We start from the raw sequence: 65,058 nt of genomic DNA on the forward strand, positions 1-65,058 counted from the left end.
TGGGGACTCACGCTGGGTTCCAGCTCGTGAAGACTGGGCATGCCGCGTCCTTCTCCGAACCTCAGTTTCCTCGGCTGCAGAATGGGGTTCTCAAAACGTGCCTCACGGGGACCAAGGGGAACAGGGAACCCAAACCACCAAACCCAGGGTCAGCACAAAGGCCAGGCATCTGCCTGCCCCTGCTGGGTCCTGGGCACTGGGCTTGGGAGGCCACACATCAGAACCACTGTCCTCACTCTCAGGCAAAGGCTCAGACCCTGGGCTCATTGCTCAGCTCTGCCTTCTGCCCACGTGGGCTTGAGCAGGTTGTCCTGTCCTGTAAGCATCACTTTTCTTATCTGAAAAACAGGACAGTAACACTCCCTACAAGGCTGCTGAGGAGATGGAGCGAGATGAAACAGGAAAAACACCTGGTATACAGCAGGTGCCAAATAAATAGCCACTGCTATTATCAACAGCCTGCTCTTATGAGTCTGTGCTTCTGAAGGCCACACAGTGCACTGCACAGGGTCACATCTAGGCAGATCTGGGGCTCCATGGGTTGGCATGGGGTCAGAACTCATAGAACTTGAGCTGGAAGGCCCCTGGAGTCATCTGGTCCAGTCATTCTGTCCCTGGTGGGCCATCCCCAGGTGCCTGGACACAGGCTCCCCCCCAGAACCCCTGATCCAGATTTTCTAGGGGACTCAAGCTTCCTAGGTAATCTTGTTGGCCTTTTTTTTTTTTTAAAGGGCCACTTTCCAGAGTAGAAAATTCCAACAAATGTAAAAGACATGCAATGAGAAGAGGAAGACCAGTGGGGTTCCAGGTTACTGTACGGCCTGTGCGAGGCCTCCTCAGCACCCCAGACGCCCCACACGGAGGCTGTGCCATGAGCGCCCTCCCCTCTGCGTGGATGGTGCTTCGGTGTGGTTCTGTGACCTGAACAGCCATCAGAAAGGGGAGGCCGCTGGGAGCCCACCAGGGCCCAGGCCCTGGCTGTGGGTTTGGTGGCAGGAATCCAGCTCACTCTGGTTTAAGTTTTTAAAGAAAGGAGAGCAGGAGAAAGCTGAAAACTTAGAGTCCTGTAAGTCAGGCGGTTCTGGCTTCCCCACTCCTGGGACATTTATTTTCCCATTTCCTTAGCACTGGCTTTGTTCTTTGATGGGCCTTGCCCATATATAAGGAGGTTTTATGCATGCAGGCACCCTGGCAGTCTGTGGAGACCCAACTCCCCCTCGTGGGTCAAGAGCTTTCATTCAGAGTGTGACTTGGCAAAATGTTCTCAACACCGCAGACAGGGAAATGTGTTTTCTGCATAGGAGTCTAGCATGTGCTGTCTTTTCCTCACACGCATGTGATGTGTGTGTGAACATGGACATGTAAGCACGTATGCACTTGCTCAAGAGTGCCACACACTCTCAGGCATCGGATCCAGAGGACCTCAGGAAGACGGGGAATGTGGTCTCTTCCTACTTTGGTAGACTCAGCCCGTGTAGACCAGACTTGGGTTCAGCAGAGGGGACCCTTGAAGGAGGGTAGTGCAGTCCTGCCTTCCTTTCTTGGGCCCGCAGAGGAACAAGGTGGCCCTGGCAACCGGCTCGTGGAAAGCAGGGACTCTGAGCCACCCTGAGGACAGGCACTTGACCGCCCCTGGGTCACCCTTTCAGGTCCAGCCCCAAGGGGACAGGAGCTCTAGTTGCTAAGCTCGGCTGTGAGGGGCGGCAACCTGCCAGTGAGAAGCTGGCCTGTCCTGGGTGAGACCCAGGCTGCAACAGCACTCAGCTCCTCTTGGGAGGCAAGAGGGTGAGAAAAGGAAGGAGACGCAAGTGTGGGAAGGATGTCCATGTGGGATAGCCAGACTCAAAAAGGAAGTCAAGGGAAGATCACAAAAACGTGCACCAACAGTCTTCGAGTGACAGACTTACCAAGGCCAGAATCACGACTCCTGGCCACACTGCATGCCGCTGGACCCTTGCAGCCGTCTAGTCTGATGTTTGAGCATCTCTGGGGGTGGGGTATCGCCACCTTCCAAGACAGTGGCTGGCTTTCATGGGAAGCCTTAGAGAGAGAGACTGAGCATCCTAGGGTCCAGACAGCACCTTGGGGACCCAGGAGGGAGGACAGTCCCAGAGCACAGCAGAGGGCAGACTACAAGTTAAAACAAAACAAAATGAACTGTGATCAGGTTATGAGAGAAAGGCAGCAAGGAGTTGAGGTCGGGTCATCTCAGGGGAACCATCAGAAAGGGCCTTTGGAGAAGGGAACCAGAGACAGCTAGGGAGGAAAGTTCCGGGCAGAGAGAACAGTCCATGCAAAGGTCCGAGGTAGGAAAGAGGCGGGCATCTTTCTGGAACACAGAAGAGCTGGTGAGGGCCGGGGGTGAGGAAGGAAGGGGAGGAGTCTGGAGGCAGGGGCAGGTGACACAGGCACCCGCAGGCCGCAGCAAGGGCTGGGGGCTCAAGCCACCCTGCTGAGTTGAGACCGAGCAGATGGCAACAGGTGTGCAAGGGAGCCCAGGCTAGTGGTGCTCGTCTCCTACCCTGGCTATGCAGTCCCCGGTGAGGCGTTTGGCCCTCCGGACTCACTGTAGCCCACAAAGGGAGTATCGTCAGGCAGATTTGTTAACTCTCAGGAAGAACTTTCTACCAGCTAGATGTAAGAAGCAGGCTGGGGGGTAGTGAGCTCCCTGTCATGGCAAACATTGACGTGGAGGCTGCCTCTGCCCATGAGGAATATTGCACTCAGACACCAGAGGGAGATGGGGCAGAATGACCTCTCCGGTCACTGAGTCTGATGATCTGGGCCACAGTTCTAGTTCACGTCTGTCCCTGTCTTGCTGGGTGACCTCAGTCTGGTGGCCTCCCTTCTCTGGGTCTCTGTTTCCAAATGATAAGAGAGTTAGACTGAATTGTCACTATGGGTCCTCCACCAAGACGTTCTCCCGTGTGTCCATCCCCAGTCTGGTCCCCAATCCCCAGCCGCGAGGACCCCTCTTGGTGGCAGCAGGCTGCTGGAGGCCCTGACCCCGGTCTTGGCAGAGAATCCTCTCATGTCCCTCCATTTCAACTCAAGCATCCAGGGTGACCTTATGGTTGACAGCCACTGCTCATCCTGGAGGGAATTATTTTCTTTGGAATCCCCTTGGATGGTCCCGGAACCGGGGCTTGCTTCCACGGGCAGCTCCCCCGCTGTTGCCACAATATAAGGGCCACCACCTCTCTCAGAATCCCAGGAGACCGTGCAGGGGAGCAAGGATCTCACGAGCATCCTCCTCCAAACCTGTGAGTGGTGGGCTTCTCTGAGGCAGCTACGTGGTGGTCTTCAGAAGGCTTTGGGGGCAACAGGCGAGGGACGGGCTTGCTGGGGGCGGCTAACGATTTGAACTGAGCAGATTTCAAGATCTGTGGATTATACACAGAGAACTGTCAAACTGATGAACAGTGCAGGGTCATGTGGTGGCATCCACTGATTTTGCTGATACTTTTATCCAAAACATATTTATTTACTTACCTTACTATTACTGGGCACAGGCCTTTTACTGGAGTCTGGAGGTTCAATGGAGAAATAAGTTGCAGTCTTTCCCTTGAGGAGTTCACAGTCTGGCAGGAAAGGCAGACAGGTCGTCAGAGACTTGGTACCCAGACTCTGACCAGAGTATGAAGGCAGCAAGGTGGTGGGCGGGGCCCCCAACCTAGCTTCTGGGGGGGGGCACCTAGGGTGGGCTTCACAGAGGGCATGATGTCTTACAGAGGCCAGAGCCAGGAGGAGTCGACTTAGGTGAAAAGTGAAGGAGACAGCTTGGGCAAAAGTCCTTTGTGTAAAGACCACGGCTGGCTTGGAGTCGAGTCTGAGTTTTCAAGTCTCAGCTCCTCTGCCTGCTGGCTGTGTGTCTCTGGGCAAGATGCCATAGCTTTCTGATTTTGGCTGCCCGTCTGTAAAACAGGAGATGACCACATCTATCCTAAAGGATGTGGCGTGTGAGAGTGGCAGGCAGTCACTGAAGACTCCATTTCTCTCTGTGCGCATTCTCACTCCAGCTTCTCCCATGACCATCCAGGTGTCAAGACAGAAGATGTCTCAGCTTTGGAAACTTGTTCTCCTATGCGGTCTCCTCACTGGGACCTCAGCATCTCTTCTCGAGGCTCTTGGCAATGGGCTGAGCAATGATGTGGAAAAGCTGAAACCTGTTATTAGCCAAGGGCTCAAAGCAGTTGACGACATTCTTGAAGGTGAGTCCACAAGGGTGATGATCAGCGTCACCTAAGAGTTAGCGTCCTGAGCAAGACTCCTGCATTACCAGAGGCTGCCACCAGGGGTGGCCCTTATGGGTGGTTTGCTGAGAAGGTGGCTATTCAATCCTTGGCTCATCAGTTTATTTGTCCAGAAACAAGCAATGTTACAATAAATGTTCTTTATATATCCTGTCCTGATGAACGTTTACCAGCATCTGCACAAGATAATGCCTAAAGTAGGGCCTCAAAAGCTCAAAAACTCTGCTGTTGGTCAACAATTTCCTGTGTCAACACTTTGTCCAACAGTCTCTAAAAGGCTTTCCCCACTCTCTTCCCAGCACTGGGCATGGACAGCTTTGAATGTTTGCCATTCTCACAGATGAAAGGTTGTGATTATTTCACTTTGCATTTCTCTAATTATGAAAGCGACCTCTCATTTTTATATAGCTACTATCAATTTACATATTTTAACTGAAGTATCTTGTCCACATCCCTAGCATATTCTTCTGTTGGGTTAACAGTCTCTTGCTGACAGTGTTAATTCACTGAAAATTAAGGAGATCAGTCCTATCTAGCCAAGTATCTGTACAGCTGCCTACCTTTCTGTTTAGTCATGCCTCCTCTATGCTGACTTGTTAAAAGAACTTGGCTTTCTTTTCATTTTCTGGAAACATCAATAGCACGTTGAGAACAATTTTGTAAGTGGAGGTAACTTCTGCAATGGCCGCCTTTCAAACCTTGTCAGAGTTTAGGCAACTTTCAAAGTTATGCAGAAAGGACCCACTCTAACTGAAAGCTGAGGCCCTGAGAAAGAAGTATTAGGATCAAGGTTACCCAGTGAGTTATATGATCTCCAATTTTATATAAATTGTCACTCTCCAAGTCATTATAACTAGGTAAATACTGTCTATTTCATAGTCAAGTTGCCGTACTATGATTACATCTTCTTCTTATACCGTAGTCTCTTGTTTTTCCTAGAGTTTATAATTGCTTTGTTGTTATTTCTTCCCCACATATGTTTCATCCTTTTCATATGCATCATCCTATACCTGCCAAGTCATGTACTCTATCTCGTCTCCTTGTTCTCTGGAAGCCTACCGTAAGGACACTGTCCTGATCCTGTATAAATTATTCCTCTCTGGGCCTGTGGCAAAGCTGTCATTCTGGGACTCTCGCTTGTCACTTTCATGTGTTGGAGCCATGCTGTTCACCTTTATTCCTTATTTTTCATTTCTCAGCTTATTCTCTCATTTTGTTTGATGTAGTTTTCCAAACTCGTGTGAGAAGCTCATTTAGACCCCCAAGTCACTCCTAGAAGCTGATGTACAGTCAATATTGGTTGCTTGGCCAATTAACTGGTTTCTTTGTTGATAAATAATCAGCATATATTAGCATGAAGGAAATAAGGGTTCCCTGGCTGTGTGATTAAACACATGTCTTAACCTTCTTGAAGCTTCACTTCCTTATCTACAAATGCAGGTAATAACAATACCTACCTCAATGTGTTGTTGTCAAGATTAAATGAAGTAACATAGGCAAATAGCCTCATCTGGTACCCAGAGCATAAGAGCTGCTTCATAAATGGTACATGACACAAACTGGCAATTGTTTTTGACAGTTCCCCTTCAGAAACTGAAGCTCGAATTGAAGTTGCTTCAGGAATCCAACGCTTGGCAACTGGTGAAGCAGAAGATCCTTGAAGCCGGGAAGTTGGTGGGAAATGTCCTTTCTCCACTCCTTCCAAGCTTTAAGGATGCTTGGGGGTGAGTTGGTGCTTTAGGGTAGAGATCTTTGCTCCAGGAAAAAGGTGTGTATTCATACCTTTGGGGAGGTAAGTTTAAGACCAAGACAGATGGACAAGCCTTGTTCCTCCCCCACAGAACCAAGGGATCTGAGGCCTGCCCGCCGGAGCTTGAGCTCATTAGAGGCGAGGCTACACAGCCAGTCTGGGCATCTTGTGGGTTTGGGCTTCCACGCTATTTAATTTCAGGGTCAGGGTGAAGGTTATAGCCATTCTCACTTCTACCTTTTTGCTGGTGCCTGAGGCCCCTCTTCCCCAAATCTCACACATCCCCCCGGGGGAGGGAAGCTGGAATCCATACCACAAAATCCCGAGTAGTTGGCTCCACATGTGGAGTTTTGGAGTCAGCCAGTTCTGGGCTCACATGGTGACTCTGGCCTGTATTCCCCCCGGAATCCTGGGGAAAAGCACATGTCTAAGCCTTGCTGTGCTGCCTCACGATGGAGAGCCAGTGCTCTGAGTAGGTTCCGTGAGGACTGAAGAAGGCGCGGCTGGCAAGAGGCTGCCCCGGGTCAGTGCTCTCAGACGGCCATCATGCGGAGTGACAAGGGCGCACTCTGACTTATGCAGGATAAAAGTGAATGGCTTCCAGATCCTGGATATCAAGATTGAACCAACTGAGGACGGCAGTATCTTTAACTTCAGGTTCCCCATCACCGCCAGCATCTCTGTGAACCTGTGAGTATACATCAGAATCTGGTTTGGGGAGGCAGGGCAGCACGGCCGATGCACGCCCAGCCTGGGCCTCTGCACCTTGCCCTGCTGCTGTGGGACCTCAGGCCTCAGTTTCCCAATCTAGAAATGAAAGGGCCTTTCCAGGCTGAAAATCCCACCTTTAAAATGTTCTGAGGCTTGTTGGCCATAACTTCTAAAAGAATATGCCATTGAATATGAATTTGAAATGATAGCACTTACCTAATTATAAAAATTGAAAAATTTAGAAGCTATAGACACTTCTTATTCTTTGACAAATTTTCCTCCAGCATTATTTTGTCCCTCAAGAGGCTCTCTAAATTGCAGTGGTCACTACTGATAAACGCTTATAATGGCGCACAGTACATAATAAAGAGCACATATGCAAAATATACGTTTAAAGTACTTGAGGGTTTTTTTGGGTTTAAAAAAATTTTTTATTATAAAGATGTGGGGTACAGTTCAGGGTTAGGTATACAAACATTGATTATGCAGGTACCCTTGTTGATGAGGCATGCCCCTCCCTCCCCTAGCAGTTTCCCAGCCTGGGTGACAGAGTGAGACACTGACTCTAAAAGAGAGAGAGAGAGAGAGACAGGAAAATGAACATGTGTAAAAGAACTTCTATAAATTACACGCACTAATGACACCATCTGCATTATCTGTGAGATCTTGGGATAGATGCTTAACCTCTCTGTACCAAGGTTTCCTCATTCTGAAAACAGATGATAATAGCACTCTTCTCTCATAGCATCCTTGTGATAATTGCATGGACTAATCCAGGTAAAACTCTTTTTAAAAGTGCCTACGTGTAATTTGTGCTCAATGAATGTTAATCATTATTTTTCTTATTAGTGTAATATCATATAAGAATTTCATGTGAACTAAACCCACACAGCCAGAAGAAGCCTCCAATATAAACATTTCAATCTCATAAAGAACATGAACTATGCTGACATCACCCGGACCGTGCTAACAACACCTGCAGACATTCTGAGTAACGTCCACACAGGCAGAGGGGCCCAAGCGGGCAGTACGCAGGGACTTCTAGACTGTTCACTGTGCATCTTGCTTCCTACAGGCCCTTGGTCCACCGGGATGTTGACCTGAAGGTCTCCGTGGACCTCATGATTAGTGCCAGAATTCAGACTGATCCCCAGACCAACCAGCCCACCGTGATCCTGGGAGAATGCACCAGCGACCTAGCCAGTGTGTCACTCTCCTTGTCGGGCGGGTAAGGTCCATCTCAACAAAGCGGAGCCGCGAACCCCTAACCTCAGCCCTGTACCTCTACCTAAGAGATGGCATAGTGTGACGAAAGAGTTCAGGTCTGAAGTCAGGTTGATCTTGTTCAGATATCAGCTGTGCCGCTTACTTGTACAACCAGCGGGATTGCTCTAAGCCTCAGTTTTCACATCTGTAAACTGGGATGGCAATAACACCAACTTGCAGGCTTCTGAGATGACCAGACGAGAAAACACAACTGTGTGGCACACAGCCTGGGACAGACGCAGCTCTCAATGATGATGACATCTGTGAGACTCTGCCTGTTCTCTCCATGACTGAGACGCGGTCTTGCCTCTTGGGCCCTTCGTCTTACCCGTTCTGCGGCCTGCCCTCTGAAGCTCTACTGTTCGGTGCATACACATTTAGGATTGCTATGTCTTCCCGGAGAATCGACCCTTTTAGTGTTAGGTCTTGTTCCCCAAGAGTAATGAGAATACAATTGCATTTACCTTCTTGCCCCAGCCAGAGGGAAAGGAAGGAGTAACCGCCACCCCGGGCTCTCATTTGACATGACCCTGAATTGTCCTCCACCCACTGGAAAATTTTCTGAAGTGAGATCTTGACTACTTAATCCTCTCCGTTTAAGCCGCTGATCCCTGTTTAATCCACAAAATCTACATCTTAAACTGTGTGCTTGAAAGAGCAGGTCTGGCCCAGGCTGGAGGGTGGAGGGAGAAAGCATGACCGTGGCCAGTGGCTGGCATAGGGGAAGGAGTCTGGAGGCCAAGGGCCGGGGCTGGCTGGCCATGGCCCGGAGCGAGGTGGGGTCCTTGACGTCAGTTCCAATGTCCACGGGCAGAAGAGGCTGCCCATTCCCCAACCGAGGATCTGACCACAGGCGGCCAGAGACCTCCTAAAGCCAAGGGACGGCACCATGGCCTGAGATGAGCAGGAAAGGCTGGATGGACAATCGGAGGCCCAGCTCTGTGGGACAGCCCAAGACGCCCTTGCCAGGCTGTGTCTACTCCAGCGAGATGGCACTGCTCTGTGGCCCAGATCCCTCCGGACTTTTCTTTGCACATTGGATCCACATCCAAGTCCCCCCTCCAGGGCCCCGCAGGCTCTGCTTTCCCTGACCTTATCCTCGCATCACTTCACACCACCTCACTCACTTAGCCTAGACACGCTGGCCTCTGCGTGTGCCTAAGACGAGCCTTTCCTGCCTCAGAAAAACCCTTCCCACCTCAGGACCTTTGCACAGGCTGCTCTGGCTCCCTAGACCACCTTTTTCTCCACTCCAGCTTGATGTACTTTCTCATCCTTCAGGACCTTGACAGGCTCCTTCTGTCCTCTCTCTTCAGAATCTTCTCTTGCCTTTTGGAGTCTGCCATGAGTTGTCATGATATGTTTAATCATATGTTTACTTCATTCATTCTTTCAGCTAAAGTGTGCTAAGCATGTGTTATGTGCCAGGCAGGTATCATTCTGAGCTCAGGAGAACTGACTGGTGGTGACAAGCCTCCTGTTCTCGTGGAGCTCATCCCTAGGGACCTGCCACTCGGTCTGTCCACAGAGCCCTCAGAGGAAATGACAGTCCTGTGAAGAGCACCGGGCTTCACAGAGCCCTCTGATAGCAAAGTCCTCCTTTGACAAGCAGCCAGGGAGAGCTGCCCTGAGGCAGTTCCAACCATGCTGGGAGCTGAAGGCGGGAAGACGTGTTTCATGCTTAGGTGCTCCGGTGTCCCCAGGGCCCACTGGGCTCCTGGTGCAGAGCTGGAGCCAAGTGTGACTTGAAGGAAGCCGTGAATGAGGTCTTGGTGGTGAAGACATCTCATGGGGCACTGGGGCAAGCAGCCGGTCAGACGTGGGATTCTGGGGCACCCATCTGGATGAAGGGTCTGCCTGTAGGTGGACAGGCACCTCAGTGTCTGCCTGGCTCTAACGCCCCCACTTCCTGGCAGTTCTGCCTCCCCTCTCCCCTCCCTCTACCGCTTGCCCACTTGACTGGGCTGTACCCGCTTTCTGTCTTTTCCAGAAACTTCGAACTGATCAACAAGGTGTTGAAGCCTGTGGTCAAAACACTGAAACCTGCCGTGTCCCTCAAGTTGCAGAGCCAGGTGAGTCTCCTGCTCCTGGGGGCCGGAGCCAGGCCTGGCAGGAGGCGGGGAGGGCCTCTGTGGGCCTGGCGGTCTCCCCTGGGCAGCTTTCCTTCTGAGGTGGACACGTCTCTGGGGAGGCCGGCCCAGGCCCCCTCCGACCCTGGGGGGGGGCAGCGAAATGGAGAGCAGAACTGTGAGCTGAGGACCCAGGCCCTCCAGCGAGCCTCGCCACTGCCACGCACCACCTGTGTGCCCTGGTGACTCCCCTTCTCATCAGCACAACCTGACGAAATGCACTTATTCATGTGCATGTATTTTTTCAAAGGCAACTTTACATCCCTATCACGAATAGAAAACTTATCACTCAGTTAATTGAAGAAAATAAGCACAGATGTGTAAAACAGGTGGTTTTTTCATCCATGTGTCACCCAAAAGCGATATGCACCACGTGCAGGATCTTAGGCCCAGTGTTCCAGAGACCCTAGACCAGTCCTTCTGGAGGAGCCCAGAAATGTGGGTTTATAAAGCAGTCCTCTGGGTGGCCCTGTGACTTGTGGAACGGAGGCATCCAAGAGGGACCAGCCCCCAGGGCCAGCCTCAGTGCGCTTGCTAGAAATGCAGGATCCCGAGCCACACCCCACCCACTAGGTAGGCGCTGGAGGGAGCTGTATGCCATGAAAGCACGAGGGTCCATAGCCCCAGGGCTTCCTTCAGCCCTTCCAAATGCCAGTTTCAAGGGTCCCAGGAGTACGGGGATGTCAGCGCTCTAGATTCTAGGTTCTAGAATTTGAATGTTCTAAGGCGCTAGGATTCTAGCTTCTGGGGTTCCCAGGATCCAGACTGCCAGGACCCCTGTTCTAAAGTCCTCAGGTCCCTCTGTGGGTGCTGGGCGGCTTGCTCCAACTGAGAAAGACCGGTCCCTCTTCCTCCTCCTGACCCTCCTCCTCCCCTCTCGGCTCTCAGGTGTGCCCACTGATCCGCATAGTCATCCAAACCTTGGATCCTGTCTTCATACAGAACATCGTCAGTAAGTCACAGCAGCCTGGGACGTGGGGCTTTCCAAGGGCAGGCGTGCTGCCCCCAGGCAGTTCTGGTCAGGGACCCCCAGAGAGACAGAAGGACCCACCGTCCTGAGAAAGCTGAGGGTTGTGGCTACTCCTCTGGGCGGCACGTGGGGCCTCTCTTTGGCCTGTAGGTCTCCAGGCAGGGCTGGGGGTACTGGCGCAGTAGAAACGGAGTCAGCAAAGGTGTCGGGACCCTGGAGGCCACCTTTTGCGGAAACAGTCACAAATCTAGTCCCTTAGGCAATCACTCCATGCTCTGCCTAGGCTACCTCACGGGATCCCCACAACCTGCAGGGCGAGTACTGTCACCATACCCATTTTACAGATGAACAAACCGAGACCCAGGGAGGTGGCGTGACATGCCTGAGGTCCCACAGTGTCAGATGGGTCGCTAGAGAATAGCAGCTAAGGGGGTCTGGTCTCTGCTCAGTGGCAAGACTGAGGCTGCTCTTGATTTTGTTCCTTCAGCTAAACCCCTGGAAGACTTCGGCCTGGAACTCCACATCTGAAGAAGGTGCACGAGGGGCCTGTGGTGACTTCTCTTCCTTTTGTAGCAGCAGAATGAGCCCTCATCCCACTCAGAGACTGAGCCCTGGCCCTGACCCCAGGCTTGGCCCTGATTCTGGCCACACTCTGAATCTGAGCCGTGGTCAAACACCTACACTGAGCTTTCTGTCCCTCCTACTCACAGATTGAGCTCTGATGTCCCTTATGGCCTGAGCCCCAACCTTGGTCACAGACTGAGCCCTTGTCTTGCTCTCAGACTGGTCCATGACCCTGATCATATACTGAGCTCCGATCCTGGCTCCAGTCAGGGCCTGATCAGTCTTTCCACATCTGCCATGTTCTGAAGGAGAGTGAGGGGAGTGAAGAGGGGTCAGTGCCAGGCACCAGCGAAAGAGCCCAAATCACAGTCACCAGCCCCCTCTCCCGGCCCTCAGGCCGTGCAGGGTGTGTGGGAAAGGACTGGACAGAAGGCCTAGGGCAGCTTGGATCCCAGCAGGTGTCCAGTGAGTGGCTGCTGCCCGAGGGCAGCCGCTGCTGCTAACACCCTGACACCTGGGTCTCATTCCAGCTCGCCCCCAGTGGCTTGGCTTCGGCCCCTTGCAGCATCCCCTCTGGGAAGGTGATGTCATCCTCCAACCCGAGTGGAAGCTGAGCCAGGCCAGAAGTCCCTTCTCCTTGCAGCCAGACAGCGGCCTCTGCACTTGTTATCCCACCCAGCAATAAAAACCTGTTTCTGCACTTCCGGGTCGTCGGTCACATCCGTCCATTGGGACTTGTTGGCAGGGCGGGGGGCTGCACCAGGGGCCAGAGAGACCCAAATCAGGAGCCAGAAGGAACATTGGGATATCTGCCCCCTCTCCTGGTTCTACAGATGAGGATACTGAGGCACAGAGAGGGCAAGAAGCTAGCTCACATCACACAACCAGTCTAGGCAATAACAGAACCCCCGATTCATTCATTCACACATTCAGTGAGTGTTTTGTGAGCACCTACTCTGTGCCAGACAGGTGGTGAGAAGTGGCTAGTCAATCCCGGGGCCAGCCCCACCTGGTGCTTTCCTCCACCCCTCCCCAGGAGTTCTAAGGACTCACAGAGAACCAGGAAGCGCAACAGTACAGGGCCGAGTGATGTGGGTCACAGGCCTGCAAGCCTGTCTCCACCTGGCCCCCACCAAAGGCTTCCTCTGCAGAGCTGGGGCCCACGTGAGCTGAGAGCTCTCCTCCAGGCAGCACCGAGGGCACCCAGGGCCCACCCTCCTTCTGTCCCCAGACCGTGTGGAGACCCGGCTTCTCTCATGAGGTCAAGGACCCAGGGCTGCCCACCCGTCCCATGGGGACCAGCCCCTCCCTGCATGCCAGTCCCAGAACACAGCTGACCCTGTGCCGTGCCTGGCTGTGGCAGAGACAGCATCAGCCGCTCGTGACAACGCGCCACCATCATGGAGGCCACCATCATGCAGAGCTTGGGACCCCCTGGCCCCTCACGGCACCCTGACCAGGAGACTCCATTATCACGTCCACTTGACAAGGAGATGCCGAGACTCACGGAACGAGGTGACTCATCTCGGTCATGTAGTGAGCAAGTGCGGAGCGGGCTTTGAACCCACGGCTGTGGGGCCCTGGACTTCCCAGCCTGGTTCAGAGAGGCAGCATTCGGCCCCCAGGCACTTGGCTACCTGCTCCCCAGCAGGCCCCACTTTCCTGGAGAGACAGGTCCTCTTGATGCCGTTCGATCCACGCACGCCCCCTCAGTTCTCCATGTGTGAGAGCCGGACATGGCCCTTTCCCAGAGCCGTATTTGCCTCACAGGGGGCACACAGGTCACATGCCGCCACATTCCCTGATCTTGGGACCGGCAGCCCCTCTTGCCAGGGGCAATCCGACCCTGGAACCTTTGCCCAGCTCGCCAAGCAGGCACATTGTCACTCTGCACCGGGAGAGAGGGGCTGCTCTCACCTCACAGGAAACCCAGGCCAGGATCTAGAGCGAGGGCCTCCCAGAGGCCTGCACCCCCTGCTACCTCGCCTGGGGTCTTCCTCTGTGATGCACACAGCCACCTGGGGTCAGGTGGCCTCCGGGGGTCCTGCAAGCCCTTGGGGTGGCCTGAAGAGCCTTGGACTAGTGAACTGCACCCTGTCTCAAGCTCCCTGCTGGGACCTTAGTTCAGGCCATGGTTGTGAGCTGCTCGGCACAGGGGGAGGCCGAGGAGACGGCAGTTCTGAGCTCAGGCCAATCCCTGCCGCTTTCTAGTAGTGTGATGTCCGGCAAGTTCCCTAACCTCTCAGAACCTCAGTGTTCATGCCTGTCAGAGGGAATGCGGAATAAAACCCTCCCCACTGGGCTTTGTGAGGATTAAATGAGTCAATGAGCGGAAAGTGTCTGACCGGGGCCTGACATCACGTGAGCACAGGATGAAATGACTGTTATGACGGCCCCTCTCTTGCTGTCCATTGACTGATCAGAGGATCAAGATGGCAGGAGACTGTGGCCCAGGGAGATCTTGGTCTCCACCTTGTCTCTACAAGGGAGGACTGCTGACCGTGCCCTGGTGTTAATCCTTCTCTTCCCTCCTCAGGTTCTAACTGACCTAACTGGACACCTGCGCCCATCAGCCAGAGGCTACATCTCCCAGCCCCCTGGCAGCTAAGTGTGGCCACAGGACTGAGGTCTGGCCAGTGGCATGCAAACAGAACTGATCACACAAACCCCGCATTGTGAACATTCCTTTCTCGAAAAGGAAGGAGGTTCCCTTCACGCCTCCTGGCTGTCCTCCTCCTCAATTAGAGGGAACAGCAGGAGTAACTGCCCTGAACCCAGAAGTAGAGCTGTGCGTTACGGATGGCACACTCACCTGTCCTTGGCCACGTGCCTCTGAGTTCTTAAGGGAGGAAGGATGAGCTTGCTTGTTTGAACCACTGTGTTTGGGGTCTTTTTGCTAAGGCTACTTTGTCTCTTTTGTCCCTAGCTCATTCCACCAGTGACATGCTGTGTAACATTAGGCAGCTGACTTCCCCTCTCTGAGCCTGTTTCCCTGTCTGTGCAGTGACTTCTGGAGGCTCTGACAGGACTGAAGTTAGTGCTGTTTCCAGAACTGAAGGGGGCGGGGGGGAGGAGAGAAGAAACATTTATTCATCTCCTACCATATATCAGGCCCTACAGAAGACAGGTAGTCCTCAACCTGAGATGATTCTGTCCCCGAGGGACATTCGGCAATGTCTGTAAATAATTTCAGTTACCCAAATGGCAGGGGTGCTACCAGCACCTTGCGGGTAGTGCCAGGGGTGTGCAGATCACCCAGTTACATGCAGGATGGCCCCTTGCCACAGAAGCACCGACTTACACATCAGCAGAGTCAAGAAACCCTGGGTAAGGCTTCTGCACACACAGTTTCCTTGCTCCTGCTGTTCCCTCTAATTGAGGAGGAGGCCGGCCAGGAGGCGTGGAGGGAACCTCCTTTCTTGAAAAGAAAGGAATGTTCACAATGCGGGGTTTGTGTGATCAGTTCTGTTTGCATGCCACCTGTTTCCACGGTTTCTTCCTGAGTGACTCTGCGCGTGGGTCTTTGGGCAGGTGTGCCACTGAGGCTCAGAGAGGTGAAGTGTCTTGCCCAAGGCCGCCTGGCTGGTCAGAGGCCAAACTGGCCTTAATCGGCACTCTGCCTCCTCCGTGGAGGCCCTCTCCTGGCTAGCCAAAGGGAAGACTGAGTCTTCCTCCCTGACTGCATGTTGTAACAAGCCCATCCCCCACAGAAAGTCGCCAGGAGGTGTTCAACTTTCAGGGCTTCTTGTGAGCAGTCACCAGCTCCGGTCTGCGCCAAGCCTTAGCCCAGGCTGTCCAGCCACTGGCGACACTGCTTCTCCCCTCCAGCCTGCTGAGTCCTCCTCAGTCGGCAAGACTGCTCAGGAGTCCCCTCCCAGCCAAGTGGGGACTGCTCCTTCACGTCTCCAGAAGGACCCCATGTTTCCTGATGTGAGTCTGATCAAGCTTCTCCTCAGCATCTGATGCAGAGAGAGCCCTCAAAAGTATCCACTCCTGTCACGGCTCTCACAGCTCTGCTGAGAGCCTGCACACCAGGGACTCCATCGGTCTCAGTGGCCCCAGCGCCCAGTAAGGGGCAAAGTATAGACCCTAACCCAAGCCGAATGAATGAGGGAGTGAAGTGAATGAATGCATGCATGAGTCGATGAACCCCTTTGTGACTGTGTACAGTCAGACGCCATTGCCAGGACACCTGGAGGGGTGGGTAAGCAGGAAAAGTCCCGCAAACCAGGATTATTTTCCGTTTCATTATTTTCTTTTAGCCAGGGCCACGCACCTGGTGCTTGGGACACAGGGGATGAGCTATGGACTGGCCAACATGTGGCTCCCAGGTGCAGGAAGCCAGGCCTTGGAAGGGAAGGGCCAGGGCCAGCCAGCCCTGCTGGTGACAACGTGGCTAGTGGGGGGAAGAGGCAGTAGGGAGTGCTCCTGCCCCGAGAGCCTGGCAACCGGGACCAGTTCTCCTGTCCCTTGCCCCAGGCCCAGAAGGGCTGTCTTTCCTGGGGTGGTAATGTCATCCATGAAGAGGCTTTGGGGAGGAGGAGAATGGGGTGAAGGGACATCTTCCACAAGAGGATATGGGGAAGAATGAAGGCCAAACCCGAGTGGACACCAAGTCCTCCCGAGAGCAAGGCTCTGAGTAGCATGAGCTCCTTGGAGCCTTAACCCGGTAAACCACTGCTGCGTATTCACAGGCATCTCTCCAGTGTTTGCACAGTTTAGTCAGGAGAACATCTCAGGATCAAAATCATTAACTCTCTGCCTTGGAATGTTTTATGACCTCAGGAACTCATCACAAAATTATTGACCAAACCAGATCTTTCCGTTTATGCTCCAGTGAGAGTGCCTATCTTTGCTGGCAAATGGACACTTTCATTTTAAATATTTGCTCTTAGAATGTAAGTAAAATAAAGGTCATCACCCTGGAAGAGCCAAAGTTTCCCAATAGTTACATCACTTGATAGACTATTTTCTGAGGTTTTTTTTTTTGAGATAGAGTCTCACTTCTTCACCCAGGCTGGAGTGCAGTGGCACACATGCTCACAGCCACCCCAGCGTCAACTTCTAGGCTCCAGTGATCCTTCCGCCTCAACCTTCCAAGTTGCCGGAACTATAGACGCGTGCCACCATGCCCAGTTATTTTTTAATTTTATTGTAGAGACGAGGTCTTGCCAAGTTGCCCGGGCTGGTCTTGAACCCGTAGGCTCAGGCAATTCACTCACCTTGGCCTCCCAGAGTACTGGGATTACAGGCTGAGCCACTCAGCCCGGCCTGAGTATTTTTTTAAAATTGGGAAATAGTTGCAGTTTCCTGCTGGTCAAAAACATGGATCAAGAATTTGCATCACTGGAAGCACAAAAATGAGAAAAAATGGAACGGGGAGAAAACCTGAAAAGGGATGCTGAGATCGGACACAAGTGTGTTTGTCAGAGGTGGCTCGCACTCCACCCCTGTGTTGGTGTTTATGCAAGAAATAAGACGATTTCCCCCAAACAAAAAGGCTGTGCACGCCCACTGAGCCAGATCCTCCCTGCCCATCAATCACCCCTTCCTGGGGGGTGGGCTTATGAAGACTGTGCAGTGCTGGGACAAGGGTCCTGCTCCAGGTTAGTACAACGGCCTTAGGCAAGTTTCTCCTCTCTTGATTCTCAGCTCCTTGCCTGTAAAATAGGGCTTATGATGTTTCCTGCAGCATGAGGGTGCTCTGGGGTTTCAGCAGGCATTGGTGAAAGTTGCCTGTCAATGTTAGGTGCTATTATTACACATGGAGAAACTGAGGCCTGGAAAGGGTACGGGGGCTGTCCAGTGTCAAGCAGCAAGGAATGGGTAGTGACAGGCCAGCATTCAAGGCTCTGGGGCCATCCCCAGTGACCCGAGGCTGGGACGTCCTCTCCCTCCTCCTCAGAGCAGACTGAGCGGCTTCCCCAGCATCTCGGGGTCCACCTTGCTCGTTGCACAGCTGCGAACAGGGTTCCGAGCAGGACAGGGACACGGAAGCAAGACACCCACAGTCTCCCAGCTCTCGGCCACTCTCAGCACTGCCCATGTCACACCTCTCCGTGTGATGCACCCATGATGTACAGACTCAAAGGTGCTGTTGACATTCCCTGGGGCCTTCTGGGCAGGAATGTTTGCTTTGGAGGCATGGGATGGACGTGGCGAGATTGAGGGCTTCCATCAGCTTCCTGGCTGCCCATCACCTGGTGCCACGTCCCCCAAGCAATGAAGTTGTCGCCATTTATAAAGTCTGCCCCACCACGGAGCCTGTCAGGAACTGCCTGACAGAGGCCAGGGCATCACTCCAGCAACGGGAGAGACCCAGGTAAGGACACGCAATGACACTCTCCAACCTGCTTCTTTATCGCTGAAACAGACTAAACTTCTGATACATGTTACGGTCACCAAGTGTGCTTGATTCTAGCATGGAACATGAAAAACAGCAGCTTCAGTCTTGACAAGAAGTTCAGAGGCAGGCTGAAGGACGCTGTCAGCTTCTCCCTCAGCCACTGCTAGGCTATGGCTTTCATCTTCATGTTAGTCAAAGAACTGCTGAGCTCCAACCATCACGTCTAGTGTCTAAACAGGAAATAGCAGGAGAGGAAAAGAAAAAAGCAAACTTCCCAGCTGGGGCCGCCACTATCTATCTATCTGTCTATCTATCTATCATCTATTTATTTATTTTTGGAGACAACGTCTCACTATGTTGCCCAAGCTGACTTCGAACTCCTGGGCTCAATCAATCCTCCCACCTCAACCTCCCAAAATGCTGGGATTACAAGCACGAGCCTCGGCGCCCAGCCTCCGGTCAGCCACTTGAAAGAACTTCATAAGAAGTCTCAACCTGCAATTCTCACTTTATCGCATCAGCCGTGCCTCCTTGCAAAGAAGGTTGGGAATGAGACTCTCTTTGTTAGGCACATTTCTGCCCTCAAACATAAAAGCATTCTGGAACTAGAGAGGGAACACTGGACACAAACCCTGAGCTCTCCAAGCCTCCACGTCCTGCTCTTTCAAGGAAACAGGTCAATATTTGTCCCACAGGGTAGGGCCATTGCAGGGACTCAGGGCATCCCCCGGCCCTCGGTGGCCACAGAGGCGCCCCGGCTCCTCCAGCCTTCAGACTCCGTTCGTCTGCGAATCTTCCAACAGCACTGTCAAGACCAGTGAGGGATGAAGAGAAACTCCAATTTGCGAGTCCAAAGCTAACTTATTCAGTGGCACAAGCTGAGCGGTGTTCACACGGCGCACCAAGCCTCACAGGCCCTTTGCAGTGAGGTGCCGAGTGAAGGGTGCCCAACTCACGACAGGCGAGCCGGGCTCTGGTCGATGACCACAGCGGCCTCAGTGCCTCAGCATCCATCCATGAAGTGTGATTGGGTGGTAGGAATGAGCGCAGAGTCCTTTGCTCCCCCCGAAGCCCTTGAGCTCCACAGAGACTCTCAAGGTGACTCTCCTACCCATTTCCTCCCAGGTCCTGTCCCAAGATGCCGGGGGTCTTGGGCCACCTTCTCATCTTCTGTGGCTGCCTGCCCGGCTGTGGGCTCAGTATCTGAATGCTTGACTCACGTGGGTTTAGTCTGTTGTATGTTGAATTTATTGGTTTTCGGTCCATTGGTCCTTTACTTCTAGCATGCAGGCCTCATCCATTTGTATTGGATGCTGAACATCATGGCGAAAAATTGCAGAGGCACTGAACGACATTATCTTTTTCCGAAAAGGAAGGAAGATGGCAGAAAGACAGCATGGACGTGAACTTGCCGAGGCACGTAGTGGTGGAACTTTTTTGGCTCATGCCCTTGCCTCCTCGGAAGACCTTGTCTAAAACAGATTACTAAAACTGAAGTGCTAGAACCCAGTAGGCAGCTTTCCATGGGAATGGTGGCAGGGGCTGGACTGAAAGTCAGCCCAACTCTTGTCCATGTCCAACGAGAGGATGGGCCCCCTACCAGTATCTGCCTGTCCATCTCAGGTCCCAATAGGGCATGCATGGTGCAATTTGATTGAAGTCCCAGGAAGTCACAACAATACCTGCCTGCGTGCCCTTAACCCTCAGGAGGAGTGAGGTGTGTGTCGGGTCTGGAGGCCCAATCCCAGCTCACTTGAGCAGAGAGCTCCAGCCCAGAAGCACCGCAAACTGACCCATAGTGTCCAGACTAGCCCTTGTCCCCCAGCCTGGGTCCATCTTGTCCATGCGGCTAAGCTTGCTGTCACACCAACTCAGGGAAGGAAGTCTCTGGAGTCACCAACTGAAAATCATCATAACCACAGCACTCACCAGCATGACGGTGACCCTTAAAATGTGCCAGGCACTGTGCTAAGTGCTCGTGACAAAGCTGAGAGTAAGGCCCGAGTCCGTGTCATCAGCATTTTCCAGATAAGGAAACCAAGGCTCCAAGAGTCTGAGTTGCCCGAGTTGTCCAGCAAGGAGGTGGCAGAAGGGGGATCCCATCCCAGGCCTGTCTGTCTCTGGAGCCAGGGGGCATCACCACCGATGCTTCACCAAAAATGAGGACAGTGTGTCCTGCACAGCATTATATGGTGAAGCAACTTGGCCTAAGTCCCACAAGCCCACTGCTGGTAAGAGGTGGGCTCAGGGATTAGGTTCACCATGATACCCTCATGCAGCCTCCCACAGCTGCAGTGAGCAGACCTGGCAGGAAGGGTGTGGCCCTGCAGGAAAAGGATGTGTGCAGCCCCTGGGCATAAACCAGGGTTGTGTGGCCACGGGCAGGTGGGTTCATCTCCTGGACCCTCCCTTCTTGCTCTATATCTGAGCCACAGTGGACCCATCTGTAAGACAGACAGAGATGGAACAGACCCTCACAAGCTCTGTGGCCACCTGAAACCTCGGCTCTAGGAAGATCCTCTCAGAATGTTCCCACAACTGACCTCTTTGCTCTGATCCCCCACAGGAACCTGACCCAAGATGCTGAAGGTCTCCGGACTCTTCCTTCTCCTCTGTGAGCTGCTTGTCTCCTCTTCCGCTCAGGAAGTCGTGCCTGGAGTTTCTCCCCAGCTCACTGATGGTGAGACTGTCCTGCCTTGGGTCACGCCCTGACGCAAAAGGCCTCTCCTCAAAGCCCGGTGCCTGAGCCAATGTCACTTAAGTTCCTTTAGCAGAGTGGGACATGGCTAATACCATTCGTTGTTTGCTGTCCTGATCGATGCTCCATTTAGTCCTCACGTCCCAAGATTCCTCTTTCCTGTCTCCTTGCTGTGCTTTATCTACCCAGACTCAGCCTCAAAGGACCCAGCCCTACACGGACTGGCCACTGCCCACCCCTGTCCGAGCCCCTGCTCCCACAATGGCCTCCTCAACACACTGAGCACCGCAGGCCTCTGCCCTTGCCGTTCCCTCTGCCTGGAACACGCTTCTCTTGACTCTCAGCGTGGCTGCCTCCCTCCCTTCAGGTCCCTGCCCAGATGCTGCTTTTGCAGAAGGACCTTCCTTGACCTCCCTGCATAAATTAGCAGCCTCATCCAGTGCCCTCCAGTCCTCACCCTGCTTTTTCTTTTTTTCCCATATAGGCCAAACTGGTATTCGGCTGAATATGCCAATATGGGCCGCAGTGGCCAAAATACTGAATTTCTTTTCTGTACTATTTGGGAAATGTTTGCTGCTCAGAGGCTCTCCAGGTAGTCCCACCCCCCATCACCCCAACCATCCCAGCTTCGCCGGCAGAACTCCCGCCTCCCCATGAACCAAAAACCCATGGCGTTGACATGTGGCCCAGCCCAGGGAGACCAGGGCCTGGCTACAGAGCTGTGGTCGATGTCCATTCTGACCGGCCAGTGCCCGTGCACACTGGCTGCTAAATGCTTTGAAGCCAATGGCTTCACGGTGCTTGTCTGCGCCTAAAGTCTACCTGCTCCTTCATTCGCTGCTCTGTCGTCGGTCTCCCCTCTTCCCCCCAGGTCGCCAGCTTCACCAGGGCAGTGCCCGCTCTGTCCTCACTGGCACCGCCCTGCCTTAGCAGGGCCCTGGCACACGACAGGCCCCTGTGAATATCAGCTGGACAAATGTGTCTGGAACTTGGCCAGAGCCCAGTAGGTTGGAAATAGATGGACAATGAGTAAGTGCCATGCAGGGAACAGGCTCAGAGGTCAAGGCTGCTTCTGAGAACCTTGGCATCTAAATGTCTCATTGGGTTGGGGGGCATTTTTTTCAGTTTTGACCCAAAGCTTCCTCAAGTTGGACTTGATTTCCAACCTGAAGACAATTGACTTCCAGGGGCCATTGAATAAAGTCCTTCACCAAACATCAGGCCTCCTGAACATCGTGGGTGGCCAGCTCACTAACGGGGTTGGCACTGTGAGGTGAGTGGTCTCGGGCCCAGGCGGCTCTGGTTGCTGGGATGTTGGCTAGCCCCATGTTTCCTGACACTGCAGACACCTTCCCTCCAAGAAGAACCGTACAACACTCACAGGTTCCTGCAGTTCCTGGGTGGGAGACACTTCCACTGGCTGTGGGGGCAGGAAGCTGGGAGGTGCTGGGGGGCTGCATCCTCCTCACCAGTGGTGGGAGCACCACCGTCTCTGCTCTCTGAGCCTCAATTCTGCCCTGTTCGATGGGAATGATAGCAACCACCTCCACACGGCCGTTGTGAGCATTGAGTGAAATACTGTGTGTAAGATGTTTGCCATCTGTCCTCAGAAAGTCCCCAGTCAAAGGTAACAACACAACAGCGATAACCATAGTAATGTTGTAGGTATAACAGACGGTTGCAACCCTTGGGGTTAGACCGACCACCAGGGTAGAAAACCCAGGGCTCTGGTCCCGCAAGCATCTCAAGTTCAGCTCGTCCAAAACTCAGCTGACTCCCACCTTCCTCCCAGCCCAGCCCAGACTGGCTCCTGACAACTCCCATCCAGCTTCTCCAGCCCAAGCTCCTGACGTCCTCCCTGGCTCAGCTGTCTCTCTCACGCTCACTCCAGCCTGTCTGTAAACCCCGTCATCTCTGTTTTCAGAGCACACTCAGGCCTTGGACCACTTTCACTGCCTCCTGTGGTCTGGGCCACCATCATCTCCCCTCGACTCGCCGCCCCAGATGCCCCTGCCTTCAGTCCCCGCCTCTCCTCCATCCGTTCCCCCAGGATTCAGAGGATCTTGCAAAGAAGTGGCGCAGTCCCCGCAATGCCCTTGCCCAGACTCTCTCATGTCTTCTCATTGCTCTCAGAACCACACCCGAAGCCCTTTCCAGGGACCCTGAAGGCCCCGTGCAGGCTGGTCTCACTCTCTCTCTCGGCCGTCCTCCTCCCATCTTCCCCGTCCTCACGGCCCACCAGCCACAAGAAACCTGTCGCTCTTCCTCAGACGCGTCAGCCGGGTCCCAGCCTCCGGGTCTTGCCCGCGTGCCCTTTCTTCCCCTGGCTACCTGCATGCCTCACACTCTCAGGTGATCCATGACTCTGCCCAAACGTCACCTCCTGTGAGAAGTCTTCCCTGACTGCCCTGTCTAAAATTCCACTCTTCCCAGCGTCACCTTCCATCTCCTAACCGTGTAGGGCCTTTTCTTCATGATGCCTGTCACCTGACACTCTCTGTGCGTAGGATTTACTGGATTCATTCATGTACACAGCATACCTTCTCCAAGCATCTGCTGTATCTGGCGTTCAGCCTTGTGTTTCTTCCTTTAGTCGCTCCCTTATTCCAGCCTGCACGTGACTATTCTGAGATTCTTGAAGGCAAGAGCTCCTCTTTGCCCAGTATGTGTACCCAGTGCTCACAGCACAGAGTAGCCATGCCACAGATTACACAATCATCAAGCAGCCCTCTCTGCATGCATTCCCCTCTGCCCTGCCCAAGGCGAGGCCCACCCGCAGCGGGTACCCCAACCTCCCCTGCTGCGCTGTCTCTTCACACAGGGTACAGGTGAAAGCTTATCGACTCCTTCAACTCTCCCTCGAGAGCAACTCCAACGGGAAGGGAGTCAGTGTGAGGATTCCGTGTGCCTTCGACTTGATTGTGCAGTAAGTGACGACCAGAGCTCGCAGGCTGCACACTCTTGCACGAGTATGCAGGGTGTGGGAAGCACCCCTCTCCGAGCGGGGCACAGACTTATGTGGCTAGGGCAAGACAACCCCCTCCAGACCTGAGCTGCCCCACGCAGAGAATTAAGGCCCACAGGGTCTCGAGTGCTTCAAAGCTGGGGCCCCTCTGGGAAAAGCAGGGTGGGGGGAGAGGTGTCCTCTTCCTGCCCCGCCCAGACAGCTCCACCATCACTTATCTGGAGGTCATGAGCCCACTCCTCTCTGACAATGACTGGAGACAAAAGAACACCATTTGTTCTATACCCCAGCATTCCCTGTCACTGCTGCCTGAGATCATCCTCGGGGCTGCCCTGGCCCACAGACATGTTTGGTCCGGTCTTCACAGTAAGCTTTCCAGGGCACAGCCTTGACCTCTCCCTGTGAAACCAGGCCCTTCTCTATTTCATTTATCTCTATCTCTAGCCTGGCCTCAAGTTTCCATCTCAAATTCCTGGCACAGGAGAAGCCCGCTAGAGAGGACTCTTCAAGGCTGATGCAGCTTCCCGCTGTTGACAGATGCCCTGCCTGGAGTAAACTGCTCCCTTTGGAGCCATCCCCAGAGCCAGAGGCAGCAGGAGTCAGTCAGACCCCAAGCGCAGACCCAGTCAACTCAGCCGCCGGCTGGGCACCTGGCTTGGAGAAAGTTGCTCCTGTTCTCCAGGCTGGAGCCACCTCCCTTGAAAAATGGGGAAATGGCCCTGACAGGGTAGTGCTGAAGTTTCTGCGCAGACCTGGGGCCCTCATTCTAGAAAGAGATGGGGCGTAATAAGCTCTGAAGTTCTCTCCTATCAGCCTTAACTTTCCTTCCCACAGGTTTCTGGCCTTGAATCCCTTCGTAGTGAATGTGCGAGCAGATGTGAGTGTCCAGCTTCATTTGGAGAAGAGTCTAGACGGTGCTTACAGACTCACCTTCGGGGATTGCAGGCTGTCCCCCGAGACCATCTGGATGCACACTGGAAATGCGTGAGTTCTCGCTCTTTCTTTGTGTCTGGCTGATTACAATGAAGCCACCTCTGAGGTTTCAACTGAGAGATGCCACCAGAAAAAAAAAATCCCACAAATTAGCCTTTTGTGTGTATGGAAATGTGCTATATGCCTTAAAATTTTGTTTATTATAAAAGTAACAATTTCATTGACAAGAAAAGAGGTTCACCAAACAGTACTGAAGAAAAAGAAAGAATCATTTGGCCATTTGTTGACATTCAGGCTATTTCTGAATTTTGTGCTATCACAAATAATCCTGAACATTTTGGTACAGGGAATTTTTCCAAAACCAGAATTATTTCCTTATTTTAGATTTCTAAGTTTTTTCAAAAAGTCTACACTGCTCTGCACCCTTAAGCTTTAAGGCACTGCCAGTCACTTGACGAGTACCTTGCCAACAGAACTGAATCAAGTGACCCGTCTCCAGCTGACACAGATCAGGTCTACCCCTCAAGATCAGCACCAACTCTTCTCATTTAGGAACTTTTCAGCAGGTGGACAGTCCCACAGATGCCATCATCCTCCTTCCCTTGAACAAGTATTTCACCACTTGCTGGTTAGTCTCCAATGTTTCCTCTTCAGAGGAGCTATCTTCAGGGGTTTCACCCTCTCATTAACTAGTTTTAGTGTTTTCTTCTAAATATATGATCTCTTTCTTAAAAACTGTCTCACAATTTTTTTTAAAATCAAGAGATCAAGCCTGATATCCATATGTGACTGAACCAATCCATGTTCTACACTGTCTCCTTCTTCCTTGAATTCTCTGCTTTGATTCCTCTTAGTTGCTCACTGTTTCAAGAAAGAGCTGGGTGTGGAAGCCCTTCTGAACCCTTGCACATCTGGTCATTCTTCCTGACACGCTCAGACATAAGCAAGAACCAGGCCAAACACGGCATTCTTGATTCACGGCCCTGCTCACCTCCCCCATCTCCTACTCCCCCTCCCCCCCCAAAAAAAAACACTGCAGAGAGGGCTCTCTCTCCCATGGTTTGGTGAAGAAAACAAGTCCCTGCTTTGGGGAATATCTGAGACCTCGGACTAGAAACAGTGGATCACAGCTGATTCTACGCACGCTCTTACCAGAATAAAGACAGAAACCCTTTGCCTGCAAACAAGACCCAGTTACCCTCACCTGTAAGGGTTAGGGATGCTGAGTCAGGAACATGGAGCACAAGGACCCCTTCATGCTGTTTCTTCTTCTTCCTCATCTCTTCCAACTGTGGAAGGCCTCTTTCCATGAAGGCAGTGGACAACTGGCAGAGAGGATTCGTTCTACAGTAACATCAGAGAATTGGGGAAGTGGGCCGGAAACAGAACTCAGAGTTGGCTGAAATGGTCAGAAAGAACTTTCTGGGAAACCAGTTAGCTGGGCCCAACGGGGCGGTAGGATTTGAAGACAGCATTTCGGTGGGAGATGCAAAACGGTCACAGAGAAGACAACTATGGGCAACAACTACCAGGGCACGGAAAGGTTAATTGTAAGGAGCCGTGGAGGGTGGGTCAGAGCAGCAGGGCCAGGCTGGGCCATGGACTCCTGGGGCGTCAAAGAGCAGACCCGAAGCAACTCGGGGTCACTGAGCGAATCAGTGACACGGAGGAAGGAGAGTCGGGGATAAATTAATCTGTTCTGCCCCTTTTCTTCGTCCTTCCTTTAGAGTCTCACAGGTGGCAAGATTTGCTCTAGGAAGCATAGAGAGAAACATGAAAATTGTGGTGGCCCACAGTTTGGGAGAAAAAGTAAGTATGGGAACCCAGATTTTTTTGTTCAGTTTTTGTGCAGAGCTCAAGAGCTTAGTAGGTGGGATCTTCTTCACCCAGTGGGAGGAAGTCTTCCCCAAAGGAGGGCAGGGAGAGACACACGGCGCTTATCAAGCCCCCATACCACAGCCAGGCACTGGCGAAGCACTTTGCAGACATTATTTAATTCTTCAAGCCAAAACCAGCATCTGTGTGACCAGAAGTGAGTTGATTAGTCTCTCCAAAATTCAGTTTCCCTATCTGTTTTTAAAATGGATGTAAGTCATCATGAAATGAACATTCACTGAGCATGCAGGCAATGGGCCGAGTGCCTGAAACAATTTCTCTTCTCTCTCCCTCAAACAGTCTCATCCTCTAGGTAACAATATCATCTCTATTTTCCAGATTTAGGAAAAGGTTCCAGAAAGGGCCAAAGACACTCAAGCCAAACAGCTGCCAAGCAGCTGAGCTGACATGTGACCCCCAGGATGGGCTGTCCCCAGGCTGCATGGCTGTTCCCTGCACTGGGCTGACAGGAGAACTTGATCTCCCCCATTCAGGCTTTGTTGGTAAAGTCCTCCTCCTGAATTTTTCGCATCTCCTTGTCTTTCAGATATGTCCTGTGATTAGTAGGTGGCTCTATGACCTGGATCAGGCTGTGGTTAATGAGCTGATTAGTAAGTACTGGAGGCAGAGTGGGCGGGAACACCCTAGGAGCCAGGAAAAGGCTCGGGCTCTCCCTCACCCCCTCCCCTCCCCTCCCCTCACCTGACACTTCCAGACAAAAGTCTCTACCCTGAGGCAGAATGTGCCTAGTCAGAGCAACCCTCAGGAACTCAGTGTCTGTACGGAGGGGCACGATGTGCCGAGGACAGGGTGCAGCCCCGGGCCTGTGCCAGCCACGAGCCCTCCTGCGGGCTGCTCATCCACTCTCTTCTGGTCCCCAGAGCTGAGAGCAGCTGAGATGGGAGGGGCAGATTCTCTAGGGGAGAAAATCAGCCTGATTTCTTCCCCACCCTCCTCTAAGACGGTGGGATGCTGCACGATGAACAGAAAGTTGACCTGCCTTCAGCCCAGACAAGGGCTGCCTCCTTCCAGCAGTCTCCGCCCCAACATCCACAGTGTTCATGTCTGCCAGAACTCAAAGTGACACCTGCAGGACTGAATCTCTCAGTAGCTTAGGCCCCAGGGGGACTCCGAAAACCTAAAGAACGGCTGGTTGAAGGGTCGATTCCTTCACTCGCTGGGTAGTCACTAGTCCTGCCAAGTGCTAGGTGCTGGTGTTTCTAAGGTCACCTCACAGGGCTCCCCCACAAGCAATTTTCTGACCTCTCTTCACACGCCTCCATGGAAAGGAAGCTCACTGCTTATGAGGTGGGAAGCTTGAGCCAGGGGATCTAAATGAAACTTAAAACTCCCAAAGCTTGGCTTCCCAGGCTCACTAGAATGAGCAGGCAGCTCAGTCAACACTTTCATCCTGCCCCTGGGACACCACTTTGGGAAGGTGTTCAGGCAAACGGAGACTCTGATGGCTCTAACGCCAACTTTTTCCACTGTCTCATTCCAGTGTGTGAGCTCTTAAGTAATTTGCTGGGCAGGGAGTGATTTTCTCAATCTAGGGAGAAAGAAATCAAGGCCCAGAGAGTTTAAGAAATTCATTCAAGGTGACTTAGTAAGAAAGGATAACAGCACAAGCTAAGTGCTGATCAAGGGCTGGGTTACATGCCAGGTGTTTGAGGACGCTGCGGTATTGACTCGATCAGTCCACACAGCTCTGTGAAGTAGGTATTGTCACCATCTGCACCTTAAAGGTGAGGAAACAGAAATGAAGGGAAATCGAAAGGTCTGCCTGTATTCCCATGGAAGAAAAAGGCAGAGCCAGAGTGAACCCACATCATCCAGCTACAGAGCCCACACTTGCCTTCACTGTACTGCCTTGGAAAAGAACCAAAGTGACCTGAGACAGCCAGGACAGACCAGAGCTTCTAGCCCAGCCCCCAGCCTCCACTCCTGGATTCACCCCCCAGCCCTGCTGTCCCCCAGCTGGAGCAGGGGAAGAAACTTCGGCCTCTCTGAGTGTTCCCCCACCCTCTGAGGTATCTGTTTTCCGTTTTAGATTTGATGATGCAGCGCAGCAAGTATGAAATCACCCTCTAAGGTCCCCAAGAGAAGGAGCTACAGCTGCACTAATCCGGTGAGAGACCAGAGAGTACATCCATTCCATGGCAACAACTCTTAGCCTTCGGGGCCATTATAAGTGTGTCATTCATGCATGCATGCACAGCATTTAGTTAAGCATCTACTGTGTGACGGATGCTGGGGATACAGCAGTGAACAATGTAGACTTGGCAGACCGGGATGCTGATTCCCTGGAGTTTGTGTTCAGGCTGGATTTAGTAACAGTGAACAAGGAAATAAAAACATAGCCACCTAAATCCCAGGGAGTAGTGGGTATCAGGAAGAAAACAAATCAGGAGAGTGTGAGAAAGAGAAAGTAGGGTGGCACAGAAAGAGAGGCATCAATCCATATGGTCAGACAAAGACTTATTCAGGAAGAGACACTTTGGATGAGCCTTGAATGACAAGGCAAAATAGTTGTGCCAAGACCCAGGAGAAAAGCATCACAAGCAAGAGGATGAGCATGTGCAAAGGCGCTGGGGCAGGAATAAACAAGCCCTCCTTCTTGAAACAAAGGAGGCCAACATGAGTTGCATAAAGAGGGAGCCTAGTTACAGGAGGCATCTTTGCAAGGGTGACATTTGGCAGAGAAAAAGGAATGGGACTTCTGTAAAAAGATGTCCTTATTTATTCATTTATTATGTATTTATTTGTAACTATTCCATGCTGAATACACTCTGCTCAGCTGTCATCATTTCACATCTCTCAAAAAAGGCACACCCGCCCCTCTTCCCTGCTTTGTTTTTTCTTCATAACATTCATTATCTGACTTGTTTCTTTCCCTTCTCCCCACTAGAATGTAGACCCCATGAAGGCAGGAACTTGATCTTATTGTCCATTTTGTCCCAAGATTCATGATTACAAACATGAATCACACTTAGCTACTGACCTCAAGAGCCTCTGACCTAGGAAGAGACAAATAAATCAACAATTCCATGTGCAGGGAGGTGCTTGGGTCCAGGTCCTACAAGAGTAGAGAGGAGAGATCCAGCAGCAGCCTTGCCAGGGGGCTTCTAGGAGTCTTTGTAGAGGAGGCCAGATTTAAACTTGGCAGTGATGAGTGATTATGCGTGTTTTCTGAGTGTGGGTAAAGACTTGCGGAGGATGCAGTATGTGCAAATCCACAAGAGGAGGAAAGGGTCTGGTGCTCTGGACAATGGGGAGGTACCTGGGTGCCCAGGTATAGGAGTCATGGGGGCAGGAGTGAGGACAAGCCTGTCGCAAGCTTACACATGTGTCATGAGGACAGGGCTGCATGTCATGGCTTGAGCTGCCAAGAAGAAGGTACAGTCACCGGGCTTGGTGGCTCAGCCTGTAATCCCAGCACTTTGGGAGGCTGAGGTGAGTGAATTGCCTGAGCCCATGGGTTCGAGACCCACCTGGGCAACTTGGCGAGACCTCATCTCTACAATAAATAAAAAATTAGCCAGGCGTGGTAGCACGTGCCTGTAGTTCCAGCTATTTGGAAGGCTGAGGCGGAAGGATCGCCGGAGCCCAGCAGGTCAAGGCTGCAGTGACTGGGAGCGACCGCTGCACTCCAGTCTGGGCGACAGAGTGAGACTCCAACTCAAAAAAAAAAAAAGGAAGGTACAGTCAGTAACAGAGACATATAAAATTGAGTGACCAACACAGTCACTGACTCTACATCCTTGAATTGATTAGTTCAGTGTTCTAATACTCTGCACCAATACTGTCTAACAGAAATATAACATGTGACATGCTTGCAATTTTGAATTTTCTAGCAAAGCCATCTTTAAAAGGAAAAATAAACTGATTCTATTAATTTGGTAATTATTTTCTTTACTCATTATATCCAAAATATTATTTTAACATAGACTCGCTATAAAAGTTACTAGTAAAATATTTTGCATTCTGGTTTGGTACTAAGTCTTTGATCTGATGTGTTTTTTTATACTTACAGCACATTTCAAATGCTCAAATAGTCCACACATAACTAGTGGCATCTTGTCCACATTGGACAGTCCAGCTCTAATTTAGACACTTTGTTGCCGGATGCAAAACTGTGAGAAGCCCAGAGCATCTCGTCTTGCCCCCACCAATGCACCTAGGCTGCCATTTATCACAGATGTCCCATACATGTGGCCCCCTATTCAGCCCACAGACATTTGGATTAGTCTAGAAAGTGTTATATGAACGTGAATGAGTTGCCAATATTGAAAGTAAGAACTATGCCTTTTGATTAGCCAGGGCGTCTTGGGGCATCCTCATGTCAGAAGCAGGCCAAGGTGAAGAGGAAGACACTCCTTAACTGATGAGAGGGGGTCCAGGAAATCGGGCTGATGGAACCCAGAGATAGACAGTGTATGGACAGAAGCGTTTCAGCACCATGGACAGCGGCCCACGACTGTCAGTTGTGGTTTATGACCTGCTTGGAAAGGGTTCTGAGACGACTAATTCCTGAATTCTCTCACACAGAATCAAGTCCTGCTTCCTAGTCTCCCCCTGCGGACGTCTTCCATGCCCCAGGGCATCCCAGTGCAGATGATGTTGACAACTCAGCCGCTCTCTGCAATCGCCCTGCCCGCCCAGGACCCAGAGACCCCCCCCTACTCTCTGGGCATGGAGGCCATTTCCCTGTGAGCCACACCAGGACCCATTGCTGACTCCCTTGTAATCCTCTCACAATAAATTGTTTGCAGCTCTAGCCTGCAGACTGTCCTCCTTCCACAGTCTGTGTGGGTCAGGGTAAAGGCAGCCAGAGATGGTGGGGGTCTGGTCATGATGGCAAAGTCTGAAAGGTGGAGGATACCTGAGTTCATTCATCCTTTATCTCAGAAATGTCTGAACGCTCTGACAAGAAGTTTCCCAAACACTCACCAACAAAACTTCTTGTCTTGTCTGGGATGTTTGTAGATCTTTTGACCTTGGGTAGGCTTCATCCTCTTGGCCATTCTCCCATGCAGTGAGTATATTGGTGACATCCTCTGAGTGTCTCAGGCAAGAGCAGTCAACAAAGTTGTGGTCTGTGGGAGAAATCCTGCCCTGGCCCTGGCAGCACCATTTCACTTCGCTGCTTCACCAAAGCTTTAAAAAGCCACACTGCTGTTCCCAGCCTCTGTTCACCCACTGCTAGATTTGTTTTTTTACTATCTGGCCCCTTCCTCCAATACCTTATTTTAATTTAATCCTCACAATAAGCTGGGAAAGGAACTGTTCTTTCCTCTTGAGTAGATGGAAAACTGAGGCTAGCAGAGCTGCAGTGATGTGTCCCAACTCCATGACCAAGAATGAGCAGTCAGTCCTCAAACCTGTGTCTGTCTTAGAATGGAACTCTGGGCCTCACCGTGACCAGCAAGGACAGCTTGATGTGTTGGCATGCACGTTTCTGGCCCTGTGGCCCACCACTCCTGCCCTGTCCACTTGCTCCGGCCACACTGGCTCTCTTGTTCTGCCCTACATACTGAGCTTGCTCCATCCTCAGGTCTGAAACTGCCTGGAACGCTCCACACGAGGCTCTGTGCCATGGTCCTTGCTGGCAATCTGCCTCTCTCCTTTCCCCAGGACCCTCTGCTAGGTAAGACCCTAGGCTTGCTGGGGTCCATTCGGGCCCCCTTGAGGTCCAGAGTGCTCACGGTTATAGTGAGATCAACTCCAGCTCACTGAAACCTCTGATATTTGCCAGGCATGTTCCAAGGAGTTTTTGTGGCCCCCATAGAATATGAACAGAAAGAACACTGGGCAGAACAGGCTTGCAGAGCCTGGGATGAAGGGCAAAGGCCCAGGAGTGAATTTACTCAGAAACAAGATAGAGCCTGGTGGCCCAGGTTCAAATCCTAGCCCCACATCTACCATCTGTGTGTCCCTGGACAAGTGACTTCAGAGCCAGGGCTCAATCCGAATCTGTGGCTACAGTCCTCCCTGCCTCTCCGTGCAGTGCCTGTGGCTGGGGTGGGGATAAGGACCTCGCTGGGGAGCAGAGAGGGGTGTGAGGGGGGAAGCTGATTGAGGTGAGTGACGGGGCCTCTGAGCTCACTCCTGCAGGTCCCTCCCCAGCTGGTGGCTTTGGAGATTTCACTTTAGTCCCTGTGCCTGTGGAAAGAGGCTAATAATAGCAGTACCTGCTGCCAGAGGCTGTGCTGAGGTTTAAGTCTGTCATTATATGGAAAGCATTCAGCCTGTCCCTAGGATGCCTGCCGGCTCTGCACTGGCTGGGAGCACGGCAGTCGCTGGCCTCTCTGGGTCCTGTTCCCTCACCCATTTGGCATCAGAGTGGAATGAGAGCCCATGGAGCAGGCTCAGCAATGAGAATGAGCCCAGCAAGCAAGGCCTCCCCTCCTCAGCATTGCTCAGGAAAGACCCAGCAGCCTGCCACCCTCCGTGGGGGCACCATGTGAACGCCCCAACCTGTGGCCTCTTCCCTTGTGTCAGCTGCACTCCACCTCCTCAGGAAGGCCTCTTCCCTGACGACCCTTCTCCCTTGGCCAGTGCCCCCTCATGTGTCCCCGTGGCACCTCCGCCTCCTCACAGCTCAGCCACACTTCCTCATCAAGTGCTCAGGGGCAGGGACAGTGGGAGATGGCTGGTGTCCCCAAGGGGATATGAGCGCCATGAGGACAAAGACCTGCCTGACCACTGTCGGGATGCCCAGAGCCTTGGCTCCTGGCACTGAGTGCCATGACACTTGTGCTTTTTCCATTGAGTCAATGACATGAGGCCACTGTCTGAGCAACCCTGCACAAGTTCCCTTCAGGGCTGTCCCCCTTCTGCCGGGCAGCCTCCCATCGTGGTCCCACCCACTGGAGTCGGCTGCAGTCCAGCTCCCATTTGAGGAGGGCTCGAGAGGGGTGGCCCCTCATCCACGGGGCAGGTGTCCCAGGCACCCTCCCAGGACTCCGTATGTGGTGTCGTTTACCACGCCGGCTTCCCTGGTTTAGAGCTAAGGAAGCAGAGGCTCGGAGATAAGGACAGAACAAGGCCTCCCTGAGACACAGCTGCCGAGCACAGGCCCATGCATCCTTCCCTCCAGTCCTTACTACAGCCCTGAGGCGTGCACAGTGATCCCTTCACAGACCCGGGAGCTGTGTCTGCCCAGAGGTGGTGGTTGAACCCTGGTCTGCACGACCCCAAAGCACATGCTCTTAACTGCACGTGATTCTGCATCAAGTTGGCTCCAAATCCTGTCCCTACCCTTCCAGATCTGTTCTCCCCTGTCACACACCAAGCTCTGAAAGTCTGCACCCTCATGTCACCATTTCCTTAGACTCTGTGGCCCTGAGAACCTCGGTCTATGATGAGGCCCAACTAACGGCCCCCACCCCACATTAGACGTCCAAAGAGCTGAAGACAACAGATTGGGTCCTCCAAAGGTTGCTCGTTCTTCTCCAACTTTCTTAACAAAATATAAGAAGATTCCAACCAGCTACACAGACCAGGAAGGTTAGAAAAGTACATTTCAAAGTAATCAATATTCTACCGACATTTCCCAGGGAGAGCGTGAACTCTGAAAAAAAAACAATCTCAAATGGTGTCAGCACTGGAGCAAAGCCTTCCTCAGGACAATCTCCTACAAAACCAGAGTGAGTTGCCCAAGAATGGTCCCAAGGCTTCTGTGAAATTCAGAAAGAGTATTCCCAGCCCTCGTCCGAGTGGGACCCTGCACATCCGTCTTTCATGGCGTGGGAGGGTAGCACAGCGACAGTGACCAGTGCCTCCGTCTCCGAGCTCACACCGGCAGAACCATGGGTCCCAGACCCCGAGGTCTGTGCAGCTGCAGTTGAGTGGGCGAGGGAGAGAGCAGCAGAAGGTGAAGCCCAGGAGGACTCAGGGGGACCCTGCTGGGCCTGGAAAGCATCAGGTGGAACGTGGCTTTCGCCCAGTGTGCAGTAGGAAATGTTGGAGGGCTTTGAGCCATGGAGGGGCTCAGTTCGACCATACCTTCAAGCGGTTGCTCAGGAAGCTGTTTGGAAAAGAGGCTGTAGGCGGGCGAAGTCGGGAGACAGGAAACAGCCAGGACAGCTTTGTGATGCACAGGCCAAGCCGTGGTGGCCGAGGGGGTGTCGTGAGACTTGGTCACATTTTGGGAGTGTCAGCAGGATCCTCTGACAGATGGGCTGTGGGAGACAGGAAAAGAGGAGTCCAGGGCCGCCAAGGGCTTGGATCGGAACAACTGGACAGATGCAGCACCCTTTCCTGAACTAGTAAGGACAGGAGATCTGAAATGAACCATCTCTGATCCCCACCCCACCCGATGATTTGGCTTCAAGCCTCTCTATCCCCTTCCTGTGAATCTCATTCAGAAAGACAAGATCAGCCGATCTGGGGCAGGAAGATAGGGTGTGGCGCATAGAAGGCGAATCTCAACAGTCAAGAAGCCTTGGGAACGCAGGAAAAAAGCCGTGAAACACAAACGTTAATCAATATCCCAGGACAGAACATACATCCCCTCCTGAAACCAGATAAGAAAATCCATAAGGTCCACAAAGGAGATACCCCAGGTCTGGCACAGGCACACAGGGGACCTCCTCGAGTTCTCATAACATATTCATGCAAAAGAGCTAGTTAAGGTTAATGCATATGGACTGCATCTCATGCATACCATTAACATTATGGGATAGCAGGCAGAATTATGTGCAGCAACCTGAAATGTTACTCCTTCCCCAGGAAATACATTTAATCTCAGAAGCAATAGTCAAAATGTTTTCTTTTTGCAAGTTTTGCAAAATCAAAGTCCACTTTCCCACCAAAAAGAATATAAAAGGTCCCAGCCTTGTCTGAGTCAGGGTTCTTGAGCTACTCTTCAGCTCTAGCCTACTCCTACCTTTCTTTGGAGGTTACTGTTGCCTGTTACTTTTGCTAAATAAACAATTCTTTGCTTCTGCTGTGTGTCTCATTCAATTTCATAGCACCAAGAACCCGGTCTTCAGCCACGCCATAACACATCCACCCATCCAATCATTCATTCATTTGTATCATTTAACAAACATTCATTTGTACCTACCGTGTGGCAAACATGGGAGACGCTATAGACATGAGGATTCATTGGACTCACACCCTGCCCTCAAGAAGCTCATAATTTGGGCCAGGCTCAGTGGTTCCGCCTGTAATCCCAGCACTTTGGGAAGCCAAGGTGAATGAATTGCCTGAGCCCGTAGATTCAAGACCCACCCTGGCAACTTGTTTAGACCTTATCTCTACAATAAATCAAAAAAATTAGCCGGGCGTGGTAGCATGCGCCTGTAGTTCCAGCTACTTGGAAGGCTGAGGCGGAAGGATCGCCAGAGCCCAGCAGGTTGAGGCTGCGTTGGTCGGGAGCATGCCACTGCACTCCAGTCTGGGCGACAGAGTGAGACTCCAACACACACACACACAAAGAAACTCATAATTTGGAATGGGTTCAGAAATCAGCTATCTTTACTCGTCTATTCATTTAGTCACTCAGCAAACATTTATCAGCACTTAATTTCTGGAAAGCAAGCAGCCTAGTAGGAATTGAAGTGATCAATTCCTAGTAGGAATTGAAGTGATCAATCAATTGAAGTGATCAATCAATCAATTGAAGTGATCAATCTCTAAGAAAGTTCTAGTCCAATTGGAGAGCTTGGGGTTAACCATCCTCATTCATTCATTGGTTCACTGAAAAGTCACCAACATCCAACTTGTGCCAGGGTCTGGGAGAGAGAGGACTCTTATTAGTGACCCAACAGTGGACTCTGGTGACAGTCTCCAAGCAACAAGGCTTCCCTCTGGAACCCCAGCCTCCCCCAGGGTTCCACCTGCCATTCTCATCATGTGAGCAAGCCCTGGATGCAGCTGCCAGAGCCCATTGCACCTCTTGCCCATAGCATGCCAATTCTGGTGTCATCTTCCAGCCGAAGACCATGAGCCCATCCATCTGGGCAGCCACCCTCACAGCCGTCTGCCTGGGCCCCATCTAACCATTCTTGACACCTCAAGTCCCAGCCCCCAAGATGTGTCCACTCTGGAGGCTCCTCGTCCTCCTTGAATTGCTGGTTTCGCCCTCAGCACTGTACAACCAGCCTTGGTCCAGACTGGTCCAGGCCCACATGGACACCAAATCCACCCTGGCAAGAAGTAAGCTAAGCCCCAGGCCTTGCTGGCTGTCCATGGGGTGGGGGGGAAGGCGTCATCTGGGCCCACCACTGACCCGCTGGTGAGTTCAGGTCAGTCGTCTTTTCTTCCTTTTTTCCTAGACCTCAAGTGCAGTAAACTCACAGCACATTATCACTGCAAGGTTCCTCCTTTGTCTTATTTTATGTGGCTCTCCCTCTATCCTCACTCCCACAATCCTACGGTCTTTTAGGCACTATAGAGTGTTTAATGTATATATTTAAAGACGCTGTTTTTTTGGGGGGGGGTTGTTTTTTTGTTTTTGAGTTGGAGTCTCACTCTGTCGCTCAGACTGGAGTGCAGTGGCCACTCCCAGCCAACACAGCCTCGACCCGCTGGGCTCCGGCGATCCTTCCGCCTCAGCCTTCCGAGTAGCCGGAATTACAGGCATGCGCTACCATACCCGGCTGATTTTTTGATTTATTGTAGAGATGAGGTCTCGCTGCCCAGGCGGGTCTCGAACCCGCGGGCTCAGGCAATCCACTCACCTCAGCCTCCCAAAGGCGCGGGATTACAGGGTGAGCCACCAAGCCCGGCTGACGCTGTGTTTTGATTTACACAAATTACGTTGCCATACATGTCTCATTCTTTTTACTGCTTTAACTCAACACTATGCTGTCAATATGTATGCTGTTTCAGCTGGTGCGGAGAAGGCCATAAGATTCATCCACCCCAGTTTTTTTGGCTATTCCCCTAGGGATGGACACTTAGGTTGTCTCTAATTATAAACTACACTAAGATGAATATCCCTGTACATGTTCCTGTTAGAACCTGTGGGAGAATTTCTCTGGGATATGCCTACAAAGAAGGATGGCCGGGCCCTAGGACAGATGAAGACTCAACTGAAACTGCCAAAATCCCCTCAGAGCGCTGTGCCAATCTGTACTTGCTCCCATATTAAATCAGCATCTCTGTCTTCCCATGTGCCCCAACTCGGGAGAGTTTCCTGTCTTACTTGGGCTGTCATGACAAGACATCGCATATTGGGTGGCTTAAATAGCAGACATTTACTTTCTCACAGTTCTAGAGGCTGGAAGTCCAAGATCAAGGTCTAACAGGGTTGGCTTCTGGAGAGGCCGCTCTTGCTGGCTTGCAGATAGCCACATTCTCAGTGTATTCTCATGTGGCCTTTTCTTTGCATGTAGAGAACGGGATCTCTGGTGTCTTTTCTAATAAGGACACCAGTCCTATCAGTTTAGGGGCCCACCCTTATAACCTCGAGCCTTAATTATTTTCTTAACGTCCCTGTCTCCTAATACAATCATATTGGGGAAAAGGAGATGCAGTTCACTCTATAACACCATCTTCATCATGTTTTGCCTGTTTGATGTGTAGTTGAGAGATACCAAATTTTCTCAGCTTGGCTTTATCTGAGTACTGGGAAGTTTGAGCATCTCATTAGGATTTTGTACACAATTTTGACTTCTTTAAATTCCCTGCTCATGTCTTTTTCCACTTTTCATATTTGCTTTCCTATTTTTTTTAATCCTCTTTGATTTAAAGAGACATCAATTTATTCTTGACATTAGTCCCTCATCAGGTTTTAGCATTGCAAATATCCCAAACTGTCATCTATCAGCTCTGTGGGCCTCCATTGGACAGGAATATTTTTAAACTCATCAATATTTTATCTTGTGGTGTGTGATTGGAGAGCCTTCAAACCTTACCTCTGCCCCAGGCAGACCCTTCTTTGTTTTGGCTTTTCCTTTAGCATCTAGGATTTCAGTCCTCTGGTGGCATCTTTACATATGTCTGTCTATGTGAGGCAGAGATTCCGCTCTGCTTCTCTCCTTACCATGAGTCCATTTCCCCAACTCTCAACTAAGTGATCAAATTCCCAGATATGAAGATTCACTTCTGAGCTCCCTTATGCTGTATCTGTGTATCTGTTCTTACACCAATAAGACAATATTTTAAAACATCTTCGGAGAATGATGTTTTCTCTGATAGACCTTTATTCTTCCAAGCAAATTTTAGAGTGTTTTGAGTTTACTTTTTTAAAATGCCACCTGGAAGTTTGGGATTACACTGAATCTGTTTGTTGATTTAGAGAGAGCTGATAATTCTGCAATGATAGACCATCCAATCATAAACTTAGTATAGCTTTCAATTTATTCAGATTTTACTATAGATCTCATAATAGAATCTTAAAGTTCTATCAATATCATGAGCATGATTTGTTAAATTGATTCCTAGAGGATTTATAGTTTTTGGTGCCACAGTAACTGCTACCTAATTTTTTTTTTTTTTTTTTTTTTTGAGTTGGAGTCTCACTCTGTCGCCCAGACTGGAGTGCAGTGGCCGCTCCCGGCCACCGCAGCCTCGACCTACTGAGGATCTGGTGATCCTTCCGCCTCAGCCTTCCGAGTAGCCGGAATTACAGGCGCGCGCTACCACGCCCAGCTGATTTTTTTATTTATTTTAGAGATGAGGTCTCGCCAAGTTACCCAGGCGGGTCTCGAACCCGCGGGCTCAGGCAATCCACCCACCTCAGCCTCCCAAAGGCGCGGGATTACAGGCTGAGCCACCGAGCCCGGCTCTAATTTTTTATTATATGTTCTAATTGGTATTGCTGGTACAGATAAGAGGAAAGCTGTTAATTTTTGAAAATTAATCTGATATTCAAAGATCTTGCTGGCTTTTTATAGTCCTAATTGCTTGTTTTGTTTATTCTGTAGGATTCTTCTATCTTGAGCATCACATCACCTACAAGTAATGACAGTTTTATCTTTTTCTTTTCCAAGCCTTACACCTCCCCTGCCTCTTTCTCATCCTGCGTTGCAGCCAGAGCCTTCAATAGGAACAAGAAAGTATCTAGAATTCTCCACGAAGGATGATCTTTCCTATAGAATTTTAGAATAAAACTTGTATTGCATTAAGACCATGCCTTATGTTCCTAGTTTTATGAATTTGTATTAATTATAAGTCAGCGTTGGCCCCTTAACAAATGTTTTCAATGTATCTAAAAGTTCATAACTTTTTTCTCCATCCATTAAATGACATCGTCTTAATAGATTTTTCTGCTGTCGAACAACCCTAGCACTGCTAAAATAAAATGATAGTTTTATAGTGTACTGTTAGATTTTATTGGCTAATAATTTATTTAGGATTTTCACAAAATTTTTATAATAAAACTAACATGAAACTTTCCCTGTACCATCCCAAGTCTAGGCAAGTTATACTAACCTCAGAGAATAAATCTGACATCTTTCTCTTTTTCTATTTTCTTTCAAGTTTCCTTTTTATAAAAGCTTGGTAAAACTCTTCCATAAAACCATCTGAGTCAGAAGCTTTGGGGAGAATGATATTTTCAATCACTGTTTCTATTTCTTAAGAAATTTCTTTGATTATGGATGTTTTCAATTCTCCTTCATTCAAACTTGGCATTTGATGGTTTGCCATAAGTGCATCCATTTCATTTAGGTTATCAGCTGCATTGGTGTGTTGTTGTGGGCCCAGATAGCCTGACCCTTGTGATGGTGCAGTGACAGTGTTAGTTCAGAAGCTGCTTTTGAGACTTACATGAAGGAAAGCTCTTTGGCTGTGAGTGTGTTTGTTGCTGCGACTGGTAGCTGCTGCCTTGCAATGACCTGGAGTCGTCGGTGTGGGACCCAAGCTCAGGGCCAGGCCAGGAAGTGTGTGCACTGTGGTAAGCTCCGGGGTTTGTCAGAACTGGGTCCCCGTCTCACGCAGGAGAGTCTGAGCAGAAAGGCATGACTCCAATACGTCCACAGCTCTTACAGCTCCCTTCCTTTGGGGGCTTCATTCTTGCTTTGCTGGAAGCTCCACTGGGTCCTGCAGTTGTTCCAAGTTCAACATGGGTGGTTTACATTTCTTCTCCCTGTATCTACTTGCCTGTTGTTCTCTTCAACCAACATCGATCTCCATCCTGGAGTTCCGTGCTCCAGACTTGGAGACAGAGCCAGGAGAACTTCCAGCCAGAATATCCCCATTGAGAGCCGTTGCCTGCCAGCCCTCAGCAGGGGCTTTCCTTATGCTCACACCTGTCTTGCAAAGCTTAATTGCACGGTCAGAGAATGTGGGAAGGTGGCGACACATGTCCAACCCTCAGTAAGAAGGTACACTGACCTCAACCCCAGTCTCCTAACTCCAAGCCCTGCCTTTCCTGTGACACCACGTGAGGTCACTGGTGGATCCATGGTCCCGTGGTCACTGGTCTCTTGCCTCTTTCCAGTCATTGCCCAGGGCCTCATAAAGCACAACGTGGAGGACCGAATCCAGAGCATCCCCCTCCTGGACCACCTGAACGCCTCGGCGCAGGTGGCCCCAGGGTTGGTGGGCTGGCTCATCAGCGGCAGGAAGCTCCAGCAGCAGCCGGACGGCAGGTGAGACCCCAAACAGCATCCCCAGCCTTTGGCCTCTTTACAGAGCTCTGGGACAAGAGCAGAGCTAGGAGGGTGGAGGGGCCGAGGTGTAGGGGGAAGGAAGGAAGGCTGAAGGGGAAGAAGACAGAAGACCTGGCATGAGGATGAGTGGGGGCTTAGCCACACACAAGACAGTGCGGGGTCAGCAGGGCCTCCAGGAAAGCTCAGGCCCGGGCTCCTGCACCACAGAGCACCAGGAACCCTTACCAAGCCCATGGCCTCTCTAAAGATGGCCGGCCCTGTTTCCCATGAGGCCTTGCTTGGTCGGGGTTTCTCACCTTGCGGGCCACGGCACTTCCCCATGCAGCATAAACATCACCAGCATCCAGCTGGATGACGGCGGCATCCGGATGTCTTTCCTGAAGGAGTGGTTTTCCACAAGCCTCTCACTTGGACTTGATGTTGAACTGAAACCGTGAGTTACACAGTCGTGGCATCGAGAGGTCCCTCCTCACAGGGAACGGGGAGCTGGGGAATTTGGCAGCCTGGGAAATCCAGGTCTTTCCGACCCCAAACTGAATTCCAATCCTGGCTTCAGAACTCGCTTGTCCAGAGACCTTGGGCAAGGCTTCACCTCTCTGAGCCTTGGTTCCTTCCGCTTACCAATGGCACTCACTAGTCAGTGAAGGCAGGTCATCTGCTCACTTAAAGCAGTGTGAGCTCACCCCGAGCCCAATTCAAGAGAGAATGGGAGACTGCTGTGGGAGACACTGACAGCCCCTGCTCCCAAAGAGAGGCAGGCCGCAGCTGAAAGGGAGATCTTGAAAAGAGAGATTAAATCACAATGCTTGACTTTCTGAAGGTGCCTGGTGGGTATCTTTAAGGGATTTTCAAAAGGCACTCTGGCCTGAATCACTGACTTCAGGAGTTAACTGGGTCCAGTTGTTGAAAGGACTCAGAGTGCTGGAGCAGCCTGATGGTGGACAGTGCCCACCTCTGCCCACCTGGAGATTCCCACGCTCTCTTTCCCTCCTCCCACCCCTCCTCCTCTCATCCACAGGCCTTTCCACGATGTCATTCGGATGCATGCACGCATGAGCCTCGTTGTGGAGTTCTGGCTGGAGAAAGACGAGTTTGGCCGGAGGGACCTCGTGATAGGCAAATGTCACATGGAGCCCAGCAGCATCCACGTGGCCGTCCTCACCGAGTGAGGCCCCAGCCACCCACCCCAGGGTGGGCCCTTTCCCGAGTGCCCTGGCTGCAAACGCATGTGCCCCCCACTTCCCGGATGCTTCCAAAGCGACCTCACACCTCCCTCAGACCTGCCCCTCCTTCATGTCCACCCAGTGACCACCCCACCACTCTCCCGGAAGCCAGGCCCTTCCCTCCCACTCCCAGAGGCCCAGCACTACTGGTTCCCACCAACAGCCTCCCAGCAGCGCTCCACCTGTCCCCTTCTCTCTGTCAACCCAGCTCCTTGTCCACAACCTGGACCCTTGCAGGAGCCTCCCCAGCCTTCCCCGACGGGGCCCGTCCCCACCCCGCCTTCGTTCCCACCCTGCAGCAGAACTCACTTTCTAACCCGGAAGTCTGGCCGTGCCCCAGCTCCCAAGCCAAAGCCCCCGTGGTTCCCATCCACAGGAGGGCAGAGGGGGCAGGCTGTGGCATCTGGTGACGTGATCCTAATATAGCCAGCACTCGGTGTGACCTTGGCAAGGTCTGAGCCATTCCTCAGCCTGGCGACAATGGCACCCCTTGCACAGGGCTGGGCACTGACGTTGCCAGATGTGTCTGTTCTGTAGCATACCCCCACCCCTTCTTAGGAATATTCAACCAAAGATGAAGCCTTTCCTCCACAACCTCAGAGAGAACCTGGAAAAGGCTACCCCACGCCTGGTGGAAAGTCAGGTGGGTTTAAAAGTATCTGCACCTTGGCGTCCTTGAGCTGCAGGGTCAGGGCATATCATTTGTCAAGTAAGCAAAGGATGTCAAGCAAGCTTGTCTAGGACCTGAGAAGTCTCAACTAAGGATTCCAGTTCTGCCATCAGTTTTGCTAGCGTGTCCTTGGGTGAGAAATTTGGCTATCACGAGCCTCGACTTCCCCTCTGTGGCGTGGGACCCACGGCAGTCCCTCCCACGGAGTGGCGTGAGGCTTCGGGGAGACAGAGCAGGAAGTGCTGCGCGTGGCACTGAGCGGGTCACTGGTACTTACCACAAGGGTGCAACTCCCGCCAAGCCTCCTGCTGGAGACCCCATGGCACTGACGCTTGTGGCTGCGGGCAGCCCCGATCTCTTTTCCCAGCCCCTGTCTGACCCTTCTCTCTGTGCTGGTGGCCCAGGTGTGTCCTCTGACCAGGGAAATCCTCAGGCAGCTGGATGTGAAACTGCTGAAAAGCCTGGTGGGTGAGTGTCTGGTCCACCAGATTGGGGGGGGTGCCTGAGGACAGGTAAACTGCTGAAAGAGGTACTTCCCCAACCCACACCCCCGCCCCCCAGGGCCCTGGTGGGGCCTGCTGAGGGCTGGCAGCACACACTGTGAGGACATTTAAAAATGACCATGGGGCCAGGCTCAGTGGCTCAGCCTGTAATCCCAGCACTTTGGGAGACTGAGGTGAGTGGATTGCCTGAGTCCACAAGTTTGAGACCAGCCTGGACCATTTATTGGCGAGACCTCGTCTCTACAATAAATCAATAATTAGCCGGGCATGGTATTGCACACCTGTAGTTCTGGCTACTTGGAAGGCTGAGGTGGAAGGATCGCCAGAGCCCAGCAGGTCAATGCTGGGGTGGCTGTGAGCATGCCACTGCCCTCCAGCCTGGGCAACAGAGTGAGACTCCAACTCAAAAAAAAATTGCCATGTAATCATGACCATGACTGTCCACCAAGAGCAGTGGGACAGCAGACGAGCCTCCACCAAGCAGGCTGGTCCCTGCCGGCACTTTCAAACCTTCAGGTGGCCAGATATTCTAACTCCTCCCGAGGTCCAGTCTAGTAGGGAGCGCTGATCCCGCCCAGCCTGGGACCACCTTCACTCCAGTGACCATCCTGCCTTGACAGAGCTCACAGTCTAGCAAATGGAAGATTTCAAGGAGTGAATAACGAAATAGCACTTGTAGGGCATTTTCTTGTGAATGCGCCTGGCTCCAGCCCTTGGCCGGCAGGCACAGAGTGGAGCTGCCCTTGCTGGCGGGCCCAGGCCGGGAGGAAGGCCCTCTGGTGACTCACGCTACTTCTCCTCCCCACAGGGCAGGCTGCTGCTCACAGACTCAGGCGGCCGTGAATCCAGCCAGCCCTCCACATGCTCGCCGGGACCGTCCTTGGGCCTTCTGTTGACCAGAAGGAGAGTCTGCACGTGGGGAGCTCAAGTGCTTCCCTAAATCCTTCATCCCAGGCCTTGTGGACATTCCATCCTCTCACACAATAAACTCCAGCTCGGAAGGGTGCAGGTCCCTGTGCCTGGGCCCCGATGTCTAGGTCCCTACCTGCTGAAGGATCCATCCTGGGAACATGTGTTCCTTGGTTTGCTCATCGTCCCAGAAATAACATTTAACCTCACTCTTGGCCTAAAATTTTGCAGCCAGAAGCCCATCCGTGGCTTTGTTTTCAGTGCAGGGAGGGGCCTGCGGGTTTCCCAATCCCTCAGCCACTCAACCCATATTTACTGGGCACCTACTCTGTGCCAAGAATGTGACTAGGTTTCAAGGGGGTATAAGAAAGGGTGACGAGGCCAAGCTCGGTGGCTCAGCCTATAATCCCAGCACTTTAGGAGGCCAAGGCAAGTGGATTGCCAGAGCCTGCAGGTTTGAGACCAGCCGGGCAACGTGGCAAGACCTCATCTCTATAAGAAATTTTTAAAAATTACCTGGGTATGGTAGCATGCACCTATAGTTCTAGCTACATGGAAGGCTGAGATGGAAGGATCGCCTGAGCCCAGCAGGTCAATGCTGGGGTGGCCGTGAGCATGCCACTGCACTCCAGCCTGGGCGACGGAGTGAGACTCCAACTCAAAAAAATAAAAAATAGCAAAACCAATTCGTGCCAGACAGTGGGTCCCGGGGAGCACAGGTCAGCAACTGGAAGGGTGTCCGGGGACTTCCAGAGAGCTGGCAACATTCTGTTTCTTGATCTGGGTTTGTGAAAACTCAGTAAGTTATTCACTTCTGTGTGTAATGTACTTTAACAATTTTAAACATAAAAGATGTACCATGCAAGGTGCTTGGGAAGTCCATGAAAGACCATTTGCAATATGGTTAGCATGTGATGGGTCCACGGAAAATACTTAACAAAAGTAATTTCATTTATTGTCAATATTTGGCAATTCAGTTATTAAATATTGATTCCCACCCTCCTCCAGCAAAGAGTTGGGAAGCATCCTGAGAAATCCAGGGGAAATAACATGCACATATTAATAACATACACGTATTCATAACCACAGCACATACGTGTCACATGTGCTAACTTGGTACTTAGAGTTCACATTCAGCATCTCATCAATGCCTCCTTAGCGCCCCTATTAGATGCAAAACTTTAGCCCATTTTATGCATGAGAACACTGAGGCTCAGAGAGACAGTCACTTGTCCAGGGTAACACAGTGAGGAAAGAGCCATTTCGACAGCGCTCAGGCAGCCAGACTCCAGAACTTACCCTCTCAGCCACTGTGAAACACCATCGCCCCCCGCCGCCCCAATCTTCCCTTCCCTCCTTCCAGCAGTCTGTCACACACACAAGGGGAAGTGATGAAATCTGTGTTTGTCTGGATCGACAAGCCCTAACGAGGAAATGCCGGCAGCTCAGGGCAGGAATGGGGTGGGAGGACCTCGCGTCCTCATCTTCCAGTTCCAGCTCCCTAATCTGAAAGGCTTCACCGGGTATTTACAAGCCTGAGTGCCTGTTCAGGTGGACGATCCCCTTGACGGCTTTGAGATCGTGGGGTTCTTCCTGCTCTGAGTCAAAGAGCAAACATGGGAGGGCAGGCCTGTCTCCTGTGAGGTGGCCTGGGCCTCGGTGAGGCGGCTTTCGCCTGCCCTCCTCCTGACCCTCCTGGCCAGCCAGGGGCTTCCCAGGGGCCCTCTCAGGTTTCCCACATTGCCCTTTCATGCCAAGGTTCACAGAGTGCGGGCCGTCTCATTTTCTCCTGGAAGAACTTGCTGGGCAATGGACGCCTGTTGGGATCCTGGGGTCCACAGTCAGGGGTGGGCTTAAGCCCAAGTCAGCCCCAAGCGTTCAGAACGTTGGTCCAGGCCTGCCCTTTGTGCTGTCCAGCTTCCATGCCCTTCCACTACAGGGAATCGACTCTGTGCCAGGCATGGGCCTGGGAACTGCATTTGTTTCCCCAAGTTGTGACCCTCACAGACCCAGGCAGAGGGGGTAGTTAGCGCCACGATGTAAGTGGGGACACTGAGGCTCAAGAGGTCTGCAGCAGGTAATTCCAGAGACGTGCCATGCCGCTGTGCCTGCAGTCGGCTGTGCTGTGCTACTGACATGCCTGCCCAGAGGGGAGCTCTCCGGTGAAGCGTCAAAACCACGATACCAGTTTTGACTGCTTTTTAAAAAAGAAGAGAAGCTCCTCACCCGGAGTCGTGCAACTTCAGGGCCAACAGGCCCCAGGGAAGACGCCGAGGGCTTTCGGAACTGGAGACTGAGGCCAACGCTCTCCTGAAGTGTGAGCCGAGGCTGAACAGCCCCAGGTGACAGCGTGACGTCACCACTCCCAGCCTTCCCTGGGCGGTCCTCCCCAGGTCTCAGTTCCCCCACAGGATTGCGGCAGATGGCGTAAAGCTCTCCTGTCTCAGGAAAGGTTGCCATTATTATTCACTCTCAGCATAAGTGGGAAGATTAGCCTCGAGTTAAGGAGCTTGCTTGAAGCAAACTCTGCTTGAGGACATCTGTTTTTCCCATCCAAGTTGGAGTGCCTCCTCTTGGGATCCCTGGAGTCCCCAAGCCCACCTGAAGACCCTCTCAGACTCTGTCCCCAACTGAGCTTCCTCCAGGGGATGAACCCAGCATTCCCTCTGGATTCCGTTCCCAAGGTCTGGAGAATGGACCTTGCATAGGTCAGAGCCCTTGGGAAACGAAAGTCAGCTCTGCCCTTTAGCACCGGATCTCCTGACCCACAAAGGAAAGCCAGTGAAGGCTCCCAAATGCCATCTCGCTCTGATGAGCAGGGAGATAAGGGCAACTGCAGTTCCTGAGAAATGCTGAGAGGCACTGACGTCACCGGTCCTGACGCCAGCAGAGTGTCCCTCCACTTGCTTCCTGATGCCCTGGGACACTTCCCCTCCTGGGGCATGGGACGTGCAGCTTCTTTGGTCCCAAGGAAGGACAGTTTCAGGAGAAGCAACCAGGAGGCCTCTGAGTTTCAAAACCTGGATTTATGGCAAAACTGTAGTGACAGAGAACAAACTGGTAGTTGCCAGCAGGTGGGGGAGGGTGTGACTATGAGGGTGCTTCGGGGGAAGGGAAGGCCCGTTCCAGGTCCCGATTACCACGACCACCACATAAAACCATACATGCATTAAGATTCATGACACTGTATGCCGAAATAAAAAGCCAATTTCACTGTATTTTTTTTTCTGTTTTTAAAGACTGTGCTTTTGAATTTTAAAACTCAGGCCCTCGAGGACTTTGAGAATAGCACACGTGTGACGAAGCTGAAACTAGGCTTCCTGCCCCCAAGACTAGAAAAGTCCCCCTGCTGGGTTGGGGGTGTGGGAGTCCAAGAGGACCCGAAGAGAGTGTAGTCCTGGTGTGCTCTGAGAGTGTGCTGGGTGGGGCCTTGCCATTCTCGGGGACCCCAGGCTGACGTGTGGGATTCGGGACAGCGGTGTCTGTGCCCAGGCCCCCTCTCAGAGCCAGGAGGTGATGGGACCCCAGGGAGTGAAGTCAATGGGAGGGTCTTTGTGGGCCTGGGCAAGCGGGCGTGGGCAGCCCCACAGGCCTGTCTGATGTCTCGAAGTCAGGGGACAGCAGAACAATTCTGCCTGTCTATCACGAGATGGAAAGTCCGTGCCAAATCCGAAGGAGGCTTTCAGACAGGAAGGAATCAGAGTGTCGCATCAGTCTAGGGCCGGATGACACATAGATGTCTCTGTATCGCCAGTCGAAAATGGACAGGGCAGCCTCCTTGGCACAACTGAAAGCCCCTGGCACAGAAATGAGACCCCGAAGGAACTGGGGAAGTTTCTGCCACTGAGCAAAATGGCATTTGAAACGGCACTTAAAACTGCAGACAGGAAAACAATCAACCCCTGAAGTGACTCCCAGAGACTCACCCCAGCCCCCAGCAGCAGTGCCCAGAGCCCTGTGAAGCTCACACTCCCTTCCCTCTCTTGCAGATCAGGAAGTCAAAGCTCAGGGGACTGGGGTGACTTGTCCAGGGTCACAGGGTTGGAATATGGGTTTTCTTAGCCCAAACCCACCCGCCCTCAAGCCAGAGGGAATAAGCTTGTCAGGAGCTGGCTGCACAGACCTGACTCAATTCCCTGTCTTACCTGCTTCAATGTCCCAAGGACAGCAGCAACCCAACCCAATCCACAGAGTGGGATGGAGATAAAAACGGAACCACTTTGAGAAGGACTGTCACCAGATGTGGGAAGAGTCCCCCGAATGCCTTGAGTGAATAATTGAGTCCAAAGCTCCGTCCCCTTGGACACTTGCAGGCCAAGGGAAGGCCTGGATGAGGGAAGGCAGTGCTGCTCACTGTTTTCCGAGGAGTCAGACCCACGCGGTGGGGTGAAGTGACTCCTATGCTCCCTTGCTGTGCGCCCCCGAAGTCATCACCCTTTCCGATCCTCCGTCACCAACCACTACTGATGACGAAGTGCAAATGTGGAGAGTGCCTGGCATGTAGTGGGTGCTTAATCATATGCGTTTCTCCTTCTCTCTCTCCTGCTTATGTCAGATTTTATAGAGCAAGAGCTACTCTCAGCAGACTGGGACCATGGCCTTCCTGTGCCTCTGTTTTTCCCTCTGTGGAACAGACCCCAAAGGCCCCCGCACCTTATTGCTCATTTGAGGAAGGCAGAAGAAAGGCTGAGACGAGAGACCAGGATGACACGGGATCCTTCGGATCCAGGACCTTAGGAAGGACTTTTCAGGGACACAAAAGGGGGACGCATGAGAGCGTGAGACGTGCAGCATGAGACGTGCATGAGAGCGTGAGACGTGCAGAGCATGAGACGTGAGGCAGCCTCTCCTGACTGCAGCCTCTCCTGACATTCCACCCGAGGTCATGGGCCCCCACCTCAGCCCAACTCTCAAACCATGAAGTCTTGAGTAACATCCATCTCAAGTTTTTCTGTTTAACTTGTCAACCAAATAGCTTAGCTGTCCCACCTGCTAATGTGATTGGCAATTATTTACTTTGGAGAGCCCTGAAAGACACAACCAGATTGCAGAATTCCGAATTATCTAGAAACCCATCATTGGATAATCATGTTTCCTGATTCCCATGCTATAAAAGAGGCTGCCTCCCCAGCAGAAGTGAGCAAGAGAGAGAGGAGACCGGGACAGCCACTGAAGCCTCAGAGAAGTCCAGGTGAGCCCTCACCCTTGTCAGTGGGGCCTCAGACTCCTCACCGGGGTGGCTCTGGCAGACTGCATGAGAAACAGAATGGCCTGTGGCATAGTCATTTGCTCTGCTCTCCAAGAGACCGGTAACACTGAACTAGAAATGGGCACATTCATACCCCGAATCAGAACCTCTGAGGCAATAGTTTCCACTTGATGTGACCAGCGTGGACACTGGTGATCCACAAACCTCCTAAGATTGTCCACACAGTTTCGCACATTTTGGTGCATTTTTCTGGGACTAGGGTCTTTCGTTTCCATTGAAGAGAGGAGACCAAGAGAGCCGCGAAGGGCTGGCTGCCCAAAGGAGATTCAGAGGCCCTGTCAGTTTACTTCCCTAGGGAGGGCACAATTGGCTCTTTGGACCAGGAAGACCTTTCGTTTCTCCCAACCATCACTAGGGTGGAGCTTTGACCAAAGCATCCAGCTGTCTTCCAGCATGAGCACTCGCTCCTGCTGGGGACAGCTTTGCTGGTTGCCGAATGGACCGCGAGGGGCTATGCGGTATCTGGAAGGCAACCCAACCTCAGCTCTCGCCCCAGGATCTCACCCAGAGCAGCTTAAGGGAGAGGAGAGGGGTGTGGACAAGACCCAGTATATGTAGTGTGTTGGGTGAAGGGAGGGCTTGGAGACCTGCTTCCATCAATTTGTTGTGTGGCCTTGGGAAGGTCACTTCCCCTGTCCGGTCCTCTGGTTCTCTGTGTGCAGTGAGGCGCCAAGATGTCCCCAACACAGGCCTGCATGTGATGGTGGCTGCAGCCATGTGACCCTGATATTGTATGGCTTGTGAGGGTGTCCACAGACATCTGGCCTGAATCCTGGCCAAGGGACCTCGCAAGGAGGTGGCAAAGGCTGTGAAGAGCAAGAATCAGGGGCAATGACTCAAGTCATTAGGGCAAGCCCAGCTGGAGGGCAAATCCAATGGCCCTAAATTCAGCAGCAGCCTCTGGGTCACACGGCCCTGGTTTCCAGTCCTCTCTCCAGGTTGTGCCTGTGACCCTGGGGGAAGCTTGGGGTACCCACGAGCACTCTTTCCTCGCGCATGCATAGCAGGTAGCAAGCGCCCCTGTCTTGGAGATGAAATCGGTCGCTGGATGTGAAGAGCCAGCCTCCTGCCCAGTGCAATGAGCTGCTTAGCCATGCTGATGCTCATCAACCCCTGGTGTTCTGGGGAACAGACAAAGGAAAACCCTGCCCTAGGGACATGGGCGGGAGGTGAATGAATTCTCCAATATCCGTGCCAAGCAGCTCTGTCATTGTGTCCACAGGTACCGAGAGAGATGTTTCCAACCGGGGGCCTCGTTGTCTTCTGTGGGCTGTTGGCCCAGACCACAGCCCAGCTCGGCCTGCCCTTGCCCCTGGGTCAGGTCCTGCCCTTGGATGGGACCCTGCCCTCGAGTCCCACAGATCTCACCAGAAGCTTGACAGGTGGTAAGTGCGTCTGTGGCAGCCTCTGTCGGGGTGTGTGGGAGTGTGTCCAACCATCCAGTGCGGGGAGGGGCAGAGATGCATGGGGAGAGGGTCTGAGAGTCTGGAATTGTCGGACCCACCCCAGAGACCCTTATGCTCATCTCCAGCCCTCAGCAATGGCCTGCTCTCGGGGGACCTGCTGGGTATTCTGGAAGGCCTTCCCCTCTTGGACACCCTGAAGACTGCAGGAGGCACGACGGATGGCCTGCTTGGGGGACTGCTGGGCAAAGTGGCTTCACTGATCCCTGGCCTGAACAGCCTCATTGAGTGAGTTGCCCCAAAACAGGGCCTTGGCCCCCACCAGGGGACCCCAGCTGGAGATCTGCCAGCCCCAGGCAGTGACCCTGAGGAAGGAGGGTGTGGCTGAGGTGGAGCCAGGTCTCAGTCCTGAGACCCAGCCCCCATCTGGCGGGAGACACCGGGGCCCCAGGACCCTCTGTAATCCTCATGGTGACCCTTTGAGGTAACTTCATAACCCCCAGTTTACAAATGGGGAAATCAAGGCACAGAGAGATGCCAGTGCTCACACAGCTAGAGAGGCTATGTGAGGACTCTGACTCTCACTTACCGGCACATGGTCATCTGTCAAGGTTTCTCCTGCCGCGGCATGGCCATTTTTCTCTCCCCACCTGGGGACTCCATTAACACACAGATGGCCTTTGACATAAGCAAGAGTCTGTAAGCTGCCTCCTCCGTTATATCATCAGTGTGACTAAGAACACTGTGATGCCCGTGAAGAGGCCAGACGTGGTGTCTCTTGTGGGACACAGTAGTGGACAGCTGGCAGAGCCTGGGTCTGGCCCTTGGTAGGGCAGGATCAAGGCCATTTCCAAGATTCCCCCTCACCCGGGTGCCCGCTCCCTGGCTGGGAGATAGACGGTCTTCTTGAGTTTGATGTACCACGTACTCGATGATGACCTGGGTCAAGACGCCCTCGCTCTCTGTGCTTGGGTTCTCCGGCGGTAAGATGGGGATTAGAGTGCCCACAGAGAAAGACTCTTGGGAAGGCTGGGAAAGAGAGATGCAGGTCACCCAGCAAGGGGCTGGCTCAGAGGAGAGCCTCCTTCCACTCTCCTGCATTCTCCCGGACCTCCCGCACCACGGTGCCCATGAGAAGCGCTGGTGACTGACCTGCCAGCAAAGGCCCTGGCGGCATGAGGGACTCCTCTCTGCTAGTGTTAGTGCAGATTTACTTCAGTTGTCCACACATCATCCCTTCGTCTGCTGGCCGGTCTTGCCCCCCGTTCATCCCTCCTCCCTTCTGTCTGAGCACTTACTCTTCCATCCTGTCACCCACATAACCATCTACCCATCAGTCCACACAGTCACCCAATATGGCACAGCCTCTTTCTCTGCAAGGCTCTCAGCTGGCATACTGGACGCAGACATAGTCCAGACACCGTCCCTCTGCTGGAATGCCTTACAGACTAGGGCCCTGTGAGTGTCTGATCTGGTCCAGGGCAGAGGCTGGGAACGGCTGGCATGTGACTCAGAACCCATGTGGCTTTGACTGCTAGACTCCCCTCCTGTCTCCACCTCCCAGGCGGGAAGCTCCGCCTCTGGCATGGGGGAGGTGGGTTTAAGGTGGTTCTGTGTTTGAAGCTAGAGGAGCTAACGCTTCTTCTCCTTCCTCTGTTGCTCCTGGACAGTATTAAGGTCACTAACCCCCAGCTGCTGGAACTCGGCCTCGTGCAGAGCCCTAATGGCCATCGTCTGTATGTCACCATCCCTCTCGGCTTGACCCTCCAAGTGAATACGTGAGTGGATCTCAAAAGGGGATGGGAGGCTGGCTCCCCAAAGGAGACCCCAATACTGTGGGCAGCCGAGAGGGTGTGCTGGAGTCAACAGACCAAACCTCTGACTTCAGCTCCCTTGCTGCTGTGCTAGGGACCTTGGGTCACTTGGGAAACGAGCCTTGGTTTCTCCTACTGGAAAATGAGATAGGTACAACTGTGGGAGAAGCGCAGTGGGGTGAGGCTGGCATTTCTGGCAAGGAGAAGAAAACTCTCTGCCTTGAAATGTGGTGGGGCCAGACAGCAGCAGAGTCATCTCCTCTGCAGGCCCCTGATCGGAAATGTATTGGAGCTGGCTGTAAAGCTGAACATCACTGCAGAAATCTTAGCTGTGAGAGATGAGCAGGAGAGAGTCCACTTGGTCCTTGGTGACTGCACCCACTCCCCTGGCAGCCTGAAAATCTCCCTGCTTAATAGGTGAGACCATAGGGGTAGTCTCTTCTACCTGGAGGCAGCAGTGTGTGATGACGGAATGTATGATTGGAAGGATGGGACAATGGGAGAAGGAATGAGTGAGCTGATGGAAGGGTGGAAAGATGCGTGGGAAGGAGGGAAGGTGGAGGGCTGGGTGGATGGGTGGACGGGTGGATGGATGGATGGATGGACAAAGGAATGGCTGGGTGGATGGATGACTGGATGGACAGACAGATGGGTGGTTAGCTGGTACAGTGAATGGAGGAAAGGACGAAAGAATAGATGTGTGGACAAATGGATGGATAGACGGTTGGGTAAATAGTCACTTGTCCCTTCTTAGCCCCATCTGACCAAGTGTGATTTGGGGCACTTCCCAGCACCTCTCATGCCTTCAGTTTCTCCTGCTGCCTCATGTGCTGGGCTTGGCAGCAAAAAATCTGGGTTTAAATTCCACTTATTACAGGAGGCTGGGAGAGACAGAGGGCTTCCTGTGTGTGGTGCTTCTTGAACTTAGACCCTGGCTTACTTATCTGTATCGTGGAACCACATTGGAGTTATCAGCGGACTCCACCGAGATGATAGGCGTGAAAGGGCTAAAAGATATGGAACCTACCTATGTCGCTTATTTCAGTTACCTGACACGCTGAGAGACATAATAGGTATGAGACATAATAGGCTGTCCACGTCATGGGTCATCTTTGCTGAGCACATGTACTGTGCTTCACCTATACCGTCTCACTGAATCCTCATGACAACTGCATACGAAGCCCTGTTCATTCATTCATAGATTCTCCAGAGTCTTATTGACACCTACTGTGTCCAAAAACCATGTGTTCACTCTACACACACCTGTGTGTGCACTGCTATGTGTGGCGTAACTCCCTTTAGACAGGACCCTGGCTGCTTGCCTGAACACAGGTGTGGAGGGACAAGGCCTGGTTCCATCACTGAATGTTGAGAATGTGGGGTGCACAGTGGGCCCTCAGAGTCTTCTCCATATCAACCCCAGGCCTCTGCATCACCCCACGGTGTTTCTCTTTCAGGTTTGTTCCCCTCCCCGTTCAAAACTTTGTTAACAGCATCACAGCAGTCCTGGATAAAGTACTTCCTGAGCTGGTGCAGGGCAAGGTAAGCAGACAAAAGGGGATCGGACCTTTGGGTCCTAGAGCTTCTCAGGCTGAGAGAGAGCCCAGGGCGAGCAGGTCTGAGCCCCTCAGCTTGATAGGTAGATTGCACCCATGGAACCCCTGGATTCATCTGTCCTTGGTTCTTTCCATCCTTCCAAATGCATTAATTGGTTTCTGCTCTGGGCCAGGCCCTGTGCCTGTCCACACTGGAGCTGAGATGGGCTCACCCCATCCTGGAAGTCCCTGTCCAGGCTTCTATGGCAATAGACAGTCATCGAGCCTATGCGAGCGTGTCTCCCATAACTGGAGCACTCCCCACTACTTGGAGTCAGACATGACATCACAGAGTAAACTCTGGGCCAGTGTGATTCAGGGCACTTCCCAGCACCTTTCATGCCTCCAGGTTCTCCTGCTGCCTAATGTGCATGGTGACCACTCATCTGTGGGATTGTTTGGAATCCAACACTTTCAGACACAGAACAAGGATAGAAGATCTCCCTAGAGAATCTCTCCTGGGGTTGCTTCTGCTCCCGGGATCTCTGACAGGGGCCCCTTTGCTCACCTCACCTCTCTGCCCCGGCTCAGGTGTGCCCTCTGCTCAATGGGATTCTCAGCCACTTGGATGTCACCCTGGTGCATGACATTGCTGGTAAGTACCCACTTCCAAGCTTTCCTCCCCCTCTGCAGGGCAGAGATTTCCCCCAGGGAGTTTGTCCCTGCATGTTACAGGACAGCTGGGTCCCTCCAACCTCAACTCTCCCATTTCAGGTTTCTTTTCCCCCCCGTGAATTCTCAGACAGTTTTGAGATAGAGACCCTGTCTCCCCTGCCCACCCTAACACTCAGTAGCTGGGCTGGCTGGTGGAAGGAGGCCTGGCCCTCCCAAGCCCCACTGGGTATGGCTGGATTTCCAGAGTCCCCCACCTCGGGGAGTCTAGGCTGTTCCCAACTTCTTCACATCGAGATCATGACTAGTCTGTTTAATTTTCCAGCTATGCTGATCCCCGGACTAACATTTGTCATCAAGGTCTAGGCCTTCCTGGAAGGGGCCTGGCTTCTGTGGGCTGGTGAGTACTGCTCCTTGCTCCCAGGATTTTGGAGACCGGCTGTCCTTTTAGTGGAGGGCAGCAAGGGGCTTGGAACAATGGCATCCAAAGAAAGTGACACACACAGAGATGCAGAGAAGTCCACAGAAAAGCTGACAAGGTGGAGAGATATCAGCAGCATAGCAACACAACTACAAAGAGAAACACACATTGGCATGAACGCACACTAAAATGCCCAGACAAACACAGGGTCACTGATTCAGATGCATGCATTCTCACGCCAGCACACTCATACACATACACATGAAGACTCACCACACACAAGTACACGTGGATACACTCATTCAAACACACACACGAGGAGCCCCCAGCCCCAGGCCAGGGCTGTCCTTGTGACTAAGACATGACTCTTGCCCAAGGTCTCAGCCTCCTCCTGCTCCTCTGGAGGGTGGGTCTGACAAGGAGCCAGCACCAGTAAGACTCAGTGACCTCAAGTCCCCATCCTGATCGGGATCTTCCTCCAACAGAGCCACTCCTTGCCGCCCAATCATTCTCGCCTGTGCAGTTTCCCAGGGCTCACAGAGACGGACCCCATGCTGGAAGATGATATGGCTGCCTTCTGCCCAAGGAACCAGCTCCCCTCCTTTGCCAGGCATGTGTAACATCCCGTGTTCCTCCCCCAATAAAATGACTCTTCTGCACCGGAGCCTGTCATTCTTCACCTTCCCTTGAGGGCCCCTGGGCTTGGAAGAGCCCTGGCCTGGGTGCTTGGGGCTGTGAAGCCGAGTTGGGGATCTCCCCCCTGCATTGTAGACCTCAATGGCCTTGGGCAGAGAGGCGTTCAGCTGTGTGTGGATTTCAGAGTGCTTGTCTGGGTGTTCTTAGGAAGGCGGGACAAGGAGGTTGGGGTAGTGGTGCTCCGGGAACAGATGATTACACACAAGGTTGCCATGCCAGGAGTGAAAATGGAAGCTTTGAGAGATGTTTGGAAGGTGAACTTGGAAAGTTGTAGGTGAGGGACTGAGGCTCCCATCAGGTCTCAGGGCAGGGAGTCCAAAGATAGCTGGGAGATGGGAGGATGAACTGATTCCAGCAGGAAGAGAATGCCTTGAATTGTGACCACTCTGGAATTGCCTGGGACACCCCAAGGAGAAGACAGGAAGCTGATGGGCACACAAGTCACCTGGAGTCCTTCTTTTGTTTTCCTAGAGAAAAAGAAACACACTGGCTTCTTTTCGGTTCTCTAAGCAAAGGAAGGACAGAAATGACAGGGGAAGGGTAGAAGGAAGGACAAATTCATGCCAAGTGTCAACTGATGAGACACTTGAGAAAGACAGGTATGGAGAAAGGGCCAATGGGGCTGCATGCAAGATTCCTGACACCCTGGTGAGAATCATCATTGGCGGAGAAGACTGATCTCAAGGAGCTGGGATGAAGAGGGGAGAGGAGGAAGCTGAGTCTGTGCATGCAGATAAGACTTACCAAAAAATGGGGTACAAGAAATAAAGAAGGAGAATGGGACTGCCCAGGCTGAGAACTTTGATCCCTCAAATTAAAAGTGCGTATGCTGTCACTTGAATGGCCAAAAAGGCCATTCGAGGACTGGAAACATTCCAGACTTTCCAAAAAACCTTGTCTCTTGCTCTCTGGGAGACCCCACTGGGCTTGTGAAAATGAAGAGATTCGGGTTAGTGTTCTCAACTCTTTCTAATTCCAAGAGTAATAAACTGGGGACGTGCCATTCCGAGACCCCTGTCCCACATCTGTCATCAAGTCCAGACCCAGCACTGTCTCCACCTGCTCTTGCCCCCAGTCGACAGGGCACTGTAGAAGGAAATCCTGCAGTTCAGGACTGCAAGAAGGCTGACTGTGGGAAACCAGCACGTGTCTTCAGGAAGAATCAAGGGAGGAAGCAGTGCCCACACTCACAAAAGGTCTTTGAGCTCAGGATTGGTCATTAAATCTCAGGAAACAGCTGAATGAGTATTGGGAATGTCTACCCAGACAGTGAAGGACATTCCAAGTAGAAAACTAGCAATCATGGCCTGATAGTGCTGGAGAGGAACCAGGCATCAGTTACTGGCCAGCCCTGTCTGGACAGCCATAGGGTCAGCCCTGAGTCCCCCATGGCTGAAGCCCCCAGAACCAAGGTGGATGGGCACAGGGACGCACACCTGGAACCATCTGCACTGGGCCTGCTGCCCTCTGACAATGGTCCTGAACGGTGCTCCTGCCTCCCAGTCGTCCACTGCCCACCTCTGAATACTGTGTCCCCTGCACCCCTGGACTTCTTCCTGCAGCCCACAGACAGGTCTTTCCTTCCCTGACAAGTTTGATTTCTAACTAGCTAGACTAAGACTCCCCTGGATACAAAACATTCTGCAGGTGGCCAGGCTGGTCAAAGTACACTTATGCCTTGTAAAGAATGATAACTTTTTCACATTTTAAAAATTATTTGGGATGATATCAGTGAAAATGGCAGAGTGAAGGCCTCTGAAAATTTTCTCCTACATAAAAGTAATGAGAAAACTGACAAAAATTGTCAGAACTAATGTTTACAGAACTTCAGAAATTAACCAAAGACTTACATAAGCCTGGAGAGGTTTTTTTTTTAATTGCAGAATTTCAGTAAGAACACAGAGCTTTGTGGCATTTAAACTCACCTTAGTACCATCTCCCACCCTCCAGCCCCACAGTAGTGAGGAGTAAACTCTGATCTTTTTTTTTTATCTTGTCCAGATTCCTAACCAAGGGTAACTGGGGAGTCATGCCCTATAACTCATAAAGCCTCTTTGGACGAGTTTATAATGTGGCTTACTTTCCACCCTGACTCTGACGTAAGATCACATAGCAGATAAAGAAGGAAAACAATAGCCATCTCTTGGGGAAATTTGAATCTGATCCTGGGTATCCACAGAGGAGTTAGACTTTTGCCACCTATTTTCTCAGGGCTGCCACCTATGACGCTTCATCTACATTTCAAGAAACTCAACTTCCACAAAACCACACCATAACATTTCCTTTACTGATGTCAAAATTCCGTAGATAAGAGTCTAACTCTTGCTACTAGCTGCCAATCAAAAAGTCTTTGAATCCACCTATAGCCTGCAAGCCTGACTTGGAGATGTCCCACCTTCTAAGGCCGATCCAGCATAAATCTCATGTTTTGATTTATAGGTTTTTTTTGTAACTTCTGTTTTCTTTTTTTCCTTACTTCTGTCTTTCTAAGATGTATATAACCAAGCTGAAATTCAACTGTCTTGGACACATGTTCTCAAGGCCTTAGAATAAACCTCTTCAAGCATATATTTGGCTGAACATGGAAGTTTCTTGCTGTGAGGAGATTTGAAAACCAAAATCTCACAATCTTGGTGAAAAACCTGCAGCTCAGCAACCACTGGAGCAGGGAAGGAGGAACTGGAGAATCTGTTATCTTGACCCTGGACCTCACCTGGATTTACAGTCCAACCGGTACCCGTTCTTACATCAGTGCTACGTTTTTCAGCAGGCCCTACTCTCAGGATGCCATCCATGAAATGACTGACTAACCCTTCTCTAGGGACTTGGGCTTGTTGAAGCTCAAGTCCCACCCAACCACTGCTGGCATATTGCAGGAGAACTAAGCATCCTAGAGGAAGACCAGTGAAAACATAGTGCAGACAGTTTCATATGGATCCAAGTTGGTCTTGCTCCTCATCCCACAAGGGGCATCAGAAGCAGGCATTAACCAAGTCACTAGCAGTGTACTAATCTCCAGTATCGGTTGCCACTGTCTCAGTGACAGTGACCATATCTGATACCTCAGCGACCAAGAGCAAACCCTAGCATTCAGCCAGCATTCAGTTCACCCACAGCCTTCATGGCCTGGAGGCATTTGGACAAGACAGACTGGGATGTTACATTGTGACAGGGTAGTCTGGAACATTCCTGCAGGAGCACTTCCTGATTTCACAGAGTAATGTCCTGTTAGCCACTTGTTATTTTGTAATAACCTATTGGGGGTTGGGCAACTTAGGAGGTGGGCAGAAGTCGATTCACTCCACTGGGTACGACTCAGATTATTGGCTGTGAGGGAGCATGCCCCCTAGACAGTGGTTACATTCTGTATTGCAAGCAGCCAAAATGTCAATGTCTATAATGCACTTGGCAGTGGGAACCACTGTCACCAGCACTCCAAATGACTCACAGCCCCACCCACAAATGCGTAAGCACCACAAGCAGATAAGAACCATGTGTCACCATGTTTTCCCCAAAGCCACCCAATGTCATCAGTTTAATTTTTACCCCAAGCTAATCTGTAAATACTGTTATGTGAGTACCAGTACCTAAGAACCTCAGAAAAATCTGGATTTCCCTCTTTTCCCCTTTAATCTTGACAGGGGTATAATACCACTGGTTTTCTGTAGGTAGCCAGGGGCCTGGGCCCCATTTCTAACTGCACCATTCAGCCTGAGACATTCAGGTCCGCAATGTCCCTTTAGCAAACAAACACACCAACCAGGCTGCATGAGACCTCCTGGCTCTTGTCCTTATTTATCCTTCTATTGTCTGATTTTTTTCCTCAGAGATTAACCTCATTCCAACAGCCTCATTTTCAGCAATATCATCAGGTTGCTTTGTGAACACTGTTCTTATTTGAGGCCTGCTAGAAACATGGACCAGGCAGTCATGTTTCCCTCAGACATCATTTGCAACCCGTGGGACACCATGGGAGTTGGCACTACATCCATCTCATTGATCCCAGTGCAACCAGCACCTTAGTCAGTCCATAACCTCCCAGGGGAGCTGGCATCACCAGGGGTAATGGAGCTGACATACCCTTGCATTTCCACCATGCTATAACGCATTTCCTTGGCAAGCCTGCTCACTGTGCCAAACAGCGGAGCAGAAAGCTATACCATTTACCACTCCCAGAGGAAGACTTGAACCACTCCTGCCCACTGCATCTGGGTATAGGAGTCACCAAAAAAAAGACAATGCAGCCAAGTATTGGATGAAACAAAACTTTTTTACTTAGAGAAGAGACAGAGTAAGATCAGCCTCAATCGTGTGTATTGGACCCCAGTGTTGGCAGGTCCCCAACAGCCAATGCAGAGCAATTGGTTATGTGTGCCCCTCTCACGCTGAGGAAGAAAGACACTCATCCCTCATCCATGGAGTCTGAAATACCAAAAGTTGGGTTGCCAGAGAGCCACTGACATACACGTTTCAGGAAAACAAAGGAGCACCCACTGAGTCTAAAACAGGGAAAACCACTCCCCCACAAGGCCTGGCTTGGGTGATGGGCTCTTTATCTCTTGGTGAGGAAGTGTTTCAGGCCCAAGGCTCATTCTTCAATGGCTGAGTGGGGTGTTAAAACACTGCACGCTTGACACCGCCTTTTCCAACACAGTCATTAGCTGGCCGCTACAGTAGCCAAGCAGACACTACAGTAGCCACACATTACCAAAAAAATACAGATTTTACAAAGTTAGTTCAGAAAGACATTAAACCAATGACTACAATAACCAATAAAAACAATAAATTTCTGGAGAAGAGAGGAAATCAAATTTCTGGAATTCTACATTATATTATTTAAAATATCCAGTGTCCAACAAAAAATTATGAGATGTGCAAAGAAACAAGAAAGTATGACTCATACATGTGAAAAAGCTATCTCTGAAAAATCTCACATGTTGGATTTACTAGACAAAGACTTTAAATCAGCTCTTTTAAAGATGTTCAAAGACAAATTTCAAAAGATCAAAATTATCCCAGGCATCTTCTCAGACCACAGTGGAATAAAAATAAATATCATCACCAACAGGAAATCCTCCAAAACACGCAAATACATAGAAATTAAGCAATATGTTTCTGAATGACTTTTGTGTTGACACAGAAATCAAGGCAGAAATAAAAAGATTCCTACAAACAAACAAACAAACAAAAACTAAGACACAACACACCAAAACCTCTAGGATACCATGAAATCAGTACTGAGAGGGAAGTTTATAATATTGCAGGCACATATCAAGAAAACAGAGGGGTCTCAAGTAAACAGTCTAACATCACAGCTAAAAAAGCTGGAATGATAAGAGCAATTCAATCCAAGAATTAATAGAAATAAATAAAATAAAGCCACAGTTAAATGAAATAGAGACCAAAAAGAAAATCATATAAAAGATCAATGAGACAAAAAGCACACTCTTTTAAATGAAAAATAACATTGACAGACCCCTGGTCAGATTAATGAGAAAGAGAGAGAAATTCAAATAAACACAGTTAGAAATAACAAAGGCAACAACAAGAATATTGAGAACCAAATAAAAAACATAATTCCATTCACAATAGCCACACACACACACAATACCTCAGCATTCATCTAACCAAAGAGGTGAAAGATCTTTACAATGAGAACTACAAAACACTGCTCAAAGAAATCAAGGATGACACAAACAAATGGAAAATTATCCCATGTTCATAGATTGGAAGAATCAATATCAGTAAGATGTCCATTCTACTCAAAGCAATCTACGGATTTAATGCATTTTCTGTCAAATTACCAGCATCAATCATTTTCCACAGACCTAGAAAATACAATACAGAAATTCATATGGAAGCAAAAAAGAACCTGAATAGCTAAAGAAATCAATACTCGGGGGGGGGGGGAGCTAGAGGCATCATATTTCCAGACTCTTGACTACAAGGCTACAGTAACCAATACAGCACAGTACTGGTACAAAAATAGACACATAGACCAATGAAACAGGACAGAGAATTCAGAAATAAAGCCACAGACCTTCAACAAAGTCATCTTCAACAAAGCCGAATAAAACAAACACTGGGAAAATGAAACTATATTTAGTAGACAGTGCTGAGAAAACAGGCTAACTGCATGCAGAAGAATGAAACTGCATGTAGTTAGACCCCTACCTATCACTATATACAAAAAGTAACACAAAAAGGATCAAGGGTTTAAATGTGAAGTCTCAAACTATAAGAATCTTGGATTAAAACATAAGGAACACCCTCTTGGACATCAGCCTGGGGAATCATTTCCTGACCAAGTCCTCAAAAGCAAATGCAGCAAAATCTAACATTAACAGGAGGGGCCTTGTCAAGCCAAAAAGTTTTTGCACAACAAAAGAAATCATCAAGAGAGTAAAGGGACAGCCCATGGAATGGAAAATAATATTTGCAAGCTATGTGTCCCACAAAGGTCTAACATCCAGGGTCTACAAGAAACTCAAATGACAGGCGGAAAAAAAAACAAACAACCCTATTTTTAAAATGGGCAAAGAACTGAATAGAGACTTCTCAAAGGAAGACATTTAAGCAGCCAACAATCATGAAAAAAATGCTCAACTTCACTAATTATCAGAAAAATACCAATCAAACCTACAGGAAATACCAGTTCACACTGGTCAGGCTGATTATCACTAAAAAGTTAAAAAAATAACAGGTGTTGGTGAGGCTGCAGAGAAAAGGGAACACTTTACTGCTGGTGGGCATGTAAACTAGTTCAACCTTTGTGGAAAGCATTTCCTCAAAGAACTAAATATTGAGCTATCATATGATCCAACAATCCCACTTCTGGGGATATACATATATATACCCAGAGGAACATAAATCACTCTACTAGAAAGACACCTGCACACATATATTCATTGCAGCACTGTTCACAAAAAGGAAAACAGGGAGCCAACACAGATGTCTATCAAAAGTGGACTGAATTTTTAAAATGTGGTACATAAACATATGGAATATTACACAGTCATAAAGAAGAACAAAATCATGTCCTTTGAAACAACATAGATACAGCTGGAGATCATCATTCTAAGTGAGCTATCACAGAAACAAAACACCGACTATTGCATGTTCTCTCTTCTAAATAGGCCCTAAACACTGAGCATGCAGGCACAAATGGGGGAAATGGTAAGTGCTGGGCACTGCTCAAAGAGGGAGGGAGGGGAGAAAAGAGGCACACAACCGCCCGCTGTGTGCCAGGTCTACTATCAGGGGAAGAGAGGACTCGCTAGAAGCCCAAACCTCACCTGTGTGCAACTTACTTATGGAGCAAATGGTCACATGCACCCCATAACTCTAAAACATATAAATAAATGAATAAATAGGAAAGGCCAATAAATAAATAAATATGCTCAGAGAATACATGTCTAAGAAACTATGCCTAATAATTGAAGGAAAGTGTCAGAATGACGCCTCACAAACAAATAATATCAGTAAAAGAACAGAAATTATTTTAAATGTACCAAACAAAATCTGGAATTGAATGTGCAATAACTAAAGTGAAAAGTTTACTAGAGGAGCTAAACAGAAGACTTTAGCAGGCCACAGAATCAGAAAACTCGAAGATTGATCGATTGGGATTACCCAGTCTGAGGAGCAGAAAGAAAACACAGAGTGAAGAAAACGAACAGAGCCTCAAAGACCTGTGGGCTCCCACACGATACTGACAGACGGGAATCTCGAAAGGGGAGGAGAAAGAGAAGCGGAGGAAAGGACATTGAAAGAGACGAGGCTGGCAACTTTCCAGATTTTATAGAAAACATGCATCTGCAAATCCAAGAAACGTCACAAAATCCAAGGAGGATCATCTCTGTGACCCACACTTAGACACATCACAGTCAATCTGTGAAAAGACAAATAAGAGAGAGGCTTAAAAGCAGCAAGACAGAAGCAATTCATCAAGTACAATGGAAATTCAATAAGGTTAAAAGCTGATTTCCCATCGGAAACCATGGAGGCCAGAAGGCAGTTGAATGACATGTTCAGAGTTCTGAAAGAAAAGTGATCAGCAATCAAAAATTTTGTTTCCAAAAGTACTACGGTTTTAAAATGAAGAAGAAATTAAGTCATTCCTACATAAACAAAAACTGAGAGAATCTGACACTAAAACCGGCCTTAAAAGAAGTCTTTTAGGCTGAAATAAATGAGTACCAGACAATAACTCAAATGAAAGAAATAAAGAACATCAGTAAGAGTAACAACACACCTACCACTGGGGAGAGGAGAACCTATTCAGTAAATGGTGCTGGGAAAACTGGCTGGCCACATGCAGAAGATTGAAACAGGACCTCTGTCTGTCCCCATGCACAAAGGTTAACTCCAAATGGATCAGAGACCTACATGTAAAACCTCAAACCATAAGAACCTTAGAAAATGAAGGAAATACCCTCATGGAAATCGGAACTGGCATCCAATTCCTGAATAAAACCCAAAACCCACAGGTCATAAGAGAGAAGATAGACAAGTGGGGACCTTATTAAACTGACAAGCTTCTGCAAAGCCAAAGAAACCATTAAGAGAGCAGGGAGACAGCCTACAGACTGGGAAAAAGTATTTGCCAACACCAGATATGACAAAGGCTTAACATCCTGGATCTACAAGGAACTCAAACGTGCTGAAAAGAAAAAAACAAACAACCCCATTATAAAATGGGCAAAAGATATGAACAGACACTTTGCAAAAGAAGACATCCGAGCAGCCAACAAATACATGAAGAAATGCTCAACCTCACTAATCATCAGGGAGATACAAATCAAAACCACACTGAGATACCACCTAACTCCAGTCAGAATGGCAATTATCAACAACTCAAAAAATAACAGCTGCTGAAGAGGGTGTGGTGAAAAGGGAACACTTCTACACTGTTGG

General features: G+C 51.0%; 3 protein-coding genes across 3 annotated transcripts; all 3 read left to right on the top strand.

Moving 5' to 3' along the window:
• Positions 1-4,054: 4,054 nt before the first annotated feature.
• BPIFA2 (BPI fold containing family A member 2) lies at positions 4,055-12,146 on the top strand. Its single transcript, XM_021711490.1, has 8 exons — positions 4,055-4,211; positions 5,833-5,977; positions 6,586-6,693; positions 7,790-7,942; positions 9,707-9,799; positions 9,971-10,052; positions 10,998-11,061; positions 12,040-12,146. Exons 1-8 carry the CDS (start codon positions 4,055-4,057, stop codon positions 12,144-12,146), a joined length of 909 nt encoding a protein of 302 aa, XP_021567165.1.
• Positions 12,147-36,500: 24,354 nt separating this feature from the next.
• Positions 36,501-43,426, top strand: BPIFA3 (BPI fold containing family A member 3). The gene is made up of 6 exons (XM_021711491.1): positions 36,501-36,624; positions 40,856-41,006; positions 41,353-41,460; positions 42,046-42,192; positions 42,809-42,893; positions 43,325-43,426. Exons 1-6 carry the CDS (start codon positions 36,501-36,503, stop codon positions 43,424-43,426), a joined length of 717 nt encoding a protein of 238 aa, XP_021567166.1.
• A 7,409-nt stretch (positions 43,427-50,835) lies between these two features.
• On the top strand, positions 50,836-55,391 carry BPIFA1 (BPI fold containing family A member 1). Its single transcript, XM_008056312.1, has 7 exons — positions 50,836-50,986; positions 51,133-51,292; positions 52,675-52,782; positions 53,086-53,235; positions 54,276-54,360; positions 54,945-55,008; positions 55,351-55,391. The coding sequence occupies exons 1-7, from the start codon at positions 50,836-50,838 to the stop codon at positions 55,389-55,391; spliced, it is 759 nt and encodes a 252-aa protein (XP_008054503.1).
• The last annotated feature ends 9,667 nt before the right edge of the window (positions 55,392-65,058 follow it).

This window comes from Carlito syrichta, unplaced genomic scaffold, assembly GCF_000164805.1.
Source record: "Carlito syrichta isolate Samal-C Ts95f unplaced genomic scaffold, Tarsius_syrichta-2.0.1 Scaffold302319, whole genome shotgun sequence".
Taxonomy (NCBI): domain Eukaryota; kingdom Metazoa; phylum Chordata; class Mammalia; order Primates; family Tarsiidae; genus Carlito; species Carlito syrichta.

Excerpts from the sequence above, each read along its gene's own strand:
- BPIFA2 (XM_021711490.1), top strand. The coding sequence starts at position 4,055 with ATGTCTCAGCTTTGGAAACTTGTTCTCCTATGCGGTCTCCTCACTGGG. Across the intron at positions 4,212-5,832 it reads AGTTGACGACATTCTTGAAG|TTCCCCTTCAGAAACTGAAG; the intron begins GTGAGTCCACAA and ends TGTTTTTGACAG. Across the intron at positions 10,053-10,997 it reads CCCTCAAGTTGCAGAGCCAG|GTGTGCCCACTGATCCGCAT; the intron begins GTGAGTCTCCTG and ends CTCGGCTCTCAG.
- BPIFA3 (XM_021711491.1), top strand. The coding sequence starts at position 36,501 with ATGTGTCCACTCTGGAGGCTCCTCGTCCTCCTTGAATTGCTGGTTTCG. Across the intron at positions 36,625-40,855 it reads CAAATCCACCCTGGCAAGAA|TCATTGCCCAGGGCCTCATA; the intron begins GTAAGCTAAGCC and ends GCCTCTTTCCAG. Across the intron at positions 42,894-43,324 it reads CACGCCTGGTGGAAAGTCAG|GTGTGTCCTCTGACCAGGGA; the intron begins GTGGGTTTAAAA and ends CTGGTGGCCCAG.
- BPIFA1 (XM_008056312.1), top strand. The coding sequence starts at position 50,836 with ATGTTTCCAACCGGGGGCCTCGTTGTCTTCTGTGGGCTGTTGGCCCAG. Across the intron at positions 53,236-54,275 it reads AAAATCTCCCTGCTTAATAG|GTTTGTTCCCCTCCCCGTTC; the intron begins GTGAGACCATAG and ends TTTCTCTTTCAG. Across the intron at positions 54,361-54,944 it reads CTGAGCTGGTGCAGGGCAAG|GTGTGCCCTCTGCTCAATGG; the intron begins GTAAGCAGACAA and ends GCCCCGGCTCAG.